Source organism: Nelumbo nucifera, chromosome 6, assembly GCF_055504915.1.
Source record: "Nelumbo nucifera cultivar China Antique chromosome 6, China Antique-T2T, whole genome shotgun sequence".
NCBI classification, from domain to species: domain Eukaryota; kingdom Viridiplantae; phylum Streptophyta; class Magnoliopsida; order Proteales; family Nelumbonaceae; genus Nelumbo; species Nelumbo nucifera.
In genome coordinates, this window is record NC_142654.1 from 47,906,022 (window position 1) to 47,978,110 (window position 72,089).

Consider the following 72,089-nt stretch of genomic DNA (forward strand, 5'->3'; position numbering starts at 1 on the left):
AGATCTCAGATCTAAGAGAGAAGACAGCCCCAATAAGATTGACGCCATCTTCTGCTCTTGCCTCCCTCTATTGTTGCCGCCATTGCTAGTTCGTTCTCCACCAGTAGGAGTGATCAAGAAGTGTTCTTGATATCAGTTTTTTGAAGTCGTGCTCATTCGCCCTCCTATCAGATTCTTGGTGAAGAATTAGGTTCTTGCTGAAGGACCACCTTGCTGATTCTGCTCCACCCTACACTGTGTCATTTTCAGTGGGAGTAGTCTTTGGAGATTTCCTTGGGCGTGAACACCTTTGGGAGTTGCTACTACTCTGTATCAGGTATATCCCTCTCCTACCTTTTGGTTTCAGATCTGGTTCGGTTTAGGGTTCAAGACTGATCATTGAAAATGCAGTTTTCTAAAATAGGGAATGTGATTCCCAGATGAGGGAGAGATAATTTTTTTAAAATTTGCCCTACCTTCCTTTAGGGTTCGGTTATCCATGTGATGGATCTCTCATCCCTTCACGGGTACGGTGCGGACATGGGGTAGTTCGGACTGCTGGTGCTAGCTGTTGTGGATGGAGGGGCCTCGCCTGGAGTCCGCGGCCAGAACCCCGAATCGATTCCCTGCGAACGGACCTTTTTGATGCGATGGTTTAGGTGAAACCACCCTGGCGGGCTGAGTGTCTCTCGATCTGTTGATGTTTTCCAAAGCAGGAGGAGTAATCTGTCTGTTCCTCCTGTTGCGAGACGAGACTTGGCTTCCAAGGGGATGTGGAACCTGGGAAGTCTGTCTTCGACGAGGAGGGTGAGTGTTCTGGTGACGGGATCTGCTTTGCTGTGGGGCCGGATTCCGAGGTGGAACCAACTGTTGATTCTGCGGTAACGGAGGGAACTGTTGCTGGTAAAAGTGGTGCAGGACCTGCTGCTGGTATTGTTGAACTTGTTGGAACTGTTGCATTTGGACCTAAATAGTCCGCATGTAGTGTACCACGTCATCAAGCTGATTCTTCCCGACTACAGGGGGAATCATAGAGGGTTCAGTAAAGATTGCACCCTCCATAGGAGGGAGTGGGGCATTCACTAGTGCTATGACTCGAGGTATGTTCAATGTTGGAACCCCATCTGCAGAGAGAGGCATGGTGAACTGGCCGATGCACACGGATGGGACCTGAGGTTGTCCCCGGAGACGTTCGTTTCACCGTTCTATCTGGTGTTACTAGAGGATGCCATGGATGCTTTTCGAGGAAAGAGGCTTCTTGTAGCGTTTCCCACAGATGACGCCAGATGATGTAGCGCAATTTGGCTGCTCCCAATTGGAAGTGATTTGGCTTCCAGTAGACAATGGACTCGGTTGATATGCAAAAAGCGAATTAGATAACCCGCGGTTGCTTACCCGGCGAGGTCGCTCCGATGCTTAAGTTAGTACTTGGTTACGAGCTGATAATAGCTTAGAATGCAAGAGAGCAGAGATTATGCGTACCTTGCACCCCCGGGGGGTGAAGCCTTTATATAGTGGAGTCCTCGCTGGTTTCGCGGAGCCGTTTTGGAATCCTCGATATGATGAGGTCCATTTCCGCGATAATTGGGGATAATGCTTCCAACTGATAAGATTCATCACTTCCGCCTTAATCGGATGGGGGGAGATAATGTTAGCTGCTACGAGGTGTGATCCCGTGAGGCGCAGAATCTGGTGGCGAGATCTTCGGGGTTGCCAAGCAGTGGTCGATCAGTATTACTCGAGATAGTGCCCTTTGGATCCGACCTGGTATGAATGCCGAAGTGCCTTGGGACCGAGGTGGTCCTGATGCGGTCGTGCACCGAGGTGAATTCGTCCGAGGTGGAATTGCCCTGAGGTGGTTTGGTTATTCGAGCTCGATTCGTTGCAGACTTAGTGCATCGGACTGAGTTGCCATCCTGCTAGTTAGGTCGTGTCCACGTGTCGCCCTATTACTAGGTCGGGCCAAATCACCCTACATCAACTTTCTTTGTTGGAGATGCCTTTAACACTCCCGAGAAGGTTGACAATTCCAATAGTTGAGGAGCAACAACGGTCCAAAGTGTATCCAGTCTCCAATGCCTAATTTGGCTCCTATGCTTTTGGCATTTCTGTGGAATACTCAAGATAATGTGGATTCTCAAAACAAAAACATTGCATATGTCGCAGGTGTTTCGGTGGGTGGTACACTTGGTGTTCTTGCCTTTATCTTCACTTGCTCGCAAGTTCTTATTTCTATGGGTTCTTATTAAACATTAATTATTTTTTATTAAATTTACTTGTGTTACTTATTAATTATTTTTTTAACTAGTAGTTTTTAATTATTTCATTAAATTTTAAAAATTATTTTAATGTTTATTTGTATAAATTATTAATTATTTTAATATTTTTATAGTCATTAATTATTGTTTTTTAATTTTTATTGTTTCATTTATTACTTAGTAATAATTAATTTATTATTTTTTATTTGTATTGTTTCAATATTATTTTGAGGTTGAAAATTATTTTTTATGAGATAATGTAAATTGAATTCAACATTTTCAAATAGTATGTTTTAGGGGTAAAATAGTAAAATTAATAATTGATCCAACACAAAGAAACTTATGGATATTCTAAAAAATTGAAAAGCATCTTGCCTCTTTTAAGATTTGAGACACATTTAATATCTTTTTAACTTTTTCAGATCTGAATTTTCAGATTTATCAAACGCCACCTTTGGCCAGGGTTTATGATTACTAAACCAATTTTTTGAATTGTTAGTTTGAAAAAAAATTATTTTTCACGAAAAAAATTTGATTCATAGCAATATTTTCTCATTTTAACTATTTTTATCCATTCTTATTCATTTTAGAATTTCATAAAAAATAACGAGACTTTGGAACAAACATAGCCTTTGGCTTATAAGGTTAATTTAAGAAATTTGCCGTAGAAAAAATAAGTTAATTTCAATCTAACGTTGCGAAACCCTTTTTATTTAACAAGGTCCCGTCGAAGGTGGATCCCATTATTACGTAGTTTAACCAGTTCCAAGGATCCTAGGCGCTAGTAAGGACGTGAAGCACCATTTCACACATAACTGAACTCAAATTCTCTCAGCTGTTAATGATATCTCGCCGTCTCTGAATTGGTTCGAGGATGAAATGCGACTCTATAGCATGTATCTGGTCAGGCGCCCCTCTGCTTCACAGAGTCACTGCCACTGCCGTATTGAATCGACCTCCGACCCTTTACACTGGTGGATCCGATGGCTCTATCATCTGGTGGAACCCCTCTGTCAATCAATCCAACAGGGTAATCTGCTTTTTTGTTTGTAGATTCCGCATTTCGCCTTCTAGATATTTGTTAATTTTCGTGAGAGAGTAGATTTTCCCTCATTTGGTTTCCTACACTCTTGATATATGGATCACGTCTCAACTTGTTTTTGAATTACCTTATTGTGTAACCGTTTGCTATTTTGACAGGAAATTTGGCCTGTGGCCATGCTATGTGGCCATACTGCGCCTATTGCGGACCTTGACATCTGCTCGCCCGTTGCAGTTGGTGTCCATGGAGAAGTGGAGAAATCAAGTAATGTAGTTGCAAACTCTTCCTCAGCTGGTTATGGTGCACTAATAAGTGCTTGTACTGATGGTGTGTTGTGCATCTGGAGCAGAGGCAGTGGGCACTGCAGACGCAGGAGGAAAATGTCCCCTTGGGTTGGGAGCCCGTCCACAATTCGGACATTACCTGGTTCCCCTAGATATGTTTGTATTGCGTGCTGCTGCACAGATTCCGTTCATGCATCCCATCATCAGTCTGCTGATCCCGCTGAAGGGGTCGAGGCTTCTGCTGATCAGGAATACCAGTACAAAAAGGATTTGAAGTGTGCTGTTGTCATTGTTGATTCGTATTCTCTTAGCATTGTCCAGACTGTCTTTCGTGGGAGTTTATCTGCTGGGCCATTGAAGTTCATGGCTGTTATTCCATCAATTGAAGATAGGGACAAACAATCCGTGTTCATGGTTGATGGACTTGGTATAGTGCAGTCGGTTATTGCGTCCAAGGAGTCTGGCCCCGATGGGGAAGGTGGATCAGGTTTACAGAGAAGTTCTTCACATATAGGAATGTCTAGTTGGGAGGATGAATTTGGTAAGGGAGTTCAGGGAATATCAATTGCAACCCGTGGAAATCTCTTAGCCCTCGTATATAAGACAAACTGCATATTTAGGCTAGTGACTGGGGGGAATTCTATTGGTGAGATATCTTTAATCGATACTCCTCTTTGTGATGAAGGTATTTCCAGTCAATCACATCTTGTAGGGGGCATGTTCCTTGATATTGGTGGGAGGGATACATTGGATAGGCAGGATCCACCTGAAGCATTTTCAGAAAACTTTGCTGTATGGAGTAATAGAGGTGCTGTATTAGTGTATACTGTATCAGGTTCAAGCAATACATTTAAGTTTGAGCTTCTATGTGAGATTCCTGCTGTCTCTTATCCTATTGGTGTGAGATTGTCAATTAATGTTTGCCAACTCGGCAACAAGCTTCTTCGTGTAGAATCGATTTCCTACAGTGTTGAAGAATCTTCTCTGTGGAAACCTTACATTACCATCTGGTCATTATGTGAGACATATGATGCCAATGGGAACTGGAGTCAACAATGCAAAATGATTGGGAGAGGTGATTTTATTGGTGACTGGATTGGGAGTACTAGTTCACTTTCTGAACCTCATATTCTCAACTATGATTCTCTTACAGAAACCATAAAGGGGAAGATTGAAATAAATTCTCAATACAGTAGCACCCCAAGTTTATCAAACTTAAATGGTTTAAATAGAGAATGTCACAGTAATGATTTGGTGCTAAAAGGGCGAACTGTTTCATCTTCAATGGTTCTTACTGAAGATTTTTATGCACCATATGGCATTGTTTGTGGCTTCTATAGTGGTGAAATAGAAGTGGTACATTTTAAGATGCTTTTTCAGGAACATGATCCTGTTGAGGGAAGTTCATGCCACAAGGTGGAGACACGCGTATCTAAACAATTTCTGTCAGGGCACAGTGGTGCAGTACTATGCTTGGCTGCAAAGCATGTGGATGGAGCTTCAAATGAGCGGGGTTGCTCTAGAATTTTACTTTCAGGAAGTATGGACTGCACTATTTGTATATGGGATCTTGATACGAGTAATGTCATCATTGTAATGCACCATCATGTAGCTCCAGTCCGACAACTGATCCTGCCTCCACCCGGGACAAACCATCCTTGGAGCAATTGCTTTCTATCTGTTGGGGAGGACTCCTGTGTTGCTCTTGCTTCGGTTGAAACATTGAGGGTGGAGAGAATGTTTCCTGGACACCCTAACTACCCTTCGTCTGTTGTATGGGATGGTGCAAGAGGCTATATAGCTTGTCTTTGCAAGAATGATTCTGGAATATCTGATAGCATTGATGTTTTATATCTCTGGGATGTAAAGACTGGTGCTCGAGAGCGAGTTATTCGTGGTATGGCTTCTCGTGCAGTGTTTGACCATTTTTACAGAGCCATTGGTGTAAATTCCACTATGGGCAATCTGTTGACTGGAGCTACTTCAGTATCCTCATTGCATCTTCCCATAATTGAAGATGCAAGATGCTCACTATCACATGTTAAGAATATTGAGAAGAGGGGCACCTCAGTGGATACTGGTCAGAAGATATCAATGGATTTAACTGATTCAAATATCTTACCAGCTTATGGTATTAAGGGAAAAGCTGCAAAACAAATTTCATCCCCATTAGTCTTTCAAAACAATAAACATCCCATTAAATGCTATTGTCCTTACCCTGGGATTGCTACTCTGCGATTTGACCTTTTGTCCTTAATGTCTCCTTGTGAAGAGCACACACAGTTTTCAGATAGTGATGGCAAGCAAGAGAATGCACGACCTGAAACAGCAAGCTCTCTCAATGCAAATCCAAATGATATGACTGATATTGAAAAGACTTTATGCAATTCCATAGAAGAACATGCATGGGTTAGATCACTTGAAGGATGTTTACTTCGCTTCAGTTTATCTTTCTTGCACTTGTGGGGTATAGATGATGATCTAGATAGATTGCTAATTTCTGGGATGAATATTAGTAGACCAGAGAATTTTGTTATAGCTTCTGGTTTGCAGGGGGATAGAGGATCTGTTACATTGACATTCCCTGGTCTTGATGCTGCTCTTGAGGTACTTTCTGATCAAATGTTTTTATTGTTGCCATCAATTATCTGTTTTTTTAATAAAAGTTACTTTACCTATTTCCAAAGAAAAAAAATTTATCTGTCTCCTATCAACAAATCCTGAGACTAAGCTAACTTACAGCTTTGGAGGTCATCCTCAGAGTTTTGTGCAATGCGATCATTAACCATGGTGTCCCTTGCCCAGCGCATGATTAGCTTGTCTCGTTCCAGTTCAGCAGCCAGCAGGTATTGTGTCCTTGCTGAAGGAAGTGTTGTTGATTGGTGTTATGCACTTCTATAACATTTGCATGATGAACTAGTCAGTTTGTGAAGAAGAAAACTAATCACATGCAGCAATAGGCTTTGGTCACAAGTATTAACAAGTAAATAAAGAACAGAAAATAGAAGAAACAGCAAGAATAAATCCTACCATAGCTGTCAGCTGTGGTAGAAATTTATGTATTGGCAGGAAAATAAGTACATCTATTGATTCTCTATTTGTAGTTGGTTCTATTGAGGAACCAATTGTAAACTTTCTTTGGAGGTGGTTCCATTGGGGAACCAATCCACATATTAGCAAAAAAAGAGAGCTCTTTACTAGATCTGTCAACCTCTATTTTAATAAGAAATAAAAACTTCCTATTTAATTTAAAATCTAATAGAAAATAATTTATCAAAAAAAATATAACAGAAAATAGTAATTTCCCTTCAAACTAGGGCACCTTTATAACTTTATTAATTCTACTAAAACTAAATGTAAGAATCTAGAAATTTCTAAAAATAGTAAATCATGATTTTACTATAACTAGTAACTATCAGGAGCACAGGTGCTTGGAGTTGATCTATAAGAAACAAAGATAAGGGTTAGATTTAACTGCTAAATAGAGTTTGGAGATGTAAGAGAATTTTTAGGAAGGAAGAGCAGATATGGGGATGGAGAGAGAATGTAGGAGAGACAAGGGAGAGAATTTTCAGGAAAGGAATACATTGTGTGGAAAAGACAAATTAGGAGTTTTGGGAATTAAAATCAAATTAGGAGAGAGGTGGACCACAGTGATGGGTCATCTGGTCTGGTGTAAAAAAATAAGGAAAAAACAGCATAAGCCTAATCTCACATTGAGTTGAATTTTACAATTTAGATAAAAATTCTAAAAAAGCATAGTCAGAGCCATGTAGGCATGTACTGATCTCCTTCTCATAATCATCTAAGCCTTGTCCCAACTAGTAAACATTTTCACCACTGCCAAGCTTAAAAGAAATGAACTTGAAATGTAAATTCCTGTATTCTTGTCCATAAGCCTGTTCCATAAAGAGTCATTTGATGGGTTTGTCTCCTATCCAAGACCTGATTCCCCATATTTATTACAAATCAACCAGGACCTAGGGGTAATTTTTTTTTGAAGAGTAAAATAAAAATTTTATAGATAGAAAAGAAAACAAGATACAACCCGGACAGGGGTGTTAAGATTACACTCAAACCAAATACCACAACAGGAGATTACAAAGACACAAATACTAACAAACGAAAACAGGGACCCCCCCCCTTTATATAAATAGATAGGGAACCCCCTTTTCACATATTGTCTATAGTCTTCAGGTTCAAACGCCTCATAACATCTGTCATTATCCTTGTCCCAAACTAAATCTTGTTTCCGTCATAGCTTCTTCTTCTCTCTCTCTTCTCTTTTACTCTTTTCAAAGACTTCGAAAGCTCTTCTAGCAAACTCTTCACCTCCCCAAAAGAAAAGCCCTGAACTCTTGCCAATTTTCACTTCCCTGTCTAACAAACTCTTAAGCTCCACTTTAACCCCCTCTTTATTTTTTATCAGCTTGTTTAGACGTAACAAGACTACTCTCACCCGCTTGGCTTCCCTCCTCCTTCTTGTCCCCTGACCCCGGCTTGACCTCTAGATCTTCCTTTATCAGGGTTGACGTAACCTCCTCTCCTGCAGCTTGAAGCTCCGCCCCCCTCCTTTCATCACCCTTCTTCGATTCCAGAACCTTCAATCTCTTCCTTTTGTAAACTCTTTTATATTTATTGGAGGGTCCTGCCCCAAATAATCCATCTTTTAGCCTTGAGAAAATCTTTGACACATGGACAAAAAAGGGGGCCCTTGGAGACTTTATCACTATCTGACTGAAGCTTGGGATTCTTTGGATGGATTGAATGCTAACTTAGTGACAAGCTTTGGTGTGTATTTGGTGTGTATTTGGAGCATCTGTATTTGGTGTGTATTTGGAGCATCTGTATAGTGACAAGCTTCCTCCTTTGTAACTTGCAGGGGTTCCCCCCCACTCCCTCCCTGTTTTGTATATCTCCTCTTGTTTCTCAAAACAAAGTGTGACTTATTTGTCTCTCTGGCTTTCTTCGTCCCTTCTATAGGCTCAATGTCTCCTTCCTCGTGTACACCTCTTCTCTGACCTAAATGGACTCCAATCTTGCCAATTGCGATTTCCACCTTTTGGAACTCCTCGTGTTCTAAAGCTGAGTCAGAATTGTCGTCCTTGTCTAGAGCCTTTTCCGTACCCTCAGCACAGCCAGACACAGTCGGTCTCTTGACGTCAACCCCTTCCTTTCCAGCCCTGCCTATCACTTCTTCCTTGCCCTCCCCTTCCCTCCTTACTGACTGCTTCACCGCTTCCCCAGAACCCTCCTCCCTTCCTTCCGTCTGATTTTCCGATCAACAACCCCTTGGTTCTCCTTCTCCAAACTTCTTTGTTGTGACGAGATGGAAGAGAAGGAAGGAATGGAAGAAAGCTCGACTTAAAAATCACCAAAACAAAGAACAAAACCTGCTTGCTGACCAGAACTTGACTTTTCTTTCTTCCCTCCACTGCAGTGAAGCCCTAGATCAGACCCTTCTGCTGGACTTCCACATTGATCTAACTCCTCCAGGTTCTTATGAACAATCCATTTCCACAGATCTTCAGACTGAAATGCATGCCAAGCTCTTTGACTTTGCTTGAACTTTTTCTCTTTCAAAACCCCCAGCTTGAAACGAGGTGACTTCAATTTTCCCCAGCATTATTGATGACGCTATCTTTCGAAACTCGAACCTCGTTCGAACCTTCACCTTCTTTACCTCCTCGAGTCGTCTCTTCATCTTCTGACAGACCCGACTCCTCTCTCTCTTTCGACTACCCTACTCTCCCTTTATTTTCTCCTTCCACGTGGCCCCCCAAACTCTCCTCTCCCCTGACACCACTGTCTTTTGATAAGATTAAACCTGTTGTGTCTGCCCCACTTAAGTTTAAAATCTTCTCAGCATTCAAAATTGCACGGGCCTGACCAGTTAATATTTTTGAGACTTCCTCTCATTTTTCTTAATGCGACCCAAGGGTAAGTCCCCAGTCAGTACAAGTAATCTCTTGGGACTGCTCGGCAGTTTTCTGCTGTTTGTTTCTAGCTCTCTTAATCTCAAATAGCAGGAATGATTGTACCTTGCTATATATATATAAAACTTGCTATTTTAATTTTTAATTTCTAATTAATAGTAACCCTTTTACTGTTTCATATCAGAAAAAAAGAAAGAAAAGAGAGTAATTGGAAGAAACTTGTTTTCTTTCTTTAAGTTTCTTTCCCTTCTCTTTGTTTCTATTACATGGTATCATTTTTATGGTTTGTGATCCACCAGTATAGGAGATGACACAATTTATTGAGATAGATGTCAGTCTTGTAGATCTTCCAGTTGTTCTAATTGAATATTAGTTGTTAGTTCCCAGTATGTGTGACATACACTTGACACTTGAAGAGAGGATGACTTCCAATTATCTTTTCTATTGGGGAAAGCACTTGCAATATATGGATATTCTTCATTTCCCCCCACTAGAAATAGTAATTTTTTGCTCTTGACCATTGCCTCATGTTCACTTGGTTGTAGGAGGGTGTAAAGGAGCATTTCCTATAAATTGTGTTTAGAACATCATTTGTGTGATATCCAATTTCCCCTTGCTTATTTCTCTCTTTTTTATGGCTAATGCTTCATCTGATCTATTTTGCAGTGCTTTGTCTGCTTTTTATACACGGAACTTTGCTGAGAAGATTCCTGATATAAAGCCACCTTTGCTTCAGGTTGCAATGTAATGCTAATATTTGATTTTCTGTAACTTGAACCATTGGATATTATTATCTAAGTGGTTACACTTTCCTAATTAGCCTTTTCTGCTATACGTGAAACTTGTAGAATTAGGCTTTATCATATCCAATGAGCATTTACTAAAATAAGTTGGATTGTCTAATTCTAAAAGGCTACTAGTACTAAAGGTGTTCCTTTGTCTTGCTTTAACCAATAATAATAAAAAAATGCAACACATGGTCAAATGTTTGTCTTTCCATTCTTCCTTGTATTTAATATATTTCATATAAATTTAGATGGTTTCCAATGCATTTAACTACTTGGAATATCAAATATCTTCCTCAAAAACAAATCTTCTACATCATTCATGTGCCTTCCTATGAAATTCACTCTCTGTTTTTTTTTGATGAATAATTCACTCTCTGTTTTTGCCTAGTTTATTTGACATACGTTTGAAACAAATACTATTGATTGGTTTTGTTACTGTTTTCAACCATGTCTTGACTTGCCTGTCTTCCTTAATGTACTTCTATATTGCAGTTGTTGGTTAGTTTCTGGCAAGATGAAAGCGAACATGTGCGTATGGCTGCACGATCTTTATTCCACTGTGCTGCTTCACGAGCTATTCCACTTCCCTTGTCTGCTCAGAAAGCAACTCAACATGAAATATGCTATACCCATGATACATTGAGAAGCAGCTTTTTAGATTCAGAGAGGATAGAAAAAGAAGAGACTTCTCAGGTTGAGGAATCCAGCATCCTTGCATGGCTGGAATCATTTGAAATGCAAGATTGGACTTCTTGTGTTGGGGGAACAAGCCAAGATGGAATGGCCTCTCATATTATTGTTGCAGCTGCATTGGTTGTTTGGTATCCAAGCCTTGTGAAACCAAGACTGGCTACTTTGGTTGTTCATCCTTTGATTAAGTTGGTTATGGCAATGAATGGAAAATACAGTTCAACTGCAGCAGAGCTCTTGGCTGAAGGAATGGAGGGCACATGGAAGGTGTGCATTGGTCCTGAAATATCCCGTTTGATTGGGGATATATTTTTCCAAGTAGAGTGTTTAACTGGTGTATCTGCTAACCCATCCATACAAAATCCAGCTTTAGCTGTTTCTATTCAGGAGTCTTTGGTTGGTGTTCTTCTTCCGAGCTTAGCAATCGCTGATATACCAGGGTTTTTAAATGTAATAGAAAGCCAGATTTGGTCTACTGCCTCTGATTCACCTGTTCATTTAGCCTCTCTCCTGACTCTTATTAGGGTTATTCGTGGTTCTCCAAAATCCTTGGCCCAGTACCTTGATAAGGTTTGTAAATCCAATTGCTTGAAAGTTTTTTTTTTTTTGATGAATATCCAATTGCTTGAAAGTTGATCATGCATCTTATGAAATTGCTGATTCATTTAGCGAGATGGAAACTTTTGTTATTAAAAAGGAAACTCCTATATTTTTGGGCATCTTTGTGGACAAAAAAAAGGCCATTAGCCAATGTTGGTCCCAGCTATCTGGGGTTTAGGGAGGGGTATGGTCCTAACCTTTGGCATTTTTTTTGCACAAAATGGCTTCCCTCATATTTGAACCCACATTCTCACACTTTTCAGCTTGCGATTTTACCATTACACCAAGTAAGGGTCCCTAACCTTTGTGGACAATGGCTCTTATTAATGGGAATCAGGACCCAGAATTCAATATATCTTGCCTAGGAGATTTCATGGGCTAGAAACCAATCCAATTGGATAACTTATCAAGTCCAGCTAACTAGATGATTTAATGCTGATTTTCTGCCTCTTCATGATGCCATTTATCCTCCACAATGCCCTATATTAGACATGCTGTACTGTGGGCGTGGCTCAGGTTTCCTTCACTTTGAGATACTAAAATTTTAGTTCATGCTTAAATTTTGATTTATATGCTTCACATGTCGGTTTTCATTTTTAACATTAAGTTTCTAATTGAAATCACATGTTTATGTCCGTTTTTTTACTTGATGTCAAACTTCCTTGGCAATATATATATTCACTCAACTTGCATTCCAATATCTTATACTGTTTTTCTTTTGCTATTTTATTTTAGTGCGCTTAATTCTTTTGACTATGTTTTTATGCATATTAAATTTCCAAAGTAATATCAAGGTTTTAATCATGTAATGATAGTCACATTCTTTACTTATCTCCTTGGCAAAATCTTTAGGACCTACATCAATTGAACTTTAGTTTTGTAAATTGAGACAAAATTTTCCAGAATAAAGGAAAGGGACAAAGTTATCTTTGGGCATTACTTATGAGTTGTGCAGCACAGTACTATTAGTACAGGATTTAGGATATCGAACTAGGTTTGTAGAAGAAGGATGTAGCCAAGAATTCCCCAGATAAGTCTAATGGCTAGACTATCTTATCAAGGCTGTTGGTGGAGGGGTGATTGTTGTGTAACCTGAGCATGAAGGTATTTAATCTACTTCCACATCATTCAGATTTCTTAGTGCTGTTGTCTGAGCTACCATATTCATAGATATTTGAAAGCCTTGTTGGACTGGGGCTCCCTTATCATCTAGCACTTCAGAAGGGAACAGATAAAGTTACATTGAAGGAAACTGGTCACATCATGGGTTCTTCCAGAAATGAATTCTTGCTCCATCTCCTATCTTGAGACCAATAACGTCGGTAGAATGTTAGAAAACCTTTCCAGTGCTTATCCAAAGAGAGCAGCAATAACTGGTTCTCACCATTCTAGGGTCTCATCCAAGGTTTCATAGACCATATTTTTGGCCATTATGGCTTTTCTCCAAAGGCAGTCTGGTTTCATTTTAAGACACCAAAACTATTTTCCTGGAAAAGATTTAGCAATGTTTCTCCATTGCCTGATGCCTAGATCTCTAGATGATGACTAAGCAAATGGACTCTCATTTAATATTTTCCTGGAAAAGACTTAGCAATGATTCTCCATTGCCTGATGCCTAGATCTCTGGGTGATGAGTAAGCAAATGGACTCTCATTTAATTTTAGTGGTGCATGCCAAATTTTATATTAGTACTCTTACATGAATGCAAAACAGAAATATAGACTTTAGGCAATTGGCTTTTACAATTAACTTGAAAATTGGATATGACAATAATAAAACCATTCTGATGGGCTACAAGTAAATAAAGCAATTTAGTAGAAAAGAACTAGCCTTAATAAGGTCATTATCAAAGCATCATACATCTTGTTCTGGAAGTAGTACAGTTTTAAGGAGGAATTTGTCATGCTTCTTGATATTTTACCATTTGAGCCTTAGTATGGAGTATTAGAGGGATGTATAGACAACAGAAAGAAATTCATATCTTGATGAATTTTATCAATTCTCCTTTAATGATATATGGAGGAACTGGTCAGCAGTAGAAAGATGTTCCTCCATAAAGAATAGGGTAATTGCAAGATGTTTGACGGGAGCAGTCAAGGCAACCCAGGTTCCTCTGGAGTGGGAGGGGTTTTGAGAAACAAGTCTGGGGAGGTTGTACTTCTTTGCTTGGGTCCTTTGGGAATTGGGGACTCTGTTAGGGTAGAATAACTAGCAGCCTTGCAAGGAATTGGAGACTCCTGAAGGATCATCAATGTATTACCTATTCTTATTCCCTATCCCAGCTACTGTGGAGGAAAGTTAGAAAAATTAGTATGTGTGTATGTGTGTGTGGTGTGGATAGAGAGAGGATCAGGAAATTCATCGAGTATATCGGGCAAAATCTTTACTCCAAAAGAGAATAGGTCTAGAGCATAGTTTTCAAGGCGCCAAGGCAAGGCTAGGCAACCTTGGGGCACCCAGGCACCTAGGCCTCGCCTAGGTGATGAAATCAGAAAATAGGAAGCTTACATGTTTCTACCCCTCATGAGCTAGTTACTTGGTTTTATACATTAATCTACAAACCTCAAACTAAAATTTCTGCTTATGATTCTGATGAGTTACCGCTCACCTCGGAAGCCCCTTCGAGGGTGGCTTAACCTCCTGAAACAGAAGATGGGGGGAAGAGAGGGGAAAGGTAGGAAGAAAACGACTCAGAGAGAGATGAAAGGGATATTCATTCACGCCACTTATTACATGATCAGGGCCTTATATAGCTGGCCTACATGTATGCAATCATGGAGAGATTATCTTCTGGTGGCAGTGTAACTAACTCTGGGAGGCTCTGCCGCGTGTCATGCTAGCCTCTCTGTCTTCTAGTGAAATGCTGTTTGGTGGTGGCCTGCTCCACTCCTATAGTTGGGTTCGGAGGGAGTGTTTGGGTCCCAACAATTCCTCCCCCCTTAGCATTGACCTTGCCCTCAAGGTCTAGGTTTGGAAACCTCTCGTTCAGCCTCATATAAGGTTCCCAAGTGGCATCATCTGGAGGAAGCCCAACCCATTCTACCTTGGCTTCTGGCATAACTTGACCACCTCGTCGAACCCAACGGAAATCCACAATTCTGATAGGCTCCGTGTCAATGTCCCCTTCTTCAGTGAATTGGGGTAAGTTGGGTGAGACAGGTGTATGATTTCCCACCGCCTTCTTAAGGAGTGAGATGTGAAACATTGGATGAAGCTTTGAGGTTGCAGGGAGGTCCAACCGATAAGCAACAAGGCCCACTCTCTCCAGAACCTTATAAGGCCCATAATACCTGGGTGCTAGCTTGTGCCAAGCCCGTCTTACTACCGAGATCTGGCAGTAAGGTTGGAGCTTAAGGTAAACGAAATCACCCACCTGAAATTCTAATGGGCGGTGGTGAGTGTCATAGCGGGCCTTCATTCGCTGTTGGGCTTTTGTCAAGTTGGACTTAAGCAATCTAAGAATCTCGTCTCTCGCAAGTAGACGGGTCACTACTTCTGCCACCTTGGGTGGCCCATATTCATAAGGTAATATGGGAGGAGGTTCTTTGCCATATAGAGCTTTGAAGGGTGTCATTTCAGCAGCCGATTGATAAGTCGAGTTGTACCAGTATTCTGCCTATAGAAGCCAGTGAGCCCACTGTCGAGGCTTTTCCCCTATGAAACATCTAAGGTAGGCTTCCAAGCAACGATTAAGAACTTCAGTCTGCCCATCAGTCTGCGGGTGATAACTCGTGGAGGGTGCAGTTGGGTTCCTTGCAATCGAAAATATTCCTTCCAGAATGAACTCAGGAAAGCAGGGTCCCGATTTGAGACAATGGATCTTGGGGTTCCATGCATCTTGGCGGCATCCTGGATGAAGATGTCAGCCACCATTGCTGCGGTGTAAGGGTGAGGTAATGCAGAGAAATGGCTGTACTTGGTGAGACGGTCAACCACTACCATGATAACCTCCTTTCCTGCAGAACAAGGAAGACCCGTGATGAAGTCCATGGAAAGGTCTTCCCACACTTGATCTGGAATCTTGAGGGGTTGTAGAAGGCCAGCGGGAGACTGTGACAAGTATTTCTGTTGTTGGCAGGTTTAGCATTCGGATACACAGTGCAATACATCCTTACGCATTCCTACCCAATGATAGTGGCTGCTGAACCTCTTTAGGTTCCGTAGCACCCCTGAGTGCCCTCCCAAGGCGGAGTCATGAAACAACCTTAGCAGTTCAGCTTTGTGGGCCGAATTCTGGGCAACAACAAACTGACCCCTAAAGAAAAGATCAGGCCCCACAACTTGGTAACCAACAACTTGTGAAGGGTCTCGCCTCCACTTATCTCTAATGACCTGCAACTACGGATCAGTCCTGGCTTCTTGCCATATAGCTTCAAACAAAGGGAAGCTGGGTTGAGAGCAGGTCAGATGGGCTAACTCTTCTACTCGTGACAAGGCATCAACTACTCTGTTTGCGGGCCCCAACTTATATTCTATGAGGTAGTCAAAGCCCATCAGTTTACTAAGCCACTTTTGTTGCTCCGGGGTGTGCACCCTTTGTTCTGCTATGTACTTCGTCTGTCCTAATAACAAATTAGCGTCCCAATAGGTATGCACGCCACTTTTGCACTGCCATTACCACAACCATCATTTCTTTGACATAAGTGGACTGACTTTGGTGAGATGCTGAGAGAGCCTTGCTGAAATAAGCAATGGGCTGCCCCTTCTGCATCAAGACGGCCCCTACTCCTACTATACCTGACGCATCACATTCTATTTCAAAGGGTTGAGAGAAGTCTGGAAGAATGAGTACTGGAGGGCTAGAAACTGCTGTCTTCAAGTCTTCAAAAGCCCGTTGGGCTTTATTAGTCCAACTGAAGGAATCATTCTTTAATAGACGCGTTAGAGGGGCGGCCATAAGCCCATACCCCTTAATGAAGCGCCTATAATATCTGATAAGCCCAAGAAAGCCTCGTAGAGCCTTTACAATAGTGGGCTTGGGCTACTTCTGGATGGCGTCTACCTTTTCTGGGTCTGCCATGACCCGACCTGCTGCAACCACATGGCCTAAGTATTGAATTTGTTCTTGTCCAAAGGAACACTTTGGGTGAGTTTTAGATGTTCCATATGTGTGTCCCAATCCTTGTTGTACACCAGAATGTCATCGAAAAACACCAGAATAAATCGCCTTAGGAATGGCCTGAAGATGTCATTCATGAGGGCCTGAAAGGTGGAGGGGGCGTTAGTGAGTCCAAAAGGCATAACCAAAAACTCATAATGGCCATCGTGGGTCCTAAAGGCTGTCTTGTGGATGTCAGCCTGGTGGACCCGAATCTGATGATACCCGGACCGCAGGTCTAATTTGGAGAACACTTGTGCCTCTCCTAACTCATCCAGTAGTTCATCAATGAGGGGTATAGGAAACTTGTCCTTCACGGTAATCTGATTCAAGGCCTGGTAATCTACGCAAAAGTGCCAACTACCATCCTTCTTCTTCACTAAGAGTACAGGAGATGAAAAAGGGCTGGTGCTGGTCTGTATATACCCTTTTTCCAATAGTTCTCTCGCTGCCTTCTCAATTTCTAGCTTTTGAAAGTAAGGGCTATATGGCTTCACATTGGCCGGTTTAGAACCGGGTAAGAGAGGTATCTGATGATCATGAGCCCGGGGTGGAGGTAATTGGTTCGGCTCCTTGAATACATCGCCAAACTGATCAAGTATCGATTGTAAGGCCTCGTGTTGGGCTTCTGTGGGGTGAACACAGCCCTGGTTGTCCAGAATTGGGACTGTGGGCCGAATGCCTAAGTGCATAAATATGGGTTGGACAGCATCCTTGGAGGCCCGTATCATGGAGGCTAAAGTGTCACCTTGTGGACTAGGGGGCCGCACCCCTTGTAAATGACAAGTCTGGCCATCTTGGTGAAAGTCCATTGTCATTTTGGCCCAATCGCATAGAGCAAGGCCCAGGCCACGCAACCAATGAATTCCCAAAATAATATTAGCCCCCGAGAAATCCAATGGGTGGAGATCCACCACAAAATTATGGCCCTATATGAGGATTTTTTCCTTCTTACATACACCATTACACGACATCTGACTCCCATTAGCCACATGGATTGAAAAGAGAGGAGTGGGTTGTATGGTCATACCTAGCTGCTTAGCCAAACGACAAGTGATGGAATTCAGGGTAGAGCCACTGTCAATCAAAATCATCACGGTCCAGCCCACCAATCTTCCTTCCATGTGCATGGACTGAAGAGAGTTGAGGCCCATGAGGGTGTGTAAGGAGATCTCGGCCCCGTCAGGTTTTGGTCCATCTGGAATCAGTTCACAGTCATTTAAGTGCTCTGGGTCTGTCTCTTCCGGCCCTTCCTCTGTCTGTAGGAGAAACACCCACTGGACCTGGCATTTATGGCCCGGTCCAAACTTATCATCCCAGTTATAACAAAGGCCTTTCTCGCGTCGGGCTTGCATCTCAAACCATGAGAGACGTTTGAAGGGCATAGTGGGCCGGGGCAATATGGGCTTCTGATGATCTCCAGCCGGTTTCATGGGCTGCTGATCAACCCGTGGAGGAGTCCTCAAATTCGGGTAGGTCGGTTTGCTAGCTCTTCGAAGGTTGTCGATTCTTTCTTCTTGCAGGCGAGCCAATCCCACCGCAGCCATGACAGTTGCCGGACGGAGAGCCCTCACCTCCAGATGGATATCCTCTCTGAGATCTCCCACAAAACATCCTACTAATGCTTTCTCCGGCCAGCCGTGTACCCTAGTTGCCATCCGCTCGAACTCGAGTTGGTACTCTGCTACCGTTCCAGTTTGCTTCAACCGAGTGATAAGCTCGTCGTAGTCCACGAACGGCGTCGGCCCAAAGCGGATGCACAAAGCTTCGGTGAACTCCGCCCAAGTTACCTGGGGATGATTCTGGCGATACCACTAGAGCCATAGAATCGCGTCTCCTTCTAGATGAATGGAGGCGATGGAGACACGCTGGTGTGCGGGAGTTTCGTGGTATTCGAAATATCTTTCTGCTCGAAAGATCCAAGGAATGGGATCTCCACCGGAATAGTTAAGAAAGTTGATCTTAGTGACTTTTCTGCTGGGGTAATGCCCTGTTCTTTGGCTACTGGAAGCAGAGGCTTCCGCTCCTGCTTGGTGACTGGTCTCGCTGGGCTGTTGCTGAGAGGCAAAGCTGGAGACGACCACTTTGAGTTCCTTGAGTTCGTTCAACACCTGGTGGGAATCCAACCTCAAGTTGGTCGATCCTATCATCCACGGTAGTGGAACGTGTCTGTGGCATCGTGAAGCCTGGGATTTGGATAGCCTGGCTCTGGTACCAATCTGATGAGTTACCGCTCACCTCGGAAGCCCCTTCGAGGGTGGCTTAACCTCCTGAAACAGAAGATGGGGGGAAGAGAGGGGAAAGGTAGGAAGAAAATGACTCAGAGAGAGATGAAAGGGATACTCATTCACGCCACTTATTACATGATCAGGGCCTTATATAGCTGGCCTACATGTATGAAATCATGGAGAGAATATCTTCTGGTGGCAGTGTAACTAACTCTGGGAGGCTCTGAGTGTAACTAACTCTGGGAGGCTCTGCCGTGTGTCACGCTAGCCTCTCTGTCTTCTAGTGAAATGCTGTTTGGTGGTGGCCTGCTCCACTCCTATAGTTGGGTTCGGAGGGAGTGTTTGGGTCCCAACAGATTCTTGCAGTCATGCTTAAAAACTCAGAGAAATGAAGAAGAAAAGGGGGCGGAACCCTTGTTCCAGATCACCTTCAAGGAGGAAAAAAGTGTAGGTAAATGAATAAGACCAAAAGAGTGAAAAGATTGCAGGTAAATGAAGATGAAAAGAAGGGGCGGAGCCCTTGTTTCATTCCAAAAAAAATCATGCGAAAAACGTAGGGAAAAGACAGAAAAAAAGAAGAGGAAAAAACCAACAAAAAGGAAGAAAACAAATCCGAAAACAAAGAGGATAAGAAGAAGAATAAGTGGTCCAAGGCGGACTAAAAACTGAGAAGAAGAAGATGATGGTGATGATTCATTTGATGCACCTAACATATTCGAGGTGGTTTAGATTTCCGTTTTGGTTATGCAGCATTGCAGCAACAGGTTGGAGTTGGACTGTGTGTGAAACAAACATGACTGGACAGCTCTCCCTCTTCTATTCAGTTCTGCCGTGAAAATAAAACCCTAAAAGACAAAAGGTTTGCTAATATTCTTCTAATAAAAGAGTGATAGTGTGTGATAGGCTCTATTATAATAACAAAAACAAACCAATAAAAATTATTTGCAGCAAAAAGTAAATAACAATATAAAAAATGTTAAATGATCAATGTATTTAGGGCTGTATTAATGTGTCTTGCATGTAGGTGCCCGCCATGGAGTTAAGCGCTCGCCTAGTCGCCTAGGTGTGTGCCTAAGTGACTGGGTGTGTGGTGTTGCCGGAAGCGTGTCGTTAACCACTTCGGAACACCGGTTTTAATATTTATAATTTTTTTTTTCCGATTATCAAACAATTACAAACGCAGTAAAAGGTGAGAACGGGTCGTATCCACAGGGAAGCGAGGGAAAAATCGTTATTTACTTAAATCCGGGAAGGATAACACAATTGAGAGTTGCAGAAACACATAATTTAATTAATTAAACTGAAATTCATTAAAATAAAATTCGAACAGTGCTGGAAGTGAAAAGTGCAGAAAAATAAACAAAAGGAACGAAATAAAAAGTCTGTAATCTGATCAGAGGTAGTAGTCTCCGGATCTCTCCTTTGACCCTCGAACTTCTCGAGCTAGGCCTTCGGTGTTACTTGGCCGAATTCCAGATCTGCAGAAAAGAAAACAAAAATCAAACTGAATGAAGTAAATTGCAGAAAGGAAAAAATGGAACTGGAAATGAAAGTACAAAAATTAAATCTAAGACTAATGGTTGGGATTCGAATCCAGAGGTGGCAGTAGTGGCTTAGGCGAACTGCAAGCAGGAACCCCTCCTCTTGGCTGGGCGTCCTCATCTTCCTCTACCCTTGAACTTCTCAAGATCAGCCTTTCGTCTTACCTGGGAGCAGAATGCAACCCCTTCTCAAGAGCCCTTGGGTCCTTTTTATAGAGAAGGGTGGATAAAACTGGGATTAGAGAGAAAGAGGGGGGCGGCAGTTGGGTTTTAGCAAAAATATGGGTGCCCTAGGGTTTAGAATGAAGGGTTAGGATGGTTCTGGGTTGATCCTAAGGCTGAGAAGAGAAGGAGATGGCACCCAATATTATGTAGGGTTGAGATTTGGGCGCCCAGAAATGGAGGGTGGAGATTAAGGTGCCTAGGGTTGAAAGGTGGAGATTAAAAGGAGTGGGTGGCGCCCTAGAGTGGATGGTTGAAATAGAAAATGGAATGGAGGGCTGAGATCTAATGACTAGGGGCTGAATGGTGAGGATTAGAAGTTAGGTGGCGCCCTAGGGTTAAAAAGCTAAAAAGAGAGTGTCCTAAAATGAATGGTGGAGATTAGAAGGGATGGAAGGTGGAGATTGAGCAGCTAGGTGAAGGGATGAGAGATCCATCATATGAATGTCCAAACCCTACAGGAAAGTAGGGCAAAATTTCAAAAATTTCTCTCTCCCATGTGGGAATCACATTCCCTGTTTTAGAAAAACTGCATTTTTTCAAGGATCAATTTTGAACAAAGAACCGAATCAGATCTGAACCAAAACAGTAGGAGAGGGATATACTTGATACGAAGATGCAATATCTCCCAATGAAGGTGTTCATGCCCAAAGAAAGACTCCAAAGACTGTTCCCACTGGAGATGACAGTGAGCACGACTTCAGTAAGAATCCAATGGAGGCAGTGAGCACGACTTCTGATCAGCCTTTCTCCAAAGACTGATATCAAGACACTTCTTGATCGCTCCTACAAAGGATGGAAATCGAACTAGCTGTGGCGGCAATTGGAGGAAATCGCAGGCAGAAGATGGCGCAGTCACACTGTTGCTGTCTTCTCTCTGGGTACTCTGAGATCTGATCTCTGAGATTTCTGGGATGCTTGGATGAACTGAATGGTTTGCCCCCTCCTCCTTTTATAGCCTTAAAGAGAGCTCCTAATCTCATTAGGAGTTTCTTAATCCAAATCTGTATTTGGATAAGGAGTTCTCTTTAATAGATAAGGATAAGCCCTTATCTTATCTGCAGATTAGATCAGCTCTCTCCTAATCTCATTAGGAGGTTTCCAGATCTGAATTCAGATCTGGACTCTCTGAGTGGATAGGGTAAGACCCTATTCTATTTGCTGATTTAATCCCAGATCCGCCCCTTTATTTAACTAATCAAATTAGGCCAGTTCGAAATGGGCTTTAGGCCCATTAAGTCCATGTGCTCATTCAGCCTCCAAACTGCTGCCCAGTTGGGTATCCTTGTATGGCGTGGGACCCAAGCATTGATCTACACATCAGCCACATGGGTTTGGCTCAGACTCTGTTACAAGGCCAGGCCAAATTCACTGTAGGAGACATTGAACCCCTGAGCCTATCACCATGGGCTCTTAATGGGCCCAACACTTACACTAAGTGGTCCCTGGGTCAAGTCACCTTATAAAAAACCAAAGACTGTGGGCAGATACAAGATTAGCCCATCAGGTATTACTCTCAATGGTCTTACACTTAACCTCTCAGCCCATAATGATCAAACACTGCCCGACAAGAGAGGACCTCTCCCTCGGCTGCAAGGAACAGTGCTGCACTCTCTACTCACATGGATCCTGGGAATTAAAACCTTTTGCAAACATTTTGAAACTGTAATATATATAATTTTGCAAAACAAATTTCAACGATTGAAATCGGCTGCCGACAGTCTTGGTTTCCATCAGAGAGAGTGCATCCTTGATCATTAACTTTGTCCAACAAAGGGGCTGATCCTGTCACTATGATCACCCACTCAGATGAATTCTCGGATTGTCCCAACATACCCAGGTTTTGACCCGCTCTAAGGATCTCACTGATTGGCATATCAAAGACAGCCCAATCCGACACCTAGTGCAGTATCATAATCGCATCTAGGGGTCAAGTGTAACTTTCCAATTTTGCCCACTAATCACGAAGGTCCAGGGCAATACTGGAAATCTGGTTCGGTTCAGGGTTTCAAGTAAACCTACACTGCATGTACCTTGGGTCTCACCCTGGCAGCTGAGACAGGCCACCCCAACACTTGGCGGCACAACAGTGTCAGCCTTAGCAGGATAAATCTCTCCAAACTTATCCAACGGCTATGAACATTCTAAACTAACACGAGTCTCATAAGTGTCCAGTTTAAGGGTATTACACAGAAACACACCACTATAACATGAATGAAATATGTACTTTATTCATTTACAATAAATGTCATAATGTACATCAATCTGATTGGAGCTAAGGGCATACACTGTCTAACACTAGGGACAACTAGGGTTTGCTAAGGATGAAAAGAATGAGCTAGAAGGCGCCTTAGGGTTTGCTAATGAGAGGGGAGCATGCTAATGCAGTAGGAGGGGCGCCATTCTGGGTTTAGCAGATAGGAGGTGCCCCCCTGTTCTCAGTTTTTCACAAAAACACCCCCTCTCTCAGCTGGACTTCACACCAGCTTCCCAAAAACTGCATTTCAGTCATGTAACTTCCTTAGTTTTCCACAGAAGTTGGACAGAGACCCTCAGAGGTCACAACATTGAATTTAACTGGGAAAATGGCACACTTTGACTATTCTAAGGCCGAAAATACCCCTGAAATGATGCCCTTAAGCTATCAAAATACAGAGTTATCACACCCCAACTTAACCATTGTTAGTCCCTTAGCAATGCAACCTTAAAATTAAACTGAGTAAAGAGATCATTCCCATTGCAGGATCATCCCTCACAAAATTAGCCAAGTATCCTGATTCCAGAATTCTCAAACTTTGTATAGATCGGTATTGGGCTTAAGGGGTAAAACTGTTTTACTTTGAATGTTACAGAAACTTGGCTTAAAAATCTTATATACCCTTCCGTTTGCGAACTGTGTTGATAAGCTGAGATTGATTTTAAAATCGGACAGATATTCTTCTTATCATTTCTGACAGTGGATTTCTACCCCTGAACTTGCTATGCACACTTATTTTTATTGTTACCTTCCACTGTTTGACGCGAATCTCGACACTTGCCTTAAGTTAAGAGACCTGGTTATTAAGTGTCAGGTGATTGTCTTTGGCATTCCCTTTCCCGTTTGACGCGAATCTCGACACTTAAGTTAGGTGAAGAGACCTGGTTACTAAGTCTAGGGTGTCCATTGACCTTTTATTTTATTTTATTTTTTGCAATATTGTTCAAGGTAGTCCACTGTCTCTAACAGTTTTGAAGAATTTTTTGTCTAATTTCTCAATCTTTCTCTTCTTATCCTACTAGGGGCAAACTTAGGAGTATTTTCCAATTTCTAAACAGTTTCGATAATATTCAAATAAGACCAATTTTGACTCCTATCACTTGCTACCAATTTCTACAAAATTCAATATTCTTTTATCAGTTTCCTCAACTTTTTTCTGTTTGGGAATCTCTTTTAATGAAAAATTTTAAAACATTCTCAGTAAAATTTTTAGTTCTGCATTTATAAAGGCTTAGCTTTTCAAATTTTCTCTCTCTTTACTCACCCCCAACTTAAGTGCCATTGCCCCTAATGGCATGACTAGAATGATGCAAACAGGACTTGGGCCAAAGGGAACAATCAATAGGGTTTTCCCAAGGGGTTCAAGGGCTGCCAACTGGTCTTGAATCAAGAAAAGAAAAACTCTAATCGTAACAGCAAAAGCAACTGAAAACTATGTTGGGTTGCCTCCCAACCAGCGCTAAGTTTAACGTCTTCAGCTAGACACATTCACTCACTTCTTCCATCCAGACTCTCAGACTCACTTTCTTCTTCATACCAACAGGGCTCAGACTGGGCTAACCAAGGGGTAGACAAGTTATCCAAAAGATCGTCCACTATATCCACATTGCACTCATCTTCCCCTAGGTTTGGATACTTAGAGGCACTAAAAACATTCAACTGGACTTTCTGCTCCCCAAATGAAATGTCCATTTCTCCCGATTTACAGTTAATGGTTGCATTGGCCATTGCTAGAAACGACCGTCCTAAGATAATCGGGTTATGGTTCAGCTCCTCGGTTGGGGTTATGTCTAGGACAACAAAGTCTACAGGGAAATAACAATTCTCTATCCTGACAATGACGTCCTCGATAACACCTCGAGGAGTCTTGACCGACTGATCAGCGAGTTGCAGAATTACCGAGGTAGGTTTTAACTCGCCGATCCTGAGCCTTTCATAGATAATGAATGGAAGCAGATTTACACTAGCCCCAAGATCCAATAGGGCTCGATCAAAGGTGATTCTAGAGATGACAGCTTGAGAGGAGCACCCGAGTCTTTCATCTTCCGGAGTAGTTGATTTAGGAGGACCGCACTAACGTCTGTCGAGAGCATCACTTTTTGTGGGGTCGCTCGTGGCTCCCTCTTTTGAGTGCACAACTCTTTCAGGAACTTGGCATAGGCCGGGACATGTTGAATCGCATCGAGGAGAGGGGTGTTAATATGGACTTGCTTGAATAACTCCCTGATCTCCTCGTTGCGAGTCTCTTTCTTCTTTCGCACCGGCCCGACTGTTAGTGCAATTGGAAAGGGACCAAAACCGAAACCGACCCGATATATCGGTTTATGAATTTTCCCAACCCAAAACCGACCAATGCTGATGAAAACCCGGCTGACTCGGGTTGGGTCGGTCCGGGTTGGTTGGGTTGGGCCTTCTTATGAACAGCCCTATTTAGCAGATAGGAGGCGCCCTCCTATTCTCAGTTTTTCACAAAAACACCCCCTCTCTCAACTGGACTTCACACCAACTTCCCAAAAACTGCATTTCAGCCATGTAACTTCCCCAGTTTTCCACAAAAGTTGGACAGAGACCCTTAGAGGTCACAACATTGAATGTAACTGGGAAAATGGCACACTTTGACTATTCTAAGGCCGAAAATACCCCTGAAATGATGCCCTTAAGGCATCAAAATACAGAGTTATCAGTGTGCACCTTATACAAATTTACATGGTGTTTGGGCGAGGCGAAGTTTGAAAACCGCCTAGTCGCCTAGGCATCCTGTTCTCAGTTTTTCACAAAAACACCCCCTCTCTCAGCTGGACTTCACACCAACTTCCCAAAAACTGCGTTTCAGCCATGTAACTTCCCTAGTTTTCCACAGAAGTTGGACAGAGACCCTCAGAGGTCACAACATTGAATTTAACTGGGAAAATGGCACACTTTGACTATTCTAAGGCCGAAAATACCCCTGAAATGATGCCCTTAAGGCATCAAAATACAGAGTTATCAGTGTGCACCTTATACAAATTTACATGGTGTTTGGGCGAGGCGAAGTTTGAAAACCGCCTAGTCGCCTAGGCATTGCCTCGACAACTATGGTCTAGAGTTGCAAAGATTGAGGCTGGAAAATGTAGCGTTAATGGGTAAATGGTTTTACTCAACTGGAGAGCCTATAGAGGTAGCTGATTGTAGAAAAATTTGGAACCTGGGCTGGCTAACCTGATGCTGAAATTGTTTTTTTGTCCTACATTCCTGATTCTAAAGATGTTTGGAGCTGGGTATGGAAAATATCCGAACAATTATCAGTCAAATCTTTCTTCAGGAACCATATTAGATCAGTGATGGAGAGCTTTCCTCAGAAAGATATCTGGAACCTTCCAGTCCCTTCTAAGGTAGGTTTTGAATTATAGTCAGCTACATTTGGAAAATGCTTTATAGGAGACAAGTTGATTACAAGTTTGCAATAGGAGTGGTGACCCTAGAGACAGGTTGTGTCTTCTATCCATAGGAAGATGGAAAGTGTAAACATATATTCTCACACTGCTTGTTCATCTCCTACATTTTTTCACAGTTTTGCACCTTACTCGACTTCAACCGGTGCCATCCTAGAAAAGTGGTGGAGCTACTATCAAGTTGGAAGGTGAAAGGATTAATTAAATGAAAGAGGTAGGGTCCTGTGGAACAGCATTCATTTGGTTATAATTTGGACCGCAGTTTAGAGAGAATGAAATATGAGAATCTTTGAAGGCAAGGTGTCACAGAGGAGATGGTGACTAGGGGGCTTTCCCCAACAGACTTTCTTTTATAAAGAGGTGACTTTTGGGCATTGTTGATGTAGGAGCACAGAGCACTCATGATTCAATTCCTTTAACTTGTCAGTAACTGAAGTGGTTCAGACCTGTTCTGTAAAAGAAAAACCAGAAAAGAAGGAAGAGAACGGAGGAAGAAGAGAAGAGAAGAGAAGAGTAGAGAAGAAAAAGAATAGAAGAAAAGGGTGCAGTCATTCTAAACTGATCTTCCACCCCATGTACTATTTATATTAGACACAAATAGAAAGTGTACAATGACAGGAATACCCCTATTGACAGTAACAACATAAGCACATGCTAACAGCAACATAAAACAGAAATATATCATCAGATAATAATAAAAAATGTGGACCACAAGCTCATCAAACATTTTTTCTACACTCCCCCTTAAGTTAGGAAATGATATTTGTCATTCCCAACTTACTTAAATCTGTCTCAAGCTTGACTTTGGTGACTGCCTTGGTGAAGAGATCAGCAAACTGCATATCAGAGGCTACATAAGGAAGACACACTTCTTGAGAGACAACTCTCTCTCCGATAAAATGTTTGTCAACTTCCTTGTGTTTGGTTCTATCATGCTGTATTGGATTATAAACAATGTGAATACCCGTTTTCTTATCACAATACAACTTCAAGGGTCCTTCATACTCAATCCCCAACTGTTATGGTGTAATCTCAGCCATAACATTTTAGCAACACCATTAGCCATAGCCCTGTATTCAACTTCAACATTGGAGCCAGGAACAACATTTTTTTTTCTTGCTCCTCCGAGAAACTAGATTTCCTCCAACAAGAGTACCCTGAGGTAGATCTCCTATCACCAATACACCTTGCCCTATCTTCATCAGTGTACTAGAGAGTAGGCCTAAGATAAAGAGACACTATCTCTACTGAGTAGTTGCTGCCTCACAATGTCATAGTTAGAGTTCAAATCAGCGAGGAATTCAAACACTATTTTTTAAAAAATTTTTCAACTAGTTTTCTGTATGTGGCAGCATCTTTCTGGCTCTCCCACTCAATAGTTTTAAGATGACCAATCTCATGCCATAATGATTTCAGGGTGGAGAAATAAACTGACACAGGTTTCTCCCATTGTTTAAGATTATTCACATCATTTTTTCAGTTCATAGGCTCTAGCAACATTAAGGGGCTAAGAATATGTTTCTTTCATGTTGTCCCAAATCTCCTTTGCTGTCTTATCCCATAGATAGTTTCTGTTGATATGGGGTTGCATGGAATTGCATAAACAAGTCATAACAAGATAATTTTATTGGACCCATTTAGTAAGAGATGGATCCTTTTGTGCTGGTTTCTTTGTCTTCCATCACATACCCCAGCTTTCCCCTTCCTCCAATGGCCATCATGGCCGATTGGGACCATTCCAAATAGTTTGTTCCATCAAACTTTACTGTAGTAATCTGAATTGAGTTGCTGTCAGTAGCATTTCCTGCTTCCATAAGTCCTTCCCCATATGATTTCGACTCATTTCTAGTAATTTCCATGCTGGAAGATCAATAAAGAGTCACAGAATGGAAGAACCTGCACTAATTAACTCCTTTTTCACAAAATTTGCCCCTTCAAGTGCTGTCTAGCAGCGCCCAGAAGAATAAAAAAGGTTTACAGGCCTCTCCATGAACCCAAGGAAGTGAAAACTGCTTACAATTCAGTCCAGAAACACAGTTCAAGAAAAAACCTTAAACTCAGCCCTAGAAAAGTCAGAAAACTGACAGCTGATTCCTACCAGAGGATTCCAAACAACTTCTGAGGTATGTCAATCCAAAAAGGAGTATGAAAACTACCTAGAAAAAGCTGGGCACCAAACTCAATCACTGATTTAAGCCCTAAATCAGAAACTGACCTGTTTTTCTCTGATTCTTCCTGGTCACCAAGCAACTCCAAGATTTCAGTACCTTGGGCACCTCCTGCAATCTCCATTGATCTCCAGGAACCAGGCGATTCAATCTGTAACTTCCATCCCTAAAAAAGTCTCATGTAGTCTGCTGGACTACCCTACATGAGAAACCCTAGTCTGTTTTGGACTTGCTCTAATACCAGCTTGTCTGTAACAGAAGAGGTTCAGACCTGTTCTATAAAAGAAAAGCCAGAAAAGAAGGAAGAGAACAGAGGAAAAAGAGAAGAGAAGACGAGCGTAGAGAAGAAAAAGAATAGAAGAAAGGGGTGCTGTCGATCTAAACTGATCTGCCACCTCATGTACTATTTATATTAGACACAAATAATAAGCGTACACTGACAGGAACACCCTGTCGACAGTAACAACATAATTACATGCTAACAGCAACATAAGACATGCTAACAGATCATCAGAGAATAATAAAAAATGTGGACCACAAGCTCATCAAACATTTTCTCCACACTTTATATGTCTCATGTCTTAGCAATTATGTACTTATTATAAAAATCTATAGATATACTGCTTAGTGATGGAACGAAAGGGTAACAATTGGCTATACTACTGTGCTATAATCAGAATTTAGGATGAGTTCCTTTTTCCTTGTGTTCATTGACTGTCAATAGGTAGTTATTCCAAGCAAAATATCTATTTGATACTTCCAACTGTTTTACTTTCTGATGAGATTGCCATTTTATTCACAAGCTTCTATAGACCTTCCCTGTAAAACTATTAAACATCAAGCCACAGCCATCTACACTTCTTCTAGTGGTTTTAATAGTATTGTATTTTATTGTTTTTGGATAAGGCTTGAATAGGTTTGTAGATATTCTTTTATGGTAATAGCTCTCACAGTTGGCCACTATTTGCAGGTGGTGAGCTTTATTTTACGAACCATGGACCCTGGGAACTCAATCATGTGTAAAGCTTGCCTCAAGAGCTCAATGGCAGCATTGAAGGAAGTTGTACGCATGTTTCCAATGGTGGCATTGAATGAGACATTGACAAGGTTAGCTGTTGGGGATGCAATTGGACATATCAACAATGTTACTATTCGGGTATATGACATGCAAAGGTACAAGGAATGAGAAACAGAAATTCTTATGGAGGCTTTGATTTCATTTTGAGGATAAATAGAAATTTTGGAAACTAGGCAGAGTTTCTGTTGGATGGTGCATGACATTAAAGTTTCATAAAAAAGAATGCTAGCTATCTTTGTTGAAGGTAAAACTTGGAGGCCTGGAAAGAACAACATTAATGATTGAGAGAAAAAAAAGATTCTATATGGTGGCTAGTTTTTTCTGATCAATCTGATATTGGGGCTTCCTAACAGGTGCCCTTTTGATTGGAAGATCCAGATTGATGAGAAAAAATTACTACTGGTCAGGTAGAAGGAAAATAGCCAACCGTTAATTTGGAGATACCAAATACCATATTTTTCCTTTCATTATGTACTAAATTGGTGTATTGGCAACAATTCTTCCTCAATAGTATTGTGCCACCTGACAATTCACAATTAGAAAATGGTATTATGCTACCTCTGTAGTTATTCTTTGGAAAATCTTGAGGCCATCTGATTCTAGTTTGATGTATAAAAATATAAACATGCGGAAAAGTGTATTTTTGAGCCAGAAAACTCACTAATTCTCTTGAAGATGCAGACTAGCTTATGGACTTTCATGAAGTGAAATATAGTTGAATTTTAAGAAGGAAAGAAATGGCATCAGGTTTCTAGTGTTGCATATCTTCTTCAACCTGTTCAGGAGATTATTTTAGTTGGATTCACATAGTGGTTCAGCAAAAAGTTTGTAGGAAAACAGTACAGTATTTGTTTCTGTGGTCCCATCTTCCTGTTGTTATTTTTTATCTATTCTTTATGTTTTTATTTTACTGTTTGTGTTTCTGTTCGGTAGCAGGGGTATGATGGTCTTTGTTATTTTTTATCTATCAAGTTTGATGGAACTAATTACATGGATGGACACAATCAGCCATGATGGCCATTGGAGGTTGAGGAAAACTAGGGTATATGATTGGAGATACAAAAAAACCAGCCAAGGAGGACCCAACTCATGCTAAGTGGGTTCAAGAAAACTATTTGGTGATGATTTGGCTGTATAATTCCATGCACCCTCACATAAGCAGAAAGTATTTGTGGGTGAAAACTACCAAGGAAATAGTGGAGAATATGAAGGAGACTTACTCAGCCTCTTAATGTTGCTAGGGCTTATGAGTTGAAGTGTGAAGTAAACAATCTTAAATAGGGGGACAATCCTGTATCTGTCTATTTCTCTACATTGCAGTCTTTATGGCATGAAATTGATCTCTTGGAGACAATTGAGTGGGAAATCCAGAAGGATGCAGCAACATATAGGAAATTGGTGGAACAAATAGGGTGTTCGGACTTGCTGGTCTGAATTCAGAGTATGATATTGTGAGACAATTGTTACTTACTAGAGATAGAGTTACTCTATATCAAGCTTATTCTTTAGCTTACAGTGATGAGAACAGGGGGAAATTTATGTTACAAATTCCACCTATGAAATCAGCCTTAGTAGTAGTAAAACCAAAGTATGATGTTGATAGGGAGAAAGGTATGGGGAAGAAAGACAAGAAGGCAACATTTTGTGATTAATGTAAGAAGCCAAAGCACACCTAAGACACTTGTTGGAAGTTGCATCTACACCTTATTCCAGCAAGACTGAAGAAAGTAGAAAACTCAAAACTGCAACCTGATTTGGTAACTGTAATAGAAAGAAAGTAATAAAAGAGTTTCTTGGAGAGAAGAGAAGAGGAGAAAGAGAAGAAGAGATGGGTGAAGCCAATAATGATCTGGCCGCCCCATTCATTATCTTATTGTAACAGAGCTGTATTATTATTCAGACCAGGAAAAGAGAGAGATGGGGGAGAGAAGAGAAAGAGTTATTAGGCAAGAGACCTCTCTTAGAAGAGAAGATTAGAGTCTAATCTCTCTAAGAAAGTCGGCCCAGCATATATATATATATATATATATTAATAGAGAATAAATGCAAGTACAATAATGCCCCTGTTTATGATAATTTTAGGAATTTGGTGAAGAATTTAGTGTCGCCCTAGGCTGTTCCTACAGCCCTAGAAATTGGTGAAGATTTTAGTTGATTTGCTAGGGTTTTGATCCCTCTCTTTGTTTGGTTCATTTGTGATCCTTCTTTTCTGGACCGTGAACATATTTTTTTGTTTTTATCCTGTTAGAGACTATTTCTTCCTCTTTTCTCTTACTATGGCATCTGAAAGAGGTGATGTTCTTTCTATCAAGTTCAATGGAACCAACTATGCCTTATGGCTGTTCCATTTTCAGTTTTATGTTGAATATAAGGGGTTGTGGGGCTATATTGATGGATCCACCACTATGCCTGAAGTAACTGATGCAAAAGGGCTGCAGACTTGGAAGATTAGTAATGCCCAAATTGCATCTTGGATTCTGAGTTCAGTCACTACTGATGTTGTTATTATCCCTATGAGGGGTCTCCAGATAGCCAAGGAGATGTACAAATATCTAGAAAAGGTTTTTTAGCAATCCAACATCTCACGGTAGTATGGGATTAAAACTGAGATATTTCTCTACAACCAAGGTGAAAGGAAAATTTAGGAATGCTATGTGGGGTTCATCAATCTTTGGAAAGAGTTTGAACTTATTCACATGGGTGAAAATGTTCTCAGCTTGCTATATCATAACCTTGAAGGAACATTTTGACAGAAGGAATGTAATGCATTTCTTGATACATCTCCAACCTGAGTATGAGGTAATAAGATCAAACATCTTATGTAGATACAATGTACCATCATTTTATACTATTTTGGGTGAATTACTCAGAGAGGAAACCGGGATAATTACTTTATCAGCATTGAATGCCAAGAATGATGTATTAGAGGCTGCATTTTTAGCAATAGATAAGTCCAAACCAAAGGACTTATCCAAAGTACAATTTTATGAATGCAAAGAATTTGATCATGTGATATCCCATTGTAGGAAGAAAAATACCTGTACTTACTACAAGAAATTTGGTCAAATTATCATTGAATGTTCCACAAGACCACCTAAAGGAAATCAGTCTAGTGGGAAAAAGAGTAATCACAAGGCTTATCAAGACTTCAGTCGAGGGATCAGATGATGCTTCATCTTCCACATCTCAGATCAAGAATGACATTGCAAATGTTATGACAGGATAAAATTCGACATTTGATTTTCTCGGCAATCTCATTTGCATTTTTTTGTACCATTTTAGTTAGTGGACAGTGATGTTTGGTCGTCTCCAGTAATTTCTAGGATTGGTTTTAAATATTTTATAACATTTATTGATGACCATATCTGTTATATGTGGATATACTTTCTTTGAATGAAATCAGATGCATTTGTTATATTTAAACTATTCCATGCCAGAGTGACCACACAATTTAATGCCATCATTAGTACTCTCCGTTCAGATTTAGGGGGAGAGTACATTGATGGGGACTTTCAGGCCTACTTACAACACAATAGTATATAGTCTCAGAAGTCCTGTCCTGGAACTCAACACCATGGAGGAGAGTACACAAAAATGACCATATCTTGAGTGTTGTTAGAATCCTCCTTGAATTTCATGCTCCAACAACTTATTGGGTGGAGGTGGCCAACATTGCTGTATATCTTATCAACCTTCTTCCATCATTTGTTCTTGGTAACATATCCCCACATTAGTCTTTGTTTATGACTCTTCCCAATTTATCCATGCTTCATGTGTTTGGTTGCATCTGTTTTGCTCATCTTCCTCCACACGAGCGTACTAAGCTGTCTGCTTAGTCTATTTTATGTGCCTTCTTGGGATATAGTCCTGACCATAAGGGTTTATATGTTACGATCCTCAGTCTTGTCAGACTAGAATCTCTCAGAATGTGATATTTCTCGGAGATCTTTCTTTTTTTCAACATATCACAAAGTTTTCTGCTCCTTCAGTTTATATTATTCAACACTTTGAGCCTGTAGGTACCTCAGAAACACCACCTTCTCGCTTGATGAGCCAACTCTATTTTAGGAAGTTTCTAGCAGCTTCAGCCCTTATGCTCCCAACCCCTCCTCCAGAGCATGGTACCACATCCACTCCTACTCCTTTAAGTACACCATCCCCTCTTGTTCACACTGATATTCCTACCTTGCACCGCTCCACTAGAGTTTTTGGACTACCTGACCGCTATGGTTTTCCCTCAGGCCATAGCTCTTTCTTTGTTCTATCCACTACAGATATTCCCAGGTCTTACCATCAAGCTGTAGCTCACACTCATTGGAGGGATGCCATAGATGCTGAAATAGTTGCTCTTCTTGAGAATGACACTTTGGGAGTTAGTTCACCATCCTCCTGATGCCTCAATTATACGAAGCATCAAGATTCGTGGGATTTAGCTCACCACAATTTGTCTCTTTCTGGCTATCTCTGCAGTAAAGTATTGGGTTATTCACCAAATAGATGTAAAGAATGCTTTCTTGCATGGGGATTTGAAGGAGGTTGTGTACATGAAACCTTCTCTTGGCTACTGTGATGAACCCCTCCTAGTTTGCATAGTCAAAAAAGTCCCTTTATGGCCTTAAATAGGTCCCTCATGCTTGGTTTTAGTGGTTTAGATTTGTGATCACTGATCCTGGATTTATTCAGAGCTCTTCGTATTACTCTTCTTTACATGACAACGTTATCAGGGTATCACATTTTTGCTCTTATATATTGATGATATTCTCATAACTGGAGATGATCAGGATAGTATACATCAGCTCAAAAACCACCTTAGCCAATTCTTTAAGATGAAAGATTAGGGCCAGTTACTTATTTCTTGGGCTTGGAAGTTCATCACAATTCCAGAGGTTACTTCCTTGATCAGCAGAAGTATGGCACTAACCTTGTCAGCCTTTCTCACCTCACTAATACAAAGACCGTTGATACCCCTCCTGGAAGTCAATTTGAAGTTAAGGATGACGGACCTCTTTTAGAAGATGCCACCTTGTATCATTAGCTCGTGGGCAGTCTTATCTACCTCACAATGACAAACCCAAACATCTCATATGAAGTTTAGATTGTAAGCCAATTTGTCTCTACTCCGCATCAAGCCCACATGATAGTTGTACACTGTATGATCAGATATATTCGGGGGGCTCTCCTATGGTGTGCTCTTCCCATCCACCTCATCACTTCAGCTATTGCTTATGCTGATGCCGACTGGGTTGGTTGTCCAGGAACTAGGAGATCTACCAATGGGTGGTGCATATTTCTCAGTGACTCTCTTATATCTTGGAAATGTAAGAAGCAACAGAATGTTTAAAAGTCATCCACTAAAGTAGAATATAGAGTCATGTCCTCAGCGTGTAGTGAGATTATTTGGCTCTAGTCACTCCAGGTGATCTTAATATTGTTCAATCCTCTCCTATTCCTTTATTGGTTGCCAATTTAAGTGCAATCAAGGTTGCTTCTAATCTTGTCTTCCATGAAGGACGAAGCACATTGAAGTGGATTCTCACTTTATAAGAGATCTCCTTATTGTCGGCAATATTTCATTGCCTCGTGTGTTCTCTACTCTTCAATTGGCAAATATTTTTACAAAGGCTACAACTAGGACCCGACATTCCTTTCTAATGGACAAACTAATGGTAGTGCCCCTACATCAGTTTGAGGGGGAGTGTAGAGACAGAGATAGTGAGGGCTGAATTGTAATTTTACTTTCTTGTTGTACCATTCTTTTCCTATTATTTTTACTTTGGACACAACTTATTGTATTATAAGGACAAAATCATCCTTTTACATTTATTTTATTAATATAAATAGCTTCTTCTTGGTGTGGTCAACTAATGAGACACCCCAAATTTGCTGTGTTTTCTTTAGTACGAACTGCATTAACACCGCGACACTGTGAACACATAAGATAAACTCACAAGAAGCGAGCATAATCATAAAAAACAATAAAAAATATCTATATCCCTCCATAGTAGTAGTATGATATCCAACCATTAGTATGCATACTTTTAAAATGAATAATTCTTCCTTTAATACTTGAAGAATAAGTTGATCTACAATGTTTTGCAAGTGCACAACTCACATCTCAAACTAGATACTTGGGCTAACTCAAACAAAGTGGGAAAAGACTCTTCAAAGACCCAAAAGACAAATGGCCCGACCAGTGATGCCAAAGCATAATCTAACTCAGACTATGAAACAAAAGGCCTCTCAATTCCTTTCTTACTCCTAGGTGGATGCTTAAGCAAGTAGGTTCCATTCGTCTCATGACCAATCCCAATTACTCTGTCACCAGATATTGAAAAACACAATGGTCAGGGAAAAAGTTATTGGACAGTTTTGACTTTTAGTAATGCTACTAAATGAAAGTAGATTAGTACTAAGGTTAGGAACATGCAAGATCGAGGATAAGGAAACGACATTAGACACTCTGATGTCTCCCCTGCTAGAAATAGGGGCAAGGGAGCCATCAATAATGGACACTTTGTCTCTGCCAGAGGACAAGCAATAAGAGGTGAATAAAGAGGGTAAACTAGTCATATGATCAGATGCACATGAATCTAGTATTACTTGGGGTCGAAGCATGATAGGTAGTAACCCTTGTACCTAAGTGTGCAAATGCTGGAGTAGGCGTAGAGAATGTAGTAGCTAATTGAGAAGGTCCTAAAATACTAACCTCCTTCTCCAATTGGGTCAAAGCAACCCTAACTACAACTAAAGCATCTAGAGAGGCAGACTTGTTGCTAAAAGTGGGTGCAACATTTGTAGTGATAGTTGCATTAGCATTTCCCTAGTATGTTTCATCTTCTTACAATAATGTAAGGGCTGAAGAGTCAAATTTGGAAAATTTTGAATTCTTTTTTGTATTTTTGTATATTTGGATAATATGGGTATTTTCGTCATTTTAACTAGTCTTATGGGGCCTGGGTTATAACATCTTATTCCTCTAGTTTAGTAGGGATTGTCTTTCAATTTTTAGTGTGTTTGCATTAGTAGATAGAAAGTTATTGTGTTTCTTGATGCACAAGACAAGGAGTGGCTTTTTTGTAATTATGGTGAACAGTATTCCGGGCCACACAAGTCACTATAAATAGATGTATTCTCTTCCTTTTGAAGCTAATGAATGAATGAATGAAGTTTTCTTAAGAGTTCTCTTGTTGTATGGAGTGATTCCTACAAACCCTAGAGTGATTCTAGGATCCCTTGGAGTGATTCCTTGGGATTTCTCTCTCTTTTCTCTTTCTCTGCCCTTTCTACTACTACTCTCTCTCTCTCTCTCTCTTCCTCTCTCATTTCTGTTTTCTGATAGTTTGTTCCAGCCCTGCTGCATCAGTTTTGGTACCAGAGCTAATGGTTAGTCACCATGTTCTCACAAAGTGACATATTCTGTAACAATCTCATGGGTCTAGAATCAATGATGATAGGGATTTTTGAACCATATGAAGGGTCTATGGTTGATTTACTTGAGAAGTTGGTGGAAGAAAGTAGATCTAGTAATGTTGGTTATAGGAGTAAGGTTTTCAAGAATGTTAGAAGAGAAAGGGAAGTGCCCAATTTTAAGGGAGATGAAGACCGGCAAGCATTCTTTGATTGGATTGCTAAACTAGAAGAATATTTCGATTGGCATGATATGTCTGAAAAGCAAAGGTTTACATTTGCACGCATGAAGCTCGCAGGTCATGCTACAATATGATAGAGAACTCTTGAGCAACGACTAGAAACTAGAGGTGAATATCCTATTACCACATGGGCAGAGATGAAGAGGTATTTGCAAGAAAAGTACATTCCACAGTACTTCCATGATGATCTATATGTGGAGTTGGCTAATCTCAAGCAAGGTATGCTATCCGTAGTTCAATATATGCATGAGTTTGATGAATTATATATTAGATGTGACATTACAGTGAAAGGCACAAATCAATTCGCTTCATGAATGGACTAAGGGATGATAAAACGAATGAATTGTTTACAATTCAGATTTATGACTTAGATCATGCCTTTGAATTGGCTGTCAAGATAGAGAAGTATAGCTGGTTACAACAAAGAATTTTAAGCCTGTTAAAAGGCTGTTTGTCTTTTGTTTTATTTCTGTTTAGTATTGTAGGGGTACTATTGTAATTCCCCCTCTTTTATATTATGTTATGGTCGCCCTAATATAAATACCAAAAAAGTTGACGCCGCCAACACTGAGTTTTGCTCACATATCTCTCTTTTCTCCTCTTCCTTCTCTCTTCTCTCTTCTCTTCACTTTCTCTTCTAGATAATATGGTATCAGAGCAGGCCCATTTGATTTGAAAGGATATCGAGAAAGCACTCTTGTCTTCTCCCTTCACTTGTTGTTGAATTTTTTCTCTAAAGAACCAAGGTAGTGAAGGGAAGGGAGATCCATCATATGGATGGCCGAACCTTGTAGAGAGGTTGGGTGAAATTTCAAAAATTTTCTTTCTCCCTTCCGGGAATCCTATTCCCTGATTTAGAAAAACTGCATTTTTCAAGGTTTGTTCTTGAAACAAACCGGACCAAATTTGAAACCAAAATTAAGCAATTAGGGAAATACCTGATACGGAATAATAGTAACTCCCAACGTTGACCAAAACCCGCCTCCACTGAAGATGACAGCTTATGGTGAGGCAAGATCAACAGGATGGTTCTTCAGCAAGAACCCTGATTCTTCAGCAAGAATCAGGCAAGGGACTGGTGAGCACGATTTTAAATTGTTTCTTCTAGCAAGAAACAGTATCAAGAGCTATTCTTGATCAGATCCAAGAATGGAGATCGAACTGGGTAGGGGCGACAAGAACTGGGGAAGAATTCTGCAGATTGCTAAACTTACAAACTGGTGAATTCGTCCCTTATTTATAGCCTTCTTTGGATCAGTTTCCTAATCCAATTAGGAAAGAGTTTCTTGATCCAAATCTGATATTTGTATCTGGACTCTTAAATGGATAAGACTTATCTTATCCTTTAGCTAATCCTAATAAGATTATAAACAAGAATTCGCCCCCTTTTAGTTAACTTACTTAAGCCTAGTTTGAAATGGGCTTTAGGCCCATTTAGTCACATCGCTCACTTTCCCTTTAAATGCTGGCTAGCTTGGCTCTCTTTGTATGGCGTGGGACCCTAGCATTGATCTACACATCAGTCACATGGGTTCAGCCCAACCTTTGTTACAAAGCTTGTTCGAATTCACTGCAGAACATAGTGAACCCCTGAGTCCATCAGTAAGGGCTCTTAATGGGCCCAACATTTACACTAAATGGTCATTGGGTCCAGGCACCTTATGAAGGCCCAAGGACTGTGGGCAGATACAAGATTAGCATTGATCTACACATCAGTCACATGGGTTCAGCCCAACCTTTGTTACAAAGCTTGTTCGAATTCACTGCAGAACATAGTGAACCCCTGAGTCCATCAGTAAGGGCTCTTAATGGGCCCAACATTTACACTAAATGGTCATTGGGTCCAGGCACCTTATGAAGGCCCAAGGACTGTGGGCAGATACAAGATTAGCACATCAGGTATTACCCTCAATGTTCTTTCTTTTAACCTCTCAGCCCATAATGATCAAACACTGCTTGACAAGAGAGGACCTCTCCTTCGGCTGCATGGTATAGTATTGCACTCTTTGCTCACATGGATCCTGTGAATTAAAACCTTTTTGCAAACATTTTGTGAAACCATAATATATATCTATATCTCTATATAAATATATTTTGCAAAACAAATTTCAATAAGTTCGTGGCAGTTTTTGGTTTCCATCAGAGAGTGCATTCTCCGATCATTCACTTTGTCCGACAAAGGGGCTGATCCTGTCACTATGATCACCCACTCAGGTGAATTCTCGAACTGTCCCAACATACCCAGGTTTTGACCCCTTCTAAGGATCTCATTGATTAGCATATCAAAGATAGCCCAATCCAACACCTAGTGTAGTACCATAATCGAGTCTAGGGGTTAGGTGTAACATTCTAGTTTTGCCCATCTATCTCCAAAGTCCAGGGCAATATTGGAATTTGGTCCGGTTCAGGGTTTCAAGAAAACCCACACAGAAACACAGAAACACACTAATATAACATGAATCAAATATGTACTTTATTCATTTACAATAAATGTCATAATGTACATCAAGCTGATTGGAGCTAAGGGCATACACTGTCTAACAAGTAGATCTTTGGATTGATCTCAGAAGCTTCTCTCTTTTTTTTTTTTAATTTTTTCTTGAGCGTGTATTTGGACAAAACCAAAACAAGGGGAACGATCAACTGATGTGAGGTGATCAACACCTGTACCTTCTTTTTTTGTAGGATTAAGTGATCCTTGTGGTGGTTGTAGGTCGGAGGTGACCTGTATGTGTTGTGACAACAGCTTTGTGGTGTGTTTGTAGGTCGGGTATGACCTGTGTGATGTGACAACAGTCTGGTGGTTAGTTTGTAGTTCGGTGGTGACGTAGGTGCCGTAACAACAGTAAAACAATTTTTTGGTGATTGAAGGACTGTGCTCAAATGAAAAGGTGGCTATCTCTAGCTTCCTGGTGCAAATTGTTTTTAGAAATAATACAGTGTGTGAAAGGGAAACAGGTTGGATTGTATTTTTTTGTTCTTTTTTGGAACTCTTTTGAGTGGGATCTAAACCAATTATCATGAATAGTGAAGATTCTGCCACATCTGGTGTTCCCTCAATGCAGAATGGACTAAGTGGGGGTATGGATTTATCCTTCACTATGGCTGTCATACCTCTTGATAATCAAGTTATACATTACTGCAAGGGGAAAGATAGGATATATAAATGGAAGAATTAAAGAACCTAATTCTGGGAGTGCTGAATATGATAGATGGAACCAAGAAAATAGCACGGTAATGTCATGGCTTTTAGTGTCCATGCAACCTCAAGTGAGAAGAAATTTTATGTGGGCTGGAACAACTTATGAAATTTGGGAACAAGCAAAGTCAATCTATTATGAATTGCTTCACCATGCAAAAATTAATCAGTTACAGGCAGAATCCTCTACTTGTAAACAGGGGGAGAGGAGTCTCTTTGTGTACTATTCAGACTTTTCTTCCATTTGGAAGGAGTTGGATCACTATCAGAGTCTAGATTGGAAGTGCGATGAAGATGCCAAAGTGTATAAGTCTCTTGTTTCACAGCAGCGAGTCTTTGCCTTCCTCCTTGTCCTGAACCCTTGGAAGCAAGGATCTCTCATTTGTCCAAAAGGTATATGCTCTAGTATAGTCAGAGGAAAGTAGAAGAAATCTGATGAATAATTCTGGGGGAGATGCATTTGTGTTGGCAGAAAAAGGAAGTGTTGTTACAAGTGGGGGGAAATCCCTTTAAGAAGGGAAACTCTCAAAAAAGGTGGATGACAAAGAAAAATTATGGTGCACCCATTGCCAGAAGTCTCGGCACACTCATGACACATGCTGGGACCTTCATGGGAAGTTGGAATGGACTCAGGAATTGAGTAAGAAACAAGTTTCAGATCTGAATAAGAAGTTAGGACAGCAAGGTTCAAGAAAGCTCACTACAATAAACATGGCTACTCAGGAGAACCAACCCCCGACTACTACTATAGCTCAGACATACACCTTTGTCTTTGACCCTAGGGAGGATATCATTAATTCCTTCCGTGACTATTTAGAACTTTATGGTAGGGCAATTTGTCAGATGGATGCTCTTCCATCAACTCATTTGCATCTACTTCAGGTAATTCTGCCACAGCTCTCCATGGATAATTGATTCTGGAGCGTCAAAACATATGACTGGTAAGTCTACTTTCAGACCTATCATCTTCTCTCTGGAAGAGACAAAGTGAGACTAGCCGATGGTTCATTCTCTACCATAGCTGGTCAGGGAATCATTTCTCTTTCTTTTGGTCCTACCCTTTCTAATGTTTTACATGTTCCACAATTCCCTATTAATTTGTTTTCTGTTAGTAGTATCACCAATTCATTAAACTGTTTAGTAACCTTCTTCCCTTCTTATTGTGTTATTCAGGATTTGGCCTCGGGGAAGATGATTGGTAGAAGACATATGGTGGATAGTGTCTACTTGTTGGAGAATAAGGCTGGTCTTGCAGTCACAAAGTCTAAGAGTCATTCTAGTAAGAGTTAGGCCTATTTATGGCATAGTCGTCTTGGTCATTTATCCTTTGATTCCTTAAAGATTGTGTTTTCAGAGTTGTTTAAGTCAATGTTAGTGTCAGAGTTGATATGTCAAACTTGTCAGTTGAGTAAACATTGCATAACTCATTTTTCTTCAAAGAATAATAAATCTGAATTTCCTTTCCGTATTGTTCATTCTGATGTTTGGGGCCCGGTTACTTTACCACCTAAAAGTGGCTACAAGTATTTTATTACCTTTATTGATGGCTATTCCAGGTACACATGGGTGTATCCCATGCGAACTAGGGATGAAGTACCAAAAATTATCAAAGATTTCCAAAGAATAATCTTCACCCAATTTTAAACCGAAATCCAAATCTTCCAATCCGATAATGCCAAAGAATACTTTCATAATGATCTCACGGAGTTCTTTGCTTCACGTGGATCACTCCATCATAGCGCTTGTGCCCAAACCGCCACCACAACAAAATGGTGTAGCTAAAAGAAAGAACCGCCACCTTCTTCAAGTGACTCGGGGATTATTGATTCATATGAATGCCCCCAAATGTTTTTGGCTTGAAGGTATCTTTTGTGTTGCTTATCTCAATAATCGCATGCCCTCTCGATGGTTAGAGTACAAAGCCTTACATCAACTTCTATTTCCCAAGGCCCCTCTTTTGTCTATTCCTCTCCATGTGTTTGGTTGTCGTTGTTTTGTCCAAAACCTGTCACCCACTTGTGGGAAATTGGATCTTCGTGCTATTCCTTGCATCTTCTTGGGGTACTCTACAACTCAGAAGGGGTACCGGTGCTTTGATCCCGTCTCTTGAAAATATCATGTTTCTATGGAAGTCTCCTTTTTTGAGAGTGAACCTTTCTTTCTTGTTTCTCCTTAGGGGGAGTGTAGGCATGAGGAAAAACATGTTCAACTTCCTCCTCTGCCTTAGATTCAGCTCCCTCATCTTTCTGATCCTCCTCCCTTATGTGTTTCCTGTCGCCGTCACAAAGGCCAACCAAGTTCAAGAATTGTGGAGCATGTAGAAGCTGTACCACCAATGCCATCAAATTCTCCGGGGATGGATCCTACCCAGCCAGGTACCTTAGTTCACATTGATGTTTCTGACCCTATTGTTATTGATACCTCTAGTATTGATGATCTTGACCTTCCTATTGTTCACTGGAAGGGTGTTAGGTTTTGCACCACTAAGCACCCCATTTCCCATTTTGTTTCCTATGAAAACATTTCACCTTCCTTTCGGGCATTCGTCTCTTCCATTGACAGTGTTTTTATTCCTACTTCTAAGAATTTGATAGAAGCTCTTTCGGTGCCTGAATGGACAGATACAATGAAGGAAGAAATTAATGCATTACATAAAAATGGTACATGGGAATTGGTGGATCTTCCTGAGAAGGAACCAGTTGGATATAAATGGGCATTTATAGTAAAACATAGGGCTGATGGCACAGTGGAGCGGTATAAAGCTCCCTTAGTGGCAAAAGGGTTCACTTGAGTGTATTGGGTGGATTATGTAGAAACTTTTGTACCGGTTGCTAGGATGAACTCCATTAGGGTTCTTTTTTGTTTAGCTGCTAATTTCAATTGGGACCTTCACCAACTGAATATCAAGAATGCATTTCTAAATGGTGATCTTGAAGAAGAAGTGTACATGGTACAACCCCTTGGTTTCTGGGTTCAAGGTAATGAACAAAAGGTATGCAGGTTGAAAAAGTCGTTATATGGATTGAAATAATCACCAAGAGCTTGGTTCAGTAGATTCTAGGTAGCTGTACAACAAAAAGGCTACCAGCAATGTCAATCTGATCATACATTGTTTGTGAAAATAGGGGAAGGGAAAATTGTAGCCCTAATAGTGTATGTTGATGATATAGTTATCACTGGTGATTGGAAAGATGAAATTCAAAAATTGAAGGGATTTCTTGCTACTCAGTTTGATGTGAAAGATCTAGGTCCTTTGAGATACTTCATTGGAATTGAAGTTGACCGCTCACGAACGGGTATCTTCATTTCTCAGAGAAAGTATGTCTTAGATCTATTATAGGATATAGGAAAATTGGGAGTGAAACCCATTGATTCTCCTATTGATCCTAATCACAAATTAAGTGATTGTCAGGGTGAATTCATTAAAGATGTGAAGAAATTTTAGAGGATTGTAGGAAGACTGCTATATCTCTCCATGACTCGGCTAGATATTGCTTATCAATGGGTGTTCTTAGTCAATTCATGCATGCCCCTAAGACCACACCACCTTGAAGCAGCTGAAAGAATTGTCAGATAACTTAAAAAATTCCCAGGTGCAGGTTTATTATTCCAAAAGCACGGGCATTTGAAGGTTGAAGTGTATACTAATGCAGATTGGGCAGGATCACTAGATGATAGGAAGTCTACCAACGACTTTTGTACCTTTGTGGGAGGAAACCTAGTCACATGGAGAAGCAAAAAGCAGAATTCGGTGGATAGGTCTAGTGTTGAAGCTGAATATAGAGCAATGTTTCATGGAGTGGTTGAAATAATGTGGCTAAAAAATTTGTTGAGTGAGCTGGGATTTATAGTTGATGGACCTATGACTTTATATTGTGATAACAAGGCAGCCATAAACATTGTTGCTAACCCAGTAGCGCATGATAGAACCAAGCACATTGAGGTAGACAAGCATTTTATCAGAGAAAAGGTTGTCAAAAGGGAAGTGTGCACCCCCTATGTCAGGTTCGAAGATCAACTTGTGGACATCTTCACAAAAGGGTTACATCACTTGCGGCATAATGATCTATGTGACAATTTGGGCATGATTGACATCTATGTCCCAACTTGAGGGGGAGTGTTAAAAGGCTGTTTATAGGCTGTTTGTTTTTTGTTTTATTTCTGTTTAGTATTGTAGGGTACTGTTGTAATTCCCCCTCTTTTATATTATGTTATGATCGCCCTAATATAAATACCAAAAAAGCTGGTGCCGCCAGCATTGAGTTTTTGCTCAAAGATCTCTCTTTTCTCCTCTTTTATATTCTTGCATGTTGATGCCCCTCCTAGAGCTAAAGTTGTGAATGAAGAATTTCAACCTACAGAAGTTGTAAACATTTAAGATCAGAAGGGTGCTAGCCAAGAGAATATTATAATTGTTGAAGAAGGAACTTCCAACACCCATGGTCAGCTTGAGGCTAATGATCAAGAAGAGATAGAAGTGGAGCAAGTTGAAGAAATTCAGTTGCAAGATGCAAATGTGTTGGTTGTAGTAGATGTTAGTAAGGAAGTAAGTCATGACTTTACCTTACAAGTTCAACTGGAACCAATTCAAGAATTACAAGTTGATGTAGTACAAGTTCCACCAACATTGTTGATGGTGGAAGAAGTTTAAGGAAGAAGTTCCACCAACCTTACAAGTTCAACAAGTTGATGTAGTGGAAGAAGTTCAAGAGTTTGCTGAAGAACCAAGGGTAGCTGGACACATAGAGATGGAGATTTATCAACTAGAGGTTGAAGGAAAACTTCCAAATGCTGCAGTTGAGATTTTGGACATGAAAGTTCTTGGTGATAAGCAAAGGGAAGATTCACCACAAGATAGGCTGATTGATGATGTAAGTGTTCAAGAAGCTAACATTATTGATGATTTAATAAAGGCTATGGAAGGCAGTATTTCGGACATATATTGCTTTCAAGATCCATTTATAGCTATGTGTGTGACATGTACTATACAGTCCAAGTGTGTTGAAATAGTTATGGGAATTACTACTACTTTTGTCATTGAGGTACATCAACTTTTCATCCTCGAGTTCTTTAAAACTTGAGGACGAGTTTTTTGAACCAGGGGAGAATATGGGTATTTTCATCATTTTAACTAGTCCTCTGGGGGCCTTGGTTATAAAATCTTATTCCTTTAGTTTAGTAGGGATTGTCTTTCAATTTTCAGTTATTGTGTTTCTTGATGCACAAGACAAAGAATGGCATTTTTGTAATTATGGTGAACAGTATTCCGGGCCACACAAGTCACATGCATTCTCTTCCTTTTGAAGCTAATGAATGAAAGAATGAAGATTTCTTAAGAGCTCTCTTGCTGTATGGAGTGATTCCTACAAACCCTAGAGTGATTCTAGGACCGCTTGGAGTGATTCCTTGGGATTTCTCTCTTTTCTCTTTCTGTACCCATTCTACTCTCTCTCTCTCTCTCTCTCTTATTCTCTCACTTCGGTTTTCTGCTAAGGCTGATTCAATAGTTGGAATTTTTAACATTACTTTCCTCACTGTATACCAAGGAGTAGGACTGAGATAGAGTGACACTGTCTTTGGTAAGAAGTTGCTGTCTCACAATGTCATATTCTGAATTTAACCCAGCAAGAACTCAAACACCCTATTAGTCTCAACCAATTTTCTATGTGTTGTTACATCCTTTCAACTTTCCCACTCAATTGTTTCCAAATGATCAACTTCATGCCATAATGATTTAAGGTAGAGAAGTAAACTGAAATTGGTTTTTCCCCCTGTTTAAGATTATTCACTTCACCCTTCAGCTAATATGCCCTATCAACATTAAGAGGTTGAGAATAGGTCTCCTTCATGTTCTCCCAAACCTCCTTGGCTTCCTTCACCCATAAATAGTTCCTAGGCTGCACAGAATTACACAACAAAGTCATTACCAAATAATTCTTGAACCCATTTGGCATGAGATGGATCTTCCTTGGCTGGTTTCTTAGTGTGTCCAGTCACATAACCTAGCTTCGCTCTTCCTCCAATAGCCATCATGGCTGACTCAGCCCATTCCAAATAATTTGCGTTGTCAAATTTAACTGTTGTGACCTGAAAGCCCCAATAGAACCTTCTCCATGTGGTTTCATCTCATTCCATGTTGTCTCCATGTCAAACACAGCACCTATGGTTCACAACAGTCCTTAAAGAATGCTAGGTAGGTCAAAATTCCAGAAAATACAAAACAATCCCCTAACAGCTCTTCAAGAGTGTATTCAATCACAGGAAGTGAATAAAAGCAGAAAAAACTGATCTAGGATTTTCAGGAAACCCTAGAATAGGTCTGGAGAACAATAAAAATGCAGCCGCTCCTTTCAGAATAGTGTAAACAACTTCCAATCACTTTCGATCTCAACAGAAACCTAAAATCTGCCCCGAAAAACCTGAGCACCACTTCCAATCTGGAGTTTAAGCTCTAAACTCTAAGTGTACACAACACTCCGAGCAGCAATAGAAATCTCCAGCAACCTCCAAGAACCAGGCAAAAAATGTTGAACTTCCAGACCTAATAAGTTCTAATGCAGCCAGCTGGATTAAAACTACATTAGAACCCTAATCAGCCATAACCTTTCTCTGATACCAAGTTGGCCGCAACATTGATGGCCAAATCTAGTTTAGGTTATATTTCAGCACAGAAAATAAATAGAAAAGAAAGGGAAAAGTGCAGAATAGAGAGAGAAGAGAGAACACAGAGAAAAGGAAGAGAAAGGGGAGCAGAAAAGAATAGTACTGCTGCCCCACTCATCGCTATTTATATGAGCAAAAATAAAAAATGAGTACAATGACAGAAGTACCCTGCCACCTATAACAGGGAACAAAAGTACTGCATAACAGCAAATAAAAAATCTATAATATAAATAAAAACAATAAAAAATATTGTGGGGACCACTATTAAGTTTGATCCACTGTATTTTTACATTTTTATTTTACTGTTTGTGTTTCTGTTGGGTGGCAGGGGTATAATGGTCTTTGTAATTCTCTTTCTATTTATAAACATATAAATACCAGTGATGGGGCTCTAGGATCACAGAACTGCACCCCTTTTTTATTATCTTTTTCTCTTCTTCTTTTCTCCCCTTCTCTCTCTCTCTCTTGCTGATTTCTAATCAGATTACAGGACTGTCAGAAACTTCATCCAAGTAAGTTTTATGTTGACTATTCCTGACATAACCCCCTCTATCTAGACGAAGAGTGGCAGTACAAGATAGGTTTGGCACTAGTGGATTTCATGAGATTATTTTCGTTAAAGACCAAAAAACTCAACTCAACTATCAACTAATCTCTATCCTAGTCGATTACATGAATCCTGTTCTGCAATTTCACTCCATCACGAGCCATTTCTTCAGTCAAAGTGGTATCTCCTCTTGTTATTTCTGAGTACCTCAACCCATGTCCTCTTTGGCCTTCCCCTTTCTCTTTCAGCTCCTTATATATGGACCAAGCCATCTTTTTTTTTCTTTTTCACTATTGTTTAAATGGGAACCACCAGTTGATTTGTCTCTTTTCACTTCTCTTGTTAATAGATCTTTGTATTTCACCTATGATTTCATGTCATGTCACTTAAATAGATATAGCAATATTTTGACCCTGTAGACACAATTTCTTATCCAATGTAGTGTGACAAAGATAAAGATTTTGGATGCAAGTGGACCTCCTGGACTCCCAAGCTTGCTTCCTGGAGCTTCAGAAACATTGATAACCACAGGGATTTCTGCTCTGAGCTTTTCCCCTGATGGAGAGGTATGCTAATTCAGTGAATACATTCCATATGAATAACATCTATATTATGTTTATATGAGCGATGCTCTGTTGAATATGTTTGATCTATGCACATAAGCACATTTTCATGCATTGGCAATAAAAACACATTGGGAATATGATACAGCTAGGTTAGTATTACTAGTTTCTTTTCATCCTTCACCAATGCGAATATTCCTCTTCATAGATATGTGCCTATTTTCTAAATAAAAAGAATATCTTAATGCTACTTCCATTTTTATGATTGAACTAGTTCAAGCCTAAAGAATGCTGATGTGAGTTTCTTTGGGGAAATCTGGAGTCTTCTTGGAAGAATATGACATTGCAGTTGGTGATGTTTTTTTCATTGTGAATAAACTGCAGTTTTGGAAGCTCATTCTTACATCCATAATTTATGTTAATTGAAAATGATTCCAGAGTAGACCTTATATCATTTTGGTGAAAAAAATGTTTTATGTTTTTTAAACTTCTTTGGCCTTTTCTTCACTTTTTGGTCCTGTGCTTGTCCAAATGTGTGTGTGAATTTTCTTAAAATGGCTTTCTAAAATGTGAATTTTCTTAAAATTGCTTCTTTTACTTGAATTGATTTTAACTCCAGGCACAAGTGTGGGGATGGTATCAATAGATTGGGGCTAAATTTGTCATATACTAGCATTTTTTTTTCTGCTATTCTGACAGTTGTCTTGTAGTTACAGGGTCTAGTAGCTTTTTCTGAGAATGGGTTGATGATTAGGTGGTGGTCACTGGGATCTGCATGGTGGGAGAAACTCAGCCGAAACTTAGTCCCTGTTCAATGCACCAAAGTGATATTTGTACCTCCTTGGGAGGGGTTCTTGCCTAATTCTTCTAGGTCAAGCATAATTGCAAACATAATGGGAAATGTTAAACAGGTTAATTCACAGGTTGGTTGTCCTTTTTTTCACTTTTCTGTTATATTTCTGCTAGATGAGAATGGTGTTGCACTATAGTAATACTAGTAGTAGACTCATGCTAGAAGTCCATAAGCATGGCACGAAGAACATTTCACGTCTGAAAGACACCTAACAATTTATTCATTAGGCCAGGGTGCTGCTGATGGTAGATCAATTTTTACAAACTAAATGTGAGAATGTAGACTGGGTAGGACCGTAGGAAAAAAATTGAGATGGAGAATTAAGGGTAAAATATGAAAGGCAGTTAGCTAGACTGTCTAATGATGTTGTCCAATAGTGATTTTGGTGATAAAAAATTAGAATGAAGCCAAAATAAGGAACAAAGAAATATTTTCTCTATAGAGAGGAACAAGTCAAACAACCAATTAGTAAATAAAGAAAACGATAAAATAAAAAAAAAAGATAAAGGAGAAGAGGTAGGTAGATAGAGAGCATGGGGTTGCTTGGTGTAATTTTAAAATTTTGGGCTGACAAGACCCCAGAGTTGGGATCAACATTGGGTAATGACCTTTTCAGAGAGAAAGAGACAGACATACTTTCAGACAGACAGCAGGGAAGCTAACATATAATCCATTGGTGTATTTAAATATGGAGCCTACACTCCTAATATGACAACATATATGATATATCCACTACAAATCTTACTAAAACTAAATAAACTAAACGCAACTTAGTAAAATGTCTATTAATCCCTCAAAATATATTGGATTCACAACATCTTGTTCTTGTTTATAGGTAGTTGAAACACTTTCCTAGTGACACCACAATCAAGTTTGGACAAATCTTGACCCCTAAAACTTAGGCTGCAAGACAAGTGATGAACTTACAACTTAAGCTTTAGATTATAGAAATTCTCCAATAAATTCTTTAAATTATTTTTGTCCTTTAAGATAATTAGAAGAAAACCAATCTAACAATTTCTTAATTGTGTAACAAGAAAAATAAGCAAGAAGAAGAGGGAAGGAGCTGTTCAGGAGAAAGAAGAAGAAATTGGAAGAAAAGAGGAAGAGAGGAGAAGAGAAAAGATCCCTCTCTCATATCCTTAATCCCTTTATATATGTGCTGGAATAAATAAGAGAAATTACATGGGTGCTCCTGGTTAGGCGGCTTACCGAAAAAACATAAGAAATAAAGGTGTTAACGTTGCATAGAGACAGCCCATTACAGAAGAAATAAAAACAGTAAATAACCGAACCTAACTGAGGCCCATTCGGCCCAATCTCTCTACATAATTAAACCTAGACCTGGCAATTGGGTTGGGTGGGTCGGGTTCGGGTTGGGTCGAGGTATTTCGGGTTGATTTCAGGTCGGGTTGAATTTCGGGTTGGGTTGTCAAATGCTAGACCCTAACCCTAAATATTTGGGTTAGGGTTGACCCATGGGTCAATTCGGGTCATCCCAAAAAATAATTGAAATTAAAAAAAAAATAAAGAAGAATTACATGAAAAATGTAAAAATTAAAAGAATTAACCTTAAAATTCCAAATATAAAATAAAAAACTTGAACATTTAACATTTAAAGAGTAAACAATAAAAAGTAGAGACTGAATAGAAAAAATTTAAAGAGTGGAAACTTCTAACAATGCATAAATAATCCCAATTAGACTTGACAATCGGGTCAACGGGTTGACCCATGACCCAACCCAACCCAACCCAATTTTTTTCGGGTTGGGCTGGGTCGGGTCATTTTCACATTCGGGTAGAAAAATATGAGATCCTAACCCTGTTTTTTTGAGTTGGGTTGGGTCAACTTTTTGCCAGGTCTTATTAAACCTATTCCTATAACACTTGTCAACAAGAACTTGGGCTCCATTTGTGTTGTAAGGATTTGACTTCGAGCAGAATTGCTATCCATCCTCCAATGCTTAAGATTGTGTAGGTATTTGGGTTACAAGCCTACAACAAGATTATAGTGGAAGGGGACTTGCAGGTGACCATTTACTGGTTGACAGTGCGGATGTAGACACTTGGCTTCTTTGGTACCAGATTAGGGAGGTTAGAGCTTTGGCTTCTAGTCTGGAGGCTAGTATCTGTTGGGTTCCTAGATTGGCAAATAACTTCACTAACACTCTAGCTAGTGATGGTGCATGTAGACAATCTCTTTTTCGGGGCATATACCCCCTGAGTAATGCTTTGGGTACTATGTGAGGAGAGTAACATAGGGCTAGTTCTTTTCTTTCAGATGGATGTGGGCTAATACCCCCTCTGTATTGTGTCTCTGCTTGTACTCAATGTTCTTGTGACTTAAATTCTTAACAGTTACCAAGAAAATGGATGCTCATAAATTAAGATTGAAGGGATGAGAGATCCCTCATATGGATGGCCGAACCCTGCAGGAAGGTAGGGCAAAATTTCAAAAATTTTCTCTCTCCCATCTGGGAATCACATTCCCTATTTTAGAAAACTGCTTTTCAAGGATCAATCTTGAACCAAGAATCGAACCAGATCTGAACAAATTCAGTAGGAGAGGGATATACCTGATACGAAGATGCAGTATCTCCCAACGAAGGTGTTCACGCCCAAAGAAAAAACTCCAAAGACTGCTCCCACTGAAGATGACACAGCGAATGGTGGAGCAGAATCAGTAGGGTCCGTTCAACGAACCAAATTCTTCAGCAAGAATTTGATGGAGGCAGTGAGCACGACTTCTGATCAGCCTTTCTCCAAAGACTGATATCAAGACTCTTCTTGATCGCTCCTACAATGGAGATCGAACTGGCAGTATGGCGGCAACTGGAGGAGAACGCAAGAGCAGAAGATGGCATAGCTGTCTTCTCTCTTGGTGATCTGAGATCTGATCTCTGAATTCTTGGATGGGTCTGGGATGAACAGAATGGTTTACCCCCCTCCTTTTATAGCCTTAAAGAGAGCTCCTAATCTCATTAGGAGTTTCCTAATCCAAATCTGTATTTGGATAAGGAGTTCTCTTTAAGAGATAAGGATAAGTCCTTATTTTATCTGCAAATTAGATCAATTCTCTCCTAATCTTATCAGGAGGTTTCCAGATTCAAATCCTTATTTGAATCTAGACTCTCTGAGTGGATAGGGATAAGACCCTATCCTATCTGCTGATTTAATCCCAGATCTGCCCCCTTATTTAACTAATCAATTTAGGCCAGTTCGAAATGGGCTTTAGGCCCAATAAGTCTAAGTGCTCAGAATGCTTCCAAACTGCTGCCCAGTTGGGCTTCTTTGTATGGCGTGGGACCCAAACATTGATCTACACATCAACCACACGGGTTCAACCCATCCTCTGTTACAAGGCTTGGCCGAATTCATTGAAAAGACAGTGAACCCCCTGAAGCCCATCATATGGGCTCCTAATGGGCCCAACACTTACACTAAGTGGTCCCTGGGCCAAGCCACCTTATAAAAACCCAGGGACTATGGGTAGATGCAAGATTAGCCCGTCAGGTATAACCCTCAATGGCCTTACACTTAACCTCTCAGCCCATAATGATCAAACACTGTCCGACAAGAGAGGACCTCTCCCTCGGCTGCAAGGAACAGTGTTGCACTCTCTACTCACATGGATCCTGGGAATTAAAACCTTTTTGCAAACGTTTAAAAACCGTAAAATATATATGTATATCTTTATATAAATATATTTTGCAAAAACAAATTTCAACGATTGAAATCAACTGCCGGCAGTTTTGGTTTCCATTAGAGAGAGTGCATCCCCGATCATTACCTTTGTCCAACAAAGGGGCTGATTCTGTCACAATGATCACCCACTCAGATGAACTCTCAGACTGTCCCAACATACCCAGGTTTTGACCCCCTCTAAGGATCTCACTGGTTGACACATCAAAGACAACCCAATCTGACACCTAGTGTAGTATCATAATCGAGTCTACGGGTCAGGTGTAACATTCCAGTTTTGCCCACTTATCACCAAGGTCCAGGGCAACACTGGAATTCTGGTCTGGTTCAAGGTTTCAAGTTAAACCTACACTGCATGTACCTCGGGTCTCACCTTGGCGGCTGAGACAGGCCACCCCAACCAACTTGGTGACACATCAGTGTCAACCTTATCAGGATAGATCTCCCCAGATCGACCCACTGGCTGTGAACATTCTAAATTAACACGAGTCTCATTATGTGTCCAGTTTAAGGGTATTACACAGAAACACACCTCAATAACATGAATCAAATATGCAGTTTATTCATTTACAATAATTGCCATAAGTACATCAATCTGATTGGAGCTAAGGGCATACACTGTCTAAGAAAGATATCACAAAATAGAAACCAAAATTGACCAAGAGAAAACCCAGAAATTATGAGATCACCACTGGAGAGTCTAGAGAAGTTGATTTTTCCATAATTTATTTTCTTTTCCCATGTGTGCATCATCTTTGTTATATAATAAGAATCCTCGCATGAACATGTTTGCGATATTTCTCCTTTAACTACAGCTGTTTATATTCTCCTCTTTGATAAATGTTCCCTTGATTCTTGTGAGATATTGATACAATGCCCCTTGTCTAGTAGGTCAAAAGACTCTAATTTTATGGGGAGGGCTGCAATACAATTTTCTCAGCATTAAGCACAGATAAAACCAATGAAGAAGTGGACTAACAATATAATCTTTTATGGGGAATTTAGGAATCGTATGGGCTTGAATATGTCATTTGCCTCAAGCATTTGAAGGCTCAAATTTACCATCTAAAAAGTAGTAGTCACAGGAATACTAATAAAAATAGGAATCATGTCATTATAGGTTATTCAGGGTATCAACAAATTAACTTCTCTCTGGTTTATTTCATTTTGGATGACATATATGTTCAAATATTTTGAAAACAGAAGAACGAAATAATTTTACTCCATGTAAATACCAAATTCGTCCGTAATAAAATCAAACATTTTTTTGGGGCTTTCTTAGTTCTTTACTTTTTTTTTCCCATGGTTGTACTTTGCTTACAAGTTTCAATACAATCTTTTTGCATCTTTTTCTACAAGTTTCCTCTTGCTCATCAACCACATGATTGATAAGGTTTCGCAACAGCAATTTTTTTGCATAACCCCCTTGTGGTCTTTCTTTGTTGCAGGATAAAAGAGGGGGGTTGAGTGATATAGATAGTTTGAAGCTCTTGATCCATAACCTTGATCTATCTTACCGCTTAGAATGGGTTGATGCAAGGCAAGTGCGACTTGTGCGGCATGGCCACAATTTAGGTTCTTTCCACTTATAGGCATCCAGTTATGCAGATGGTGAATTTGGTGAGTTGTTTGAAATTTCCCTGGTTTCTGCAGTCTGCAAGTAAAAGTAGAAGTCCTCTTGAAATGTAACATCATCACATGTAATCATGCCTTGAGGTTTTTGTTCAAAGTTCCAGGCATCAGTCTGCAATCCTTGGTTTTGAAGAGGGAGAGTGTGATGGAGATCATAATGTTGCTTATGCATCTTTGGGAAGTTAAGGCATGGGCTATAAATCTCATAATTATATAATTTTGTTAGTTTTTTGTTTTCTTTAATTTATGGTTAGCAAGGGTATTTTAGTTGTCTTTTTTGTGGTATAAATTAAGGAATATTTAAAGTTTCATAGAAGTTAGGTGAATAGTTAAACATTATTAGTCATTTTCCTCTGATTTTGGCTTGTAAGGGTGTTTATATAATTTCAATAAACATTGTTGTGAGCCTTATATTTTTTATATTCTTTATTCTAAGTTAATGAATAAATGAAAATTTGAAGCTCTTTCTTACTCGTAGCCATGTGATGCATCCAAACCTTAAGAGTGATTCTTAGAAATACGAGTGATATTTTAGGTCTTTATCTTCTTACTTATATTCTCAAATTTCTCTTTCAGCCTTTTAAAAAACCTTAAGAGCTTGGGTATAACAATTAATTTTTGAAGTATGGGAGAATTAAGATCTAATAAGTTTTTTAATTCTATTTGTATAAAACCATAGTTTTTTTTTTTGTTAATTTTCCTTAGAGAGATCTCTCCCAGAAGTCACAACATTCGGAGACCTTAGTTTCTACCGATAATATTCCTACCCAACGTAGTTGCCTTAACATTCATCCCTAAATTCTGTTTTTAATCAATTTTGAAAAATCCCTCGTCTTATTTTTTCACTTTTCATCTAGATATTTGTACGTAAGTAGGATTTTCTTTTACTTTATTTTTTCTCTTAAATCTACCTCCTGAGCCTCCGGTAGATATGTGGTGATGGGACCATGTTTATGTTGCTCACTGCTTGTATCTTATCTTTGTCGAGATAATGGGCCGAATGGGCCTTTGTATCTTCTTTTTATTTAGTTATGTTTATGTTTTTTAAGTAGTGGGCCTTAGTTATGGGTTTGTTTTTTGGTTTTTTTTATTATTGTTTTAATGTTGGTTGCCGTATTAAGGCTATTTATGGAATTGTACTCAGATTACAATTAAAGAATAAAAGATATCTTTGGTGTTGGAGAGAGGGATCGGAGATCGAATTACTCTCTTCCTTCCCTTTTCTTCCAACTTCTTCCTCCACTACTTCTGTCTCTTCCAACTTCTGCAATCTTTTTTCTTCTCTTCTATTTTTCCTATTTTTATTTCAAATTATTGCAGGTTGGTTCTACAACTTGGTCTCTTTAATCCCATACATAGGTTGTACGGAGGGTTGATTGGCTAATTGAATAGCAAGTATTCAGCCTAGTTAGAGATGGTTTTTGGAGAAGATTGCAGAGCTTGTTTGGGGCCCAAGGTAGGTTCTTGGAGAGTTTCCCAAAAACCCTAGCTAATTGGAGAATTTTTATATTAAGGGTTACAAAGGGAGTATAGAAGTGGCGCTTGGAGCTAGAATAGAAGCACTTTGATCGTCTTTGAAATCGGTCCAACTTGGAAAGATTTCTGGTGCCTTGGGAAGAGTGGCTAGACTTTGTCTAGTGAGATGAAATTCCTAATTTGGTTGTTTGAAGAGCAGTTTGGTCTTAGGTCAATAAATCTTGACTAGTAACACCCTATTTTGATTTTCATTTGTCTCTGTTTGGCCAATAGAGCAAACTAGAGGTGAAATGAAACACTCCACAGATTTTGGGTTTGGTTTAGGAGGGTTTGTGGAGACTCTATTGGGGGTAGTAATCTCAATGGAGTTGGATGGAACCAATTTTTTGGCATGGTCTTAGTTTATAAAGATCTATGTATGTAGTAGAGGGAAAATGGTAGTACATCATCGGGACCAAGAAGAAACAAGTGGATGTAGGAGAACTACGTTGTAGTAGGTTGGTTAGTGAATTCCATGCAACTTGATATCAATCAACATTACTTGGGGATGGAGACTGCAGAAGAGGCGTGGGATGGTGTTACAGAGACCTATTCCTAGAAGTTGAATGTCAGAGCCTACAAACTTAAGAATGGTGTCAATAATTTAAGATAGGGGGGAACCTTTGGTTGTTTACTTTATGTTAAAACCTATTTGGCAGGAGATTGACTTGATGGAGACTGTTGTGTGGGAGTGTACTAAAGATGCCGAGACTCATAAGGAGTTAATGGAGAGAAATCAGGCCTTTGGGTTTCTCATTAGGCTCAATCTCGAGTATGGTATTTTGTCAAACAAAATATTCTAACAAAAGATGAAGTGACCTTATCTCAAGCTTATGCCATGGTTACCAATGAGGTGAGTTGGAGACAAGTGCAAGTTATAAAAGTCTCAATGAATCACTTTGCCAATGTTGGGATGAAGCCAAGCGTCAGTACTAAGAATAAAGATGTAGTATATGAGTATTGCAAGAAACCTAAGCACACAAAAGATACCTATTAGAAGCAACATCCAGAAGTTATACCTCCTAAATTCAAGAACAACAATAATGGTAAGAAGAGTGGGATTGGAAAGAGTGACAATGGCAATGTAGCCCCACCTCTTTTGACGTTTTAAAGGGTTATAGTGATGAGAAATTTGTGGGGGAACAACTTCTTGTTGCCAGGGCAAAGTATGAGAAGTATGGACAACACTTTAGGAAATGGTTCCTCTTCTACCGGTGTCCATTCAAGTATTCGTGCTGCTATGAAACATGTTTCTATCTCTGGTAATCATAGGATCCATTGGATAAATGTTTATGGTGCCTTTGACCATATGACTAGTGTGTTCCATTTATTTTCTACTTATCAGCTTTTATCTAGCTAAGACAAGATCTCCCTTGCCTCTATCTCAAGAAAGGAAAACATCAAATACTAACATACTTTTAGTTAGTAATTTAACAAAAACCTTGGAGCTATAGTTAGGGGTGCAAATGGATCGGTTCATGATCCAATCCAATATGAAGTCTGATCCTATATGATTCGGATAGCCCCAATTCAGATCCTCGGATTGGATATATATGTTATTTATATTTGTAAATTTGTTATATTATTATTTTTTATAAAAACATGAATATGTATGAAAAGATACTTGTATTATTTTTTTCTTTATTTAAATTATTATATTATATATTTTTTTCTTTAATAATTTATTTATTTTTTAAAAATCAAATTAGATCAGAGTCCAACTTTCTCATTGGATTTGAATTCAAATCCATGTTTATGAGATTTGATCAGATCTTCAAATCGGATCGGATCTGCAATTAATAGCATTGGATTGGATTCAGATATACCTTAATCTGAGTCTAATCCAATCCGTTTGCATTCCTAACTAGGGGTGTCAACGGTATTTGAAAATATGATTTTGAATTCAAGATTCGACATAATCAAATGGAATTTGGATAATTCAAATATCTAATATGTCGAATTCGGATGCGACATGATTCAATTCGATAAATATTTGAATTTGATCGATTATTTAATTCTTATATATAGTATATAAAATATTTGAATGTTTTATATACTTTTTATATATAATAATTTAAATTATATAAATAACTTATATATTTATTTACTTTATGTAAATAAAATATTTATTTTATATATTTATTAATTACCTAAAATAATTAATTGGTCAAGTTTGAACTAAATCGAATATTTGAATCTTTAATCAAATTCAAATTTGAATATTAATTTTCAATATCTGTCGGATATTAAATGAGATATACTTATTGGATGTGCTTGAACCAAGTCATGTATCACCTTAGAAAACTATTTTTGGTTTTAATCTATCAAAGTTAGTCAATCATATTATGTTATGTCATTATCATTTTGGTCATATTTTTTTGGTTGAGTCTTTCGTTTCCATTTTTGTTGAAGGAAATTAAATTGTCAAGTTTACATTATGAGTCATGTGAGTTGTCAAAGCATTATAGAAACTCTTATCCTACAAGTAATAAAAAAAATCCATAGTTCCTTTTCATATTGTTCACTCTGATGTGTGGGGACTATACCATTTACCTTGCAGGGGAGGTTATAAATGCTTTATTTTGTTCATTGGCGATTTTTCACGTTATACATGGCATTACCTTATGTGTAACTCAAACTTGTGAAGCAATTTCATGAATTTGTGCTTAATCAATTTGATACCTGCATCAAGATATTCCTATCAAGCAACACTTGGATATTTTGAGAAGGATCTTGTTTTATATCCATTTACCTTGCATGGGAGGTTATAAATACTTTATTTTGTTTATTGATGATTTTTCACGTTATGCATGGCGTTACCTTATGCGTAACTCAAACTTGTATAGCAATTTCATAAATTTGTGTTTACCCAATTCGATACCCGCATCAAGATATTCCGATCAGACAATACGTAGGAATATTTTGAGAAGGATCTTGTTTTATATACCATTTACCTTGTATGAGAGGTTATAAACACTTTATTTTGTTTATTGATGATTTTTCACGTTATTCATAGCGTTACCTTATGCATAACTCAAAACTTGTGAAGCAATTTCGTGAATTTGTGCTTACCCAATTTGATATCCGCATCAAGATATTTCAATCATACAACACTAAGGAATATTTTGAGAAGGATTTTGTTTCATATTTTGGGAGGTTTGGGGTTATACATTAGAGTCATGTTTTGATACTCCATAGTAGAATGGAGTGGTGTTAACATCCGATTTTTACTTGGTTCACCGCTTGAACCCCTAATTTACCCTGAATGCCTGATTAGACCATTCCAATCACTCCAAAATGCCAAAATACCAAAAAAAAACCCAACTTTCAGCCTAAAAGACCTTCAAATCCACCATTAAACCTACTCAATACCAATTCGATGGCCTCGATCAACCCCCACTTACACCTCAACCCTTAGATCAAACACCATTATCAGACTCAAGACCTAAAATACCTATCCAGCAAATCTCAATTCAAAAGTCCTCCATTTACCCTCTCATCAAGCGGAGATTCTATTTTGACCCCTCTCGTTAGTCTAAAACACCCGCAACCAAGATCCCCTTGATCCAAACACCTACCTATAAAGTTTTAACCTAAGATTCCCACATTTACCCTTCTATCAAACCAAGATTTTGTTCCAAATTCTCTCATTGATCCAAATTCCTATGATCTTAACCCCCTGAACTAATCAAACATTACCACTAGATCAAAAACACCTTAAAATACTCACCTGTAAAATTTCAACCCAAAATACCTTTCTTTGCCCCTTCATCGCACCAAGATTCCATTTTGAAGCCCCAAATTGATCAAACCACTACCCTTCAAGATCTCCCCAATCTAGGCCATATCGGGCCAATGCAACCCTACCAATCAACTCAGGACATCCGAAAACCCCTACCCTGCCAAATTTCAAATGAAAATACCCTTGTTTGCCCTTTCATAAAAAAATTCCATTTTGGCCAATCTCATTGGCTCGTACATGCAAAACAACAGTGCAAACTCATATCCATCTCAACCCTCTGATATTTGACCCAAAAATCTCCACCATTAAACCAAAACCCTGGTTTCACTATTTGGACCGATTTTAACCAAATTTCTTGAAATTACAAAAATATCCCCAAATTACCCAAAATTATAAAATTACCCTTTACCCTACCTATAAATATAACCTAATGTTCCTAAATTGGGCTAATCCATTCGAATACACTATTCACCTCCCCCTTCCTCTCGATAGGGGCGATCCCTTCTCCCCCAGTTTCTCCTATCTCTTTCTTCTCCTTTGCTTTTGCTCCTCTCTAACTAGGGGTGTAAACGGATCGAATTCGAATTCGGATAAGGCAATATTCGGATTTGAATTCGATTAGAAAATCTGATATCCAAATTCGATCTAATATCCGACAGATATTGAAAATTAATATCTGAATTCGAATCTGATTAAATATTCGAATTCGATTAATTAATTATTTTAGATAATTAATAAATATATAAAATAAATATTTTATTGATATAAAGTATATAAATATATAAATTATTTATATAACTTAATTATTATATATATTATATATAAGAATTAAATAATCGATCGAATTCAGATATTTATCGAATCGAATCAGGTCATATCTGAATTCAAATCCGATTAACTATTCGGTATGAATAGGATATCCTAATTCGACCGATTAGATATTTGAATTATCCGAATTTGATTTGATTATGTTAAATATCGAATTCGAAATTGAATTTTCAAATATCGTTGACACCCCTATCTCTCACCACCGAACCAGGCACTATTCATCATCTTCCTCTCTTGGACACACAATGGTCGAATGGTGAAATCTCACCGGTCTCTCTCTCTCTCATTTTTTTCTTTCTCCTCCTCCTCCTCCTCCTTCATCCTTTGTTTATTTTCAGTAGCCGCTGCAACTATTGGCAGCGGCGATCTCACCGTCCCTCTCCTCTTACTCATCATTCTTCATTGTATTTCCCCCGCTCTCTTTCTCTCTTCATTCTTCTTCTTCGGTGAGCTCGTTGGTGGCGACAAAAATTGGGGATCCTCACAATAGTTACATCTTCAGCGCTCCTCCAATTTTCTCCATGGTCTTTCATCGCCTGGTGTCACCCTCACAAAATCCAGTTGCTACCCCTTTCTCTCTTCACCATTCTCAGCTTTCCCCAATCATATAATGAGCATTCTCCTGGCCCTTTTCTCGTCGACAAACCTCATCCTTGGAACCACACGAAACTAGAACCCATACTGCATCATCATATTGATTTCGGCTGCTAGAACCGGTTGTCGAGAAGTTTAAGGAAGTAGATTAAAGACATCCCTACTCTGGTGCTCCTTGCTCCACCGGTCGAACTCAACAGCTCGAACACCCCAGTTGTTCTCTGTTCACCTTGACCCCCTACAACACTGTTCATTCTCAAGCTGACATACATTAGGTAATCTGCATCCTATTCCATCTTGTTTGGTTTGTTTCTTGGCGCTAACTTAGTTTTTCTATTTCTTTCTTTTTTTTTTTTTCTTTTCTTTGCCGTTGAAGAATCGTGATTTGGGCGAGTGTCGACGGAATTGGTGACGAGCCTTTGCTCATCTAGATTAGTTCGTGTAGGCTCTCAAACCAACCCAATTCCATTACTGTTTTTCTCTTGGAATCTAGTTTTGATTTATAGTTCTTTTTTTATTCTTTTATTATTAGTATGTAATTATTTAGATGGATTTAATCGTATTCATATTTTTAGGTTAACTCCTAGTGGATGAACTGTTGTTGAGGTTGAAATCTTATTACAATACTTAGTCTCTCCATTTTTTTTGGCTTTGTCTGTCGTGCTATTACTCTGGTGTTAGATTTGATGATTGCTAGATATATGTTATCCTTAAAAAATAAAGCATAAGAGTAGGAGAATTTTCTTTTGTTGGCTTATTCTTGGCTTACTTTGCTTCTCTCTAGTGTTAGTGTCTTGAGGTAACTAAGGAATATTCTATTTTTACTTGTTTGTGATACCATGTGGGCCCCACCTATTGGACCCAGGAGAGGGGTGCCTAATCCCTTCCCTCTCCCATCTGAGTCTTACTCGGAATGGTTTAGCTGGTGCCTCAGGCTCTGGAATCACTATTGAACCAAAATGAATTTTGATGCGATGCTTGGAGGTCCCATCACCTCTACTATCTAATCTGATGGGTGGCGACTCCAAATCCAGCCCAAATTGAGCCGTTTTCCAATGTTCATAGACTGACGATTCCACATGGGGGCCATTTGGGTTGATTGCCTTTTCTTGTATATATGCTTGCTTCTTTGTTGCTTTCATTTTGTTAGAATAATAATTTCTTATTTTCTGATGATTATAGATAGTTCTTTATTGCTTTATTTCTATTATTTCTTTATCTGCTTATGCACACTCTGCACATCATTCTGCACTAAATCTAGCATCCTATCGTCCTATAGGAGAGGGTTGGAAGCCTAAGCCACGGAGTCTAAGTACCTATTGGTCGACCTGAAGGTTCTCAACCAGTCACCAATCTGAGAAGCCCATTTGTCCGATGGGTGGAGGTTTGAAGGCTGGCTACCTTGTTGGAGCCATTTGAGTCTAGGTGTCAACCCTCCCCTCATGAATCACACTCCATGTGCTAGTCATTCAAGATGTTGGCCACCCAACTTGGTTTGTTTGAGTACACCCCTTATGGGGCCCATGAAAATGATAACATAAAGTAAAAAAAATATAAAAAAGCAAAAATAGATAAAATTTCAAGAGTCTAATAAAAATAAAATAGAAATAGAACAAAAGGATAAAATATATATAAACTAAAAAATATATAAAAAATCATAAAAATAAAAGGGGTAGAAAAGTTAGTTAAGCACAAATACACATACAAGAGAACAAAAAAAATTCAAAAATAAAAATTGAAAAATAGGAAAAGGAAAAAATAAAAGGAAAGAAGAATAAGGTAAAAAATGTATAAAATAATCAAAATTCCCCAAAAAATAACAATCGAATAAAAATCCAAAAAATTAATAAAAAAATCCAAACAATCAAAAGAAAAAAAAAATTAAAGGGGAGGTTTTTAAAGAAGAAAAAGAAAAAGAAAAGAAAAGAAAAGAAAAGAAAAGAAAAATATATAAAAAAGTGAAGAAAACAAAAAATAAAAAAAAATTCTAAAAAATCCAAAAATAAAGTAAAGTGTCAAAAAAAGCAAAAAATTATAACATATCAATTTGAAATAAAAAATACAAATATATGGAAAATAAAATAAATCAAATAAGAAATTCAAAAAAATCAGCAAAAATAGAAATACAAAAAAAGAAAAGAAAAAGGAATAGAATGGAAGAAAGGAGAAAAGAAAAGAAAAGAAATCAAAATTCAAAAATTATAGCAGAAATGAAAAATCAAAAATTAAAATAGAAATTATTAAAATCAAGAATAAAAAAATTCAATAAATAAAATTCAAAATAAAAAAAAAACAAAAAAAAGCATCAACTTAGGTCAATCAAAGAGTAAAAGAAAAAAAGATAACGGATACATAATAACTAAGTTGTAAAATGTGGGACCCATATAGAGTGATAACATGTAATTAAAAAAAGTAATAAAAAATATAAAAATGTCAAAAGTTATTATAATAGAATCAAAATTCCAAAAAAAGAAAAACAAAAAAAGTAAGATAAAAGTTCAAATGTATATAAAAATGAAAACATATTAAAAGTAAGAAATAAAACAAAACACAATAATAAATTATAAAACAAGATGTTCACAAAAATCAGTTATAATAAAAAAAAGAAAAATAGAGAAAAAGAGAAGAAAAAATAGAAAATGAGAAATAAAAAAAGGAGAAGAAAAAAATTAAGGGATAAAAATATTAAAATATATGTAAAAATAAAGAACAAAAATAAAATAAATTAAAAATGAAAAAGAAAGGATTAGAATGATTTATATATCTTGGACCATGTTTTTATCAACTAAAGTTTTGGGAAATGCAATAGAATTATAAAATAAATAAAAAAACAAAAAAGTATAATAAGATCATAAAAAGAAAACAAAAGAAGAAGATATATGCAAGGGAAAATGCGAAAGTAATGCTAAGAAAAGTATACAAAAAATAGAAAAAGTAAATAAAATAATAAAGAAAAAAATAGGAGAAAAAAGAAAAGAAAAAATAGAGAAAAAAAGATGCCTAAGGTAGGTCATAGAAGAATGCCATAATAAGCAAAATATGAGGAAATGGTGCATGATGATCTAATTGATGTTCTTTTCCAGAAGAAGTGTTGTTCTCGAATATCTTGAATTAAGAAGTCATTGCAGTTCAACCCAAATTTTTTACCATGTCTGAAGTCCCTCCTAAGACTGATTGCATCTCTCAAGTGGCATTCCCTCCAAACCCAGAGACAACAATGCCGACTCATCTCCCTTATAGTGACTACCTCCAGCTGCAAGAAAAGTTGAATGAAATGATTGTTAAGTTGGCCAATTTGCAAGCTGAGAAATTCCGAACTATTCAATTTGCTTCCAACATGGGAACCCAACCATCATTCCCTTTGTCTATTCCAGAAACAACATACTGGTTGTCTCCCTTTGTTTTTACTATGGAAACCAAACAGGTGCACTAGTCGAGGACATTTTCCACCCATAACTTTGAGAGTCCAGCCATAACTCAACCCACTTCCGCATCCTCGGGAGGAAAGAATTTGAATATGATTGACATATGATTACCACTCCAAGATTCCCTTAAGATTGAATTAAAGTAAATGAAGGATGAGTTGAAGAGGCTGAAAGAGGTTCGAAACTTAGGAGATATAGATTTTAAAGAGTTGTGTTTGTACCCTAATGCAGAGTCGCCTATTAAGTTTAAGATGCCAAACCTTGAAAAGTATGACGGGAAGGGATGTCTACAAACCCATCTAAAAATCTTTTGTGGTGATATATCCCAATACGACTCAAATAAAAAGTTACTCATTCAAATGTTCCAAAAGAGCCTTATGGGGAGTGCTAGAACCTGGTTTGCAAATTTGGCAGATGAAAAGAAAAGGACTTAGAAAGGTGTTTTAGAAGCATTCTTAGACCAATTTTCTTACAACATGGAGCTAGAACCTAATTAGGCAAACCTTGAGTCTATGACATAGAACTCAGGAGAAAGTTTCTTGGATTTAGCCTATCAGTGGTGCGAAATGGTAGCTAGATTACAACACCCAATGCTAAAAGAAGGGATGGTGCGGTTGTTCATTAAGATGCTAAAGCATCCATACGTTGTTGATCGCACAACCTTTGAAGGATTTTAGTGATGTCGTAAAGGGAGCTATTAGAATTGAAGAGGCTCTTAGGCATGGTCAAATCAACCCGGTGATGATCCCTGGAAATTCACCATCAATGGGAAATCCCTCTCCTAAGCATCAAGAAGAGAATGAAGTGCAAACTATATTTGCTTTTGACTCTCAGGTACCTCAAGCCCATTAACCAAAAAGTTCCAAAGTTGTAGTAAATCTCGAATCTTCTTAGACTAGTTGGACCGCTCCCAAGCATACATATTATCCTTCACTCGAACAAGTACAAACATATCATCTGCCTTCCATAACCCCAATCACTCATCAGTCTCCTCAAAAGGAAATAAGATAGCTTTCCCCTTTTCCATGTCCTCATTCTCAGCTACTCCCTGTTTTTGTTCAAGGATGATTTTTGCAGTTGTCTACATGGAGACCTCCATGGGAGCTCAAGCCTAGAAATTATGATGAAAATCTCACGGGTCTGGCCTCTTCTATTAATAAAATATCATTTTTCTAATCATTTTTTATGCTATTCACATTTTCCTAAATCACTTATCCATTATTGAATAATATGTCCTATTGGGTCCTATTACCCTTAGAAGAAGATGAAAATTTCCATTTCTAAGAAAGTTGCATAATTGAAACCTAAGATAATTGTGGATTTTCCCAGTGAATAAAAGTACCAATGCCTAGTGAAACAAGGACATGTCTTCATAAAAAGTTAGTTGATCATCATTGACTCACCTTCGGAAATATTCAACAAAGGGGATAGCCCAATGAATAAAAGTACCAATGGCCACAAATACCCACCTCATTGGACATTTCAAATAGCCCTAAACATCCCAATTTTTTTCCTACAACACTCAAATATCCTAAACTGGGGCAGGGCAACTTAGTATGGACGAATAGTCAAGGAAGATTGGAAAAAATGGAAAGCTTTGAGAAAATGGAATTCAAGGAAAATCAAAATAGGGAATTGAGGGCAGGGCCAAAACAAAAAAAAGAAAAAAGAGGATAAAAAATAAAAAGCGAAAAAGGTGAAAAAAGAAAGAGGAAGGAGCAATGAAGAAGAAACTAGGGAAACTTTGTTAGACAGTGTATGCCCTTAGCTCTAATCAGCTTGATGTACTTATTGCCATTTATTGTAAATGAATAAAGTACATATTTGATTCATGTTATATGATGTGTTTCTATGTAATACCCTTAAATTGGACACTTATGAGACTCGTGTTAGCTTAGAATCTTTACAGCAGTTGGATAGATCTGGGGAGATTTATCCTGCCAAGGCTGACATTGATGTGCCGCCAAGTTGGTTGGGGTGATTTATCTCAGTTTCCAGGGTGAGACCTAAGGTACATGCAGTGTGGGTTTGCTTGAAACCTTGAACCAAACCAAATTCCAATATTGCCTTAGACATTGGAGATAGATGGGAAAAAGTAGAATGTTACACCTGACCCTTTGACTCGATTATGGTACTGCACTAGGTGTCAGATTCTTTGATATGCCAATCAGTGAGATTCTTAGAGGGGGTCAAAACCTGGGTATGTTGGGGCAGTCTGAGAATTCACCTGAGTGGGTGATCATAGTGACATGATCAGCCCCTTTATCGGACAAAGTGAATGATCGAGAAATGCACTATTTGATGGAAACCTAAACTGCCGGCAGTTGATTTCAATTTTGTTGAAATTTGTCTTGCAAAATATATTTATATAAAGATATACATAGATCATATCACAAGGTTGGTAAAGGATGGTACTTTGGATTTTCTAACTGTAGAAGATCTTTCAACCTGTGAACCTTGCCTTCAGGGTAAGATGATGAAATGACCATTTTCAGGTAATCTTGAAAAATCTAAAAGCATGCTTGACCTGATACATACTGATGTATGTGGTTCCCTGAATGGTAGGACACGTAACCAGCACATTTATTTCATAACATTTACCGATGATCACTCACGGTATGGTTACGTGTACCTAATGAGACATAAGTCTGAATACTTTGAAATGTTCAAAGAGTTGGGGAGACAAATCAAAGCCCTTCGATTAGATCAAGGAGGTGAATATCTTTCTGACGAATTTAGGGACTACTTAAGGGACAATGAGATTGTTTCACAGTTAGCTCCTTCTACTACACCACAATTAAATGGTGTGTCTGAGAGGAGGAACCATACTTTATTATATATGGTCCGATTACTTCTCGTATATTTGGAACTACCTACATCCTTTTGGGGGTATTAGAGACTGCGATATACGTGTAGAACCGGGTTCCAACCAAATCCATTCCTAAGACTCCATATGAGCTATGGATCAGTAAGAAACCAAGTGTGAGACACTTGAAGATTTGGGGTTGTCCAGCACATGTTAAAAGAACAAGTGCTGACAAATTGGAATCCAAGACCAGCCATTACCTATTTGTAGGTTACCCCAAAGGCTTTATAGGTTATTTATTCTATGATCCAAGAGAGCAGGAAGTGTTCTATATTCGAAATGCTCATTTCTTGGAGGAAGATTACATCTTAAACAATCATCATCAAGAAGTTGTTCTTGATGAGGAGAGCTCAGGGGTAGTGGGAGATGTCCCATAGGCTCTAGATAATAACCAACCTAGAAGGTCTACCCGGGTATCCAGGCCTTCAGTTTGTTATGGCTATGATCAAGAATGTTACTTGATGGAAGCCACGATTAGTGAGTAGGATCTCATGACTTATACGAAAGCTATGTTGGACATTGATTCCTTGAAGTGGGTAGATGCCTTGAAAGCCGTGATGAACTCAATGAAGACTAATGGAGTTTGGATTCTAGTAGATCCGCCCCCTAGGGTGAAAGCAATTGGTTACAAATGGATTTATAAGAGGAAGAAGGGCCCCGATGGTAAGGTCGAGACATACAAGGCTCGTCTTGTGGCGAAAGGGTACACTCAGAAAAGGGGGAATCGACTATGAGGAAACCTTTTCGCCTGTGGCCATGCTTAAATCCATTAGGATCCTGCTAGCTGTAGCAGCATACCATGACTACAAGATTTGGCAAATGGATGCCAAAACTGCGTTCCTGAATGGAAATCTTATTGAAAATATCTACATGCAGCAAACACAAGGATTCATTGCTATAGGTTAGGAACAAATGGTGTGTAAACTTAATCGATCAATATATGGACTTAAGCAAGCTTCTAGGAGCTGGAACATCCGGTTTGACTATACAATCAAATAGTTTGACTTTGAGCAGAATTTGGTTGAGCCCTGTGTTTATAGGAAGACAGTGGGAGATAAGGTTACTTTCTTGGTTCTATATGTAAACGACATTCTATTCATTAGGAATGATGTAGGAATGTTAACTACGGTAAAAGTATGATTTTCACAGTAATTCTCCATGAAAGATCTTGGAGAAGCCTCTTACATCTTGGGACTTCGACTCTATTGAGATAGATCGATGAGGATAATTGGATTATCCTAATCTACTTACATTGACAAGATTGTCAAGAGATACAGTATGGAGAACTCCAAGAAAGGAAATGTTCCTTTCAGTTACGAATTCACTCTCTTCAAGGGCATGTCTCCCAAGACTCCCAAGGAGATTGAGGGCATGAGAGAGGTTCCCTATGCCTCAATCGGAGGGAGAATCATGTATGCCATGCTGTGCACTCGGTCAGACACTTCTCAGGCTGTGAGTGTGGTAAGCAGATACCAGTCTAACCTAGGACAAGAGCACTAGACTGTTGTGAAGAACATACTCAAATACCTTCGAAGGACAAAAGAGTTTTTGTCTAGTATTCGATGGTAGTTCACTCAAGATCCTAGGGTATACTGATGCTGATTTTCAGTCAGATCCAGATAATAGAAAGTCTACATCTGGTTACATCTTTACGATGAGGTCCTGTGCAGTTAGCTGGAAGAGTAGCAAACAGGGGTCCAAGCAAATTCCACAACCGAGGCCGAGTACATTTCCGCAAGTGGCGTTGCCAAGGAAGCTGTTTGGATGAAAAAGTTCATTCAAGAATTAGGAGTACTTCCATTCAGCACATCACCCATTCTAGTGTTGTGTGACAACATTGGAGCCATTGCTCAGGCTAAGGAGCCACAAGCCCACTCGAAGTTAAAGCACATTGAGAGGAAGTACCATGTACTACGGGATATTGTTGGTAGAGGGGATGTCCAAATTCAGAAGGTAGCATTAGTGGAAAATGTAGTAGACCCATTAATTAAGCCACTGACACAGAAAGTGTTTGAGAAATACGTGGAAAGTATGGGACTTCGGCTTATTCCCGATTGGACCTAAGTGCAAGTGGGAGCTGTTAGACAATGTATGCCCTTAGCTCCAATCAGCTTGATGTACTTATTGACATTTATTGTAAATGAATAAAGTACATATTTGATTCATGTTATATAGTGTGTTTCTCTGTAATACCTTTAAACTGGACACTTATGAGACTCGTGTTAGTTTAGAATTTTCACAGTCGTTGGATAGATCTAGGGAGATTTATCCTGCCAAGGCTGGCATTTATGTGTTGCCAAGTTGGTTGGGGTGGCTTGTCTCAGCTGCCAGGGTGAGACCTGAGGTATACGTAGTGTGGGTTTGCTTGAAACCCTGAACTTGACCAAATTCCAGTATTGCCTTAGACCTTGGAGATAGATGGACAAAACTGGAATGTTACACCTGACCCCTAGACTCGGTTATGGTATTGCACTAGGTGTTAGATTGTGCTGCCTTTGATATGCCAATTAGTGAGATCCTTAGAGGGGGTCCAAACTTGGGTTTGTTGGGGCAGTTCGAGAATTCACCTAAGTGGGTGATCATAGTGATAGGATCAACCCCTTTGTCAAACAAAGTGAATGATCGGGGAATGCACTCCCTCTGATGGAAACCTAAACTGTCGACAGTTGATTTCAAACTTGTTGAAATTTGTTTTGCAAAATATCTTTATATAGAGATATACATATATATTACAGTTTCACAAAATGTTTGCAAAATGTTTTAATTCCCGGGATCCATTTGAGTAGAGAGTGCAACACTATACCTTGCAGCCAAGGGAGAGATCCTCTCTTGTTGGGCAGTGTATGACCATTAAGGGCTGAGAGGTTAAGTGTAAGACCATTTAGGGATAATAAACGTGATGGACTAATCTCACATCTGCCCACAGTCCTTGGGCCGTCATAAGATGGCTGGACCCAAGGACCATTTAGTGTAAATGTTGGGCTGATTAAGAGCCTATATTGAAGGACTCAAGGGTTCATTGTATTCAGCGGTGAATACGGCCAGGCTTTGTAACCGAGCCATACAAAGAGAGCCAAGCTAGCCAACATTAAAAGGAAGTGAGCCTGAAAGCTTAATGGGCGTAAAGCCCAATTTGAACTGGGCTTAATATGAGTAATTAAATAGGGGGCGAATTTGCGTATGGATCTTTATAATAGGATAGGATGATAACTCTTATGCACTTAAAGAGTCTAGATCTAAATAGAGATTTTGATTAGGAAACTTCTAATTTGATTAGGAGTAGCTGGTCTTGATCTGCAGATAAGATAAGGGATTATCGCTATCACTTAAAGAGTATAGGTCCAAATAAAGATTTGGATCAAGGTACTCCTAATCAGATTAGGAGATTGACTCTTTAAGGGTTATATATAAAGAGGAGGAAGAACTGAAAAATGTATCTATAGTTTGATTGCTTTCTACTTCCTATTCTCTCTCTTTCTACTCTTGCTGCCTTATCCTGTTCGATCTCCTCCTCTTGGAGTGGTCAAGATTCGATCTTGATGTTGTTTGTTGGTGAAAGAAACAATTTTGAAGCTGTGCTCACTACCCTGTTCGATTCTTGCTGAAGAATTTGAGGTTCTTGCTGAAGAACTACTTGCTAATCCTGCCTCACCCTGATTTGTGTCATATTCAGTGGAGGGAGAATTTGGTACTCTCTTTGGGCGTGAACCCCTACGTTGGGGGGAGCTTTTTTGCGTGGATTCCATATCAGGTATTCCTATCCCTAATCTTGGTTTCAGATTTGGTCTGGTTTGTTTTTAGAACAAACCTTGAAAAATGTAGTTTTTCTAAATTAGGGAATAGGATTCCCGAATGCTATAAAGAAATTTTTGAAATTTCGCCCAACCACCCTGCTTGGTTCGACCACCATATGATGGATATCCCATCCCTTCAAACCTAGTATGGAGGAATAGTCTAGGAAGATTGGAAAAATTGAAGGCTTTGAGGAAATGAAATTCAAGGAAAACCAAAGTGGGGAAGTTGAGGCAGAAAAAAAGTGAGGGAAAGGTAGGGAAATATTTGTAGAAGGATAAAAAAGAAAAAAGTGGTGCAAAAAAAAAAAAGCTGGGGCAGATATATGTCTCAATCATTATAGAATTGGTTGGTTTGAGTATTTGTGTGTCGATTCTCTAACATGTAAAGTCCTCCATGATCAGTGAAGAAACATGGTTTGTGTTGGAAGATGTGAAGAGTGTAAAAAAAGAGAGAAAAAAGAAGAGAAAAAAGAAAAAAAGAAAAAAGGAAGAAGAGAAGATAAACAAGAATGATGATATAGAGAAAATAGCAACCTTGCATAAAGGTTGAGCATTTGGTTTTTCATAGTAAATAAGTTTTTGAGCCTTTTATATTTTATTTCAGATCCCCTATCCTAAACCAAGTTTCATCCTATTCATTAAGTCCTCCTCGATCTTTTAGAAATTGGTAATTTATCATAGGATAAACCTAGTTGGTTGGCGATGAAGGATTTTATTTTAAACCTTCTTCTATTAAGCATCTCTTCTATTATAAATCCTTTTCTTAACCAAGGACTATGGCAATTTCTCATAAAACTTAGGATGTTTTCCAAAGCGAATATATGATTGTCTGCTTTGCACTTTTGATGCACATGCCTTTATAATTATTATGGTTTCGATTAACTTTTTCAAATATGGGGGAAAATTTCTTTTATCTC

The 72,089-nt window shown here is 39.2% G+C and overlaps 1 protein-coding gene across 6 annotated transcripts; it reads left to right on the top strand.

The window, feature by feature from the left end:
• The first annotated feature begins 2,915 nt into the window (after positions 1-2,915).
• Positions 2,916-54,828, top strand: LOC104590355 (Transducin/WD40 repeat-like superfamily protein). Of its 6 annotated transcripts, XM_088889366.1 has the most exons (10): positions 2,918-3,267; positions 3,438-3,543; positions 3,629-6,170; positions 6,306-6,409; positions 10,166-10,235; positions 10,780-11,547; positions 29,493-29,695; positions 48,101-48,224; positions 48,932-49,144; positions 54,225-54,828. In XM_088889366.1, the coding sequence occupies exons 3-10, from the start codon at positions 3,660-3,662 to the stop codon at positions 54,366-54,368; spliced, it is 4,137 nt and encodes a 1,378-aa protein (XP_088745492.1). In that variant the 5' UTR covers positions 2,918-3,267; positions 3,438-3,543; positions 3,629-3,659; the 3' UTR covers positions 54,369-54,828. The 6 variants fall into 6 exon arrangements, 5 of the variants coding, with proteins under 5 accessions (XP_010247291.1, XP_010247287.1, XP_010247290.1 ...); XR_734098.3 differs by having other exon boundaries at positions 2,917-3,267; positions 3,438-6,170; positions 48,976-49,144; positions 54,225-54,363; XM_010248985.3 differs by having other exon boundaries at positions 2,917-3,267; positions 3,438-6,170.
• The last annotated feature ends 17,261 nt before the right edge of the window (positions 54,829-72,089 follow it).

Bases quoted from the DNA above. Each gene is read 5' to 3' on its own strand.
- LOC104590355 (XM_010248985.3), top strand. From the start codon at position 3,112: ATGAAATGCGACTCTATAGCATGTATCTGGTCAGGCGCCCCTCTGCTT. The intron at 6,410-10,165 runs GTATTGTGTCCT...TCTATTTTGCAG, and splicing joins TCCAGTTCAGCAGCCAGCAG to TGCTTTGTCTGCTTTTTATA. The intron at 10,236-10,779 runs GTTGCAATGTAA...TCTATATTGCAG, and splicing joins TAAAGCCACCTTTGCTTCAG to TTGTTGGTTAGTTTCTGGCA.